General features: G+C 40.5%; 2 protein-coding genes across 3 annotated transcripts; one reads left to right on the top strand and one right to left on the bottom strand.

Annotated features, from left to right (window-relative positions):
• Positions 1-18,319: 18,319 nt before the first annotated feature.
• On the bottom strand, positions 18,320-53,844 carry MRPL15 (mitochondrial ribosomal protein L15). Its single transcript, XM_075213520.1, has 6 exons — positions 53,706-53,844; positions 25,930-26,150; positions 24,013-24,170; positions 22,221-22,386; positions 20,316-20,439; positions 18,320-18,886 (listed from the first exon to the last, which is right to left on the bottom strand). The coding sequence occupies exons 2-6, from the start codon at positions 26,032-26,034 to the stop codon at positions 18,549-18,551; spliced, it is 891 nt and encodes a 296-aa protein (XP_075069621.1). The 5' UTR covers positions 26,035-26,150; positions 53,706-53,844; the 3' UTR covers positions 18,320-18,548.
• Positions 53,845-53,892: 48 nt separating this feature from the next.
• LYPLA1 (lysophospholipase 1) lies at positions 53,893-68,994 on the top strand. 2 transcript variants are annotated; one of them, XM_075213521.1, is made up of 9 exons: positions 53,893-54,147; positions 56,884-56,915; positions 57,980-58,045; positions 58,620-58,667; positions 61,133-61,203; positions 62,583-62,656; positions 64,169-64,270; positions 67,872-68,048; positions 68,803-68,994. In XM_075213521.1, exons 1-9 carry the CDS (start codon positions 54,079-54,081, stop codon positions 68,851-68,853), a joined length of 690 nt encoding a protein of 229 aa, XP_075069622.1. In that variant the 5' UTR covers positions 53,893-54,078; the 3' UTR covers positions 68,854-68,994. The 2 variants fall into 2 exon arrangements, with proteins under 2 accessions (XP_075069622.1, XP_075069624.1); XM_075213523.1 differs by lacking the exon at positions 56,884-56,915 and having other exon boundaries at positions 54,117-54,147.
• Positions 68,995-72,089: the final 3,095 nt, after the last annotated feature.

Genomic DNA, 72,089 nt, shown 5'->3' with positions numbered 1-72,089 from the left:
GCCACACTGCGTTGTGCTCCTGTATCAATGCCCATTCGGAATCCTTCCTAGGGCTCTATGAGATCCAAGTCCCCCCTCCGCCTCAGCAGGGGACTTGGGATCTCCCAGTATGTCCGGACCTCGGACAGAGTGCGGCACTCTCTGAATGTAACAGCGCCGGGCCCGTCGGGACAGTGCAGTAACAGTCGCTTAGCGCTGTCACTGCTCTTGATCAACAAACACCACACTGAGCTGTGCAGTCTCTCTTTTATAAATCTTCTTCTTCTTTTTTAAAGGAAAACAGAGCATTGCTCCATTTTGAAACCTGTGAGGAAAAAAATGTTAAATACATCCATCAGCACCTACACTCATACCAATAATCTAATAAAATAATAAAATCTAAACCTAAGCAGCAAGTACTGCTAAGCAGTACTAAACCTAGCCCAACTCCTTGGGCACTTAAACAAAACTGACGTCTGTGGGATTGCAGAGGGGAGGAGTCAAAAGCCAACTTAGTTGTTAACTATTTAAGTGCCAACTCCATGTGCCTACATACAACCCCATGGTAGCAGTGTCCCCCAGAGTAGATGAAGGAGAAAAAGAGATAAAAAAAAAGATGAGAAATAAGAAAATAATGAAATAACAAATTAAAAAAATGATAAATAAAAACATTGTGCTTTTTGCGAATCAATCCAAAAACAAGATTTTAATTTCTGGAGCAAGTTTACTGAAATGAGAGAAAGTGGCTGAGGGATGCTTCTTGCGTGGAAAGGGACCCATGGCCATTTCCACCCCATAAAAGAACTCCTCAGAGATAGCAGAGATTAGGTTGTATGCTATACATCTAATGGGATGCTTTTTGCGGCTCCATGTGGCACTTCAACAGAGACGTGTCTTCCCAGGCTCCTAGCAATGAAACAATATACTTCCCACATATACACACAATGCCATCTGTAATGAATAAGGCTAAATCAATAAGTACTTTAGAAGAAAAATTAAATGTTTTTTTGATTGAAGAGTGGTATTAAAGAAGAAGGAGATTGGACTCCAAAAACATAAAAAAATACACAATTTCTATTTTTAATTTAAAATGATATAACATGTAGGTTGTTGCAGAGTGTTTATTTATTCCTACCCAGTAATATTACACATACAGTCAACTTTTACTATAGTGCACTTATTGTTCTTCTGAAGTTTGAACAGCAGGGGTGAATATAGAGGTCACCTATTGTCTAATGTTTATGTTACCATTTCCACATTTTGGGGTATAACTTACTGCATCTTTTGGTCATAATTCCAGTGGCAGCACTGAATACACAGACAATACAGTTCAAACAATGCAGGAGAGTTTCAATTACAAATTTTGATCATATTGGCCAAAGGTCAAGCTTTTTCTGCTAATTTTCCAGCAGATCAAAAGGAACTGGAAGTACTATAGGGTAATTCAGATATGTTTCCATCAAGATCTGTCCTTTGCTTGCAGAATTGTTGACTCTTCAGTCTCTTTTTCAAAAATGTCTGCATCATTCTCATGAAACTAGATGTTCTTTAAACAAGTTAGTTTGTGGGCAATTGTATAATTACAAAAGATAGAGATATTGTGTGAGTTGAATGGGGTGTGCTTTCCATCATTAATATAACTCCATTAAAATGGTCTCACTGCTTTTTTCACACACAGTACCTCTTTTTATCCATATTGGTCTATGAGAAGCTGTTTGGTTTCCAGAATTTTTCAGATATCTAGCACATACAATGTAATTGTGGATTAGGGTTTTATATGATTATTAAAGTCATTTTATCGCTTACCAATAATCATTGTCCGATGCGGTTTGTGGGGTTCCAACGCACAATCAGATTTAATAGCAGAATATAGCAGAGTAACAATTCAATAAAATAAGTACAGCCGATTACATACGCAGGCGCCCTGGATCCAGCATACAGTCATTTAATCCTGAAGTCTGCGGTCAAAAAGACTGAGTGTTGGTCCTAGAGCCCCTGCTTATATACAGTTTATGTTACATTAAAAACAATAGAGATGATTTGGCATGTTTCCATAGGTTCAGGCTACAGGACAGTCCAGTATAATGCAGTTCATAGGTCAGTTCAAACGATGCCCTCCAAGGGTGGGGGTCAGCTCTCCAATAGCTGCATACTAATCTTCCTGCCGAAAGCTAGTTCAAACTGGTCTATTTACATTACACACACAATACCATTCTGATCATTAATTCCCTATACTCCATAACTCTCATACACAAGGTGCGATCTGTTAGCCGATAGGAACGGATCTCTGAGGATAAATAGGGGATTACAATGATACTAAACATTATATGTTTCCTGTATCCTAAACCTAAGATCACAATAAAGTGCTTTTAACATTATTATATTTAACTATAAACTCTACTACATTTGATTATAAACGATTGTGTATTGGAACTATTTTTAAGGTGAACTATTTACAAGTAAATGTGTCAGTGTAAGTGTATGTGTGCGCTATTTCTCGTGCGATTGCGTCATAACACGTGGCACACTGATCACAATCGCACGGTAAAACAATATTAATCAATATGGTTCACTTCATCCAATTATTTGACTTCGACATGATTCACATGATAATATGGTAAATGAGTTGATGATGACAGATTTGGAATTTTGATATGTATATTATTCATTCTTATATGTTTATCCATATTGAAAATATTTTTTTTTTCATGAGATATATATGTATAAGTACAAATGGGACATAAAGCGAGATAAAAGTTAAGAGAGATAAAACTTGGAATATTTAATTAATTAAGAGTTACAAAACAGTATTTTGAATAAGGAGATTGGGCACTATATATTAAAAATAAAAATGGAATTTGGACTCAGTGGCCTACATTAAAATAGACCACTTTCTTTATTTTATTGCACCAAATTGCTTTTTTTTAATATTTCAATAAATGCATTTATATTAAAGGATTTGGAAAATATTATTAATTTGCAAAACTAAAGATTAAAGACTTTTTAACAATTTTTGATACTGGATCGCGAGTGCCTCAGTTATAGAATAACCTTTTTCCTTTTTATTTTCTTTGAATATATGTAATTGTTATTCTTGAAAGCACTCTCTGTTACAAATAATATTCATAAATGAATTTATTAGAGTAAATTTGCTAAAATATGTAGATAAGGAAATTTCCATTATGGTGATACCTATAGACAATATTTTTCTTTTCTTTTTTTTTTTTATATTTTTAGCATCATCACCATTTATTTATATAGCACCACTAATTCCGCAGCGCTGTTCAGAAAACTCATTCACATCAGTCCCTGCCCCATTGGGGCTTACAGTCTAAATTCCTTAACACACACAGAGACAGACAGACAGACTAGGGTCAATTTGATAGCAGCCAATTAACCTACTAGTATGTTTTTGGAGTGTGGGAGGAAACCGGAGCACCCAGAGGAAACCCACGCAAACACGGGGAGAACATACAAACTCCTCACAGATAAGGCCATGGTTGGGAATTGAACTCATGACCCCAGTGCTGTGTGGCAGAAGTGCTAACCACTGAGCCTCCGTGCTGTATGATACATTGACTTCTTTTCAGAGTTGTCAAAATGTGCTCATTTTCTTCATTTTGCAACACCTCTAGCAGAGTTTTGATTAAATAATTGTGTCTATTGTTGATGTTTTCAACACACTTGTCGTTTTGTATACTGTCTACCATCAGTATATAAAACAAGATTTTCTGGGTTTCATCTTGATCAATGATCCTTTCTAGATATACTCCATCATACCTATCTGACAAACACCCCCTTCATCATCAGTGGTTGTCTGTTTACTGTGAGCACGTACGCAGTTTAAAGAAGTAAATGTTGGAGGTTGGAGAAGGCAGCAGATAGTTGCGCTGCATATTCCATAATGATTGCTCCCACAGTGAAATAAAAAGGTAGAACGTCACTTATGCCAAAGTCATTGCGGCATCAGTCATCTCATCAGAGGGACACAGCAGTTTACAAATGTCCTCCATTGTTTGACATTGCTTTGGATGAAAAGCACATTTCTAACAAATTTGGGATATAAAATTACAGACATTATTGACTTCTCTATAATACTCTCAAGCAAAGCCAACGTAGAATTCCATCTAGTGTGAAGATCACTTATAAACTGATGTGGAAAATCACATTGGTAAGGCGGTACGGGCATTTCAAGCACGATATGATTGTTTTCGGTTCACATTGCTAGTATGCTTTTAATTTCTTAATAAGTGAAAAAGCTCTGTACTAATAGATTTAGCACATGAGCAAATCAGGGGAATTGTGCTACTTGCTCTAACTGCAACAAAGCAACAATCTTACAGCTGGTATCGGATGTAAAATTTACAATCTTTAATTGTCTAGAGAACAAGAGCTCAAGTTTATGATGCAGGTCATATACCCTCTGGCCCAAACTGAGTAGGTGTATGGCGGCATGACAATAATTCAATTTCTCCTTATTCAAAAATGTCAAAGTCAACGGTGATGAGCATAATAACAACAATGATGATGACAAAGAACCTTTGTCTTGAATATTTTTTGGCCAGTCTAGAATCACCCAATGAGCAGTGAAAGCTATATATTGACTATGACCACCTAAATACTCTCATGCCTCATGCCAAATCCTACCCCCAGGTCATTCTTTATCTCTCCCGAAGTCTCTGCACTCTCTGCACTCATCTCACCCTATCACCTGCCCCCTCAGTCTTATTCCTCCCAACATCTCCACTTTCTCACCCCCATTCCATGACAACCTCTAGCTCACCTCTTCAACTTGTCTCTCTCCACTTGTACATTTCCATCATCCTTTAAACTCGTGCTCATCTCACCAATTCTAAAAATAATTATTGACCCAGCCTGTCAGTATTAGAACTCAGAGCTTCTGCCTCTGGAGACTGCTGCTCTGCTGACTGAGCTATTCTAACTGCTGGACAGCTCCCTGCTTTAACCCTGTGCTCAGTTTAACTATTCTCCTGATGTTCGAACATAGTCGAGCTCCACATCCTGGCTTCCTATATTAGCCTAGCCTTTTCCTGTCTTCCTTGCCAGATTATTGTGCTCTTGCCAGTAACCTAGTTCATGTTCCTGCATCCTGCCTTCAGTTTTCTGCTATTTGTGTACAGACCTCGAAATGTCCGCAACTACTTCTGCCTGAACCCTTTGCCTTATTTGCTTTACCTGTGTACCATCCTCTAATGGCCTGCCTTCCTTCTTGCCACTGGACAATTCAGTCTTTGGACCATTACACCTCCTCTCTCTCCAACTCTCGCTCTATTTCTCTCCTCACCTTTGCTTCAAAACTACTTGAGCAACTTGTGTTCAACTTGATATCTAATTTTCTCTCTTCTCACTCCATTCTCGACTCTGCAATCAAGATTTCATTTCCAATTTTCCAAAGGTAGTTAATTGATCAATTATCTACTTACAGCTAATCTAAAGGTCAATTTTCCATTCCCATCCTCCTGGACCTCTCTACTACAGTTGACACTGTTGATTACCCCTTATAGCTGCACACCCTTCACTACACTGGCCATGACACAGTTTTTTTCTGCTATGAACAGCCCCTTTAGTGTCTCTAACTTTGGCACATCCTCCACTCTATCTCTGTGTTTGGGTCCCACAAGGCTTTGTTCCCAACCCTCTGCTTTTCTCACTGGTCACCTCTCCACTTGGGAAACCAATTCGCTCATTCAGCATCCAGTACCACCTCTATGCTAACAACATACAAATCTACCTCTCCTAAAGATCAACATGTAAAAAATAGAGCTTAAGATCTTCCCCCCTCAGAGTTCCCATCTACATGTTACTGATAACGAAGGAGATGGGAGGGGGACTATCTCCGTCACCATCAATAATACCCCAATTTCCTCAGTCCTCCAAGCCCACTGCCTTGATATCACACTTGACTCTACCCTCTGCTTTATTCCTCACATCCAGTCTCTCTAACAGCCCAGTTGCCTCCAGCTTAGAAATATTTTCATAACATGCCCTATTCTTACCTACCTTTACTACTGCAACCTCCTTGTATCTTGGATTCCCTCAGTCATCTATCCCCACTGCAATCCATCTTAAATTCCACAGAAAGATTGATTTATCTGTCTCATCAGTCTACATCTAATGCGCCAATTTGCAAATTCCTGCACGGACTTCCTGTGTAGTCCAGAATGCAAGTCAAATTACTCACCCTTATCTACAACACCCTCAGCAACTCCACCCCTTGCTCTTTTAGCTATACCACTGTTGTACACCTTGCCTTGTTTCTGGCAACCACCTCTAGTGTGTGCCTGCAAGACTTCTCAGGCGTCAATGCCAACTTATGAAATTCACTACCATGCCCCGATTACTCTCTCACATCCTTTAAATCTTAAAAAACTCTGTGAAAACTCAGCTCCTTATTAGAGCTTACCCTACTCCCACATATACTGCCCACACTAAAGCACCCTCAGAACTGTCCCAGTCTCCATTCTCAGCCATACTTCTTCATCTTATTTCAGCTGCGCACTCTTCCAATTAGAATGTAAGATATCTCGTTAGTTGGGCCCTCCCCACCCTTATTTTTCATGTCTGCATTTATCTTGTCTACCTTTTATGTCCAGTGGTTTATGTATGTTCTGTTTCCCCACTGTGCGACAGTGCAGAGCACTGTGGCGCCTTACAAATAAACTATATATTAATGATAATAATATTAATAACAATAATAATAATATCTACTGTGTGATGAACCAACAAATAGGTTTTGAGAGTGACCATTCTATATTGGTAACAATATCAGCATATGCAGTGGGTAGAGTTATATTTACAAATTAATTCCATCACTCTTTGTACAAGCCATAAATTAACAATATAACACAGATTCACCAAACGTGAAATACATAATTATACTATCGTTTTTGCTAAGTATGTATGTATGTATGTATGTATGTATGGGGAATGCCCTAGGATGTGCACTGCTGCATTTTCCCCTATGTCTAATACATCCATCAGTTGTGGTTGGTGCTGATAGTTTTGGTTAGTTTGGAATTTTCCTGATAAATGATTAAATCAATTGATGATGATTGAGCTTGCACAACCGAATTGTCATTAAGTGCAACTTCTATCCCAAAAAGATCAACGTGTAGATCATTACCCACAACTGACATGTACACTTACTATTTGAACTGCCATGTGAATTATCAAGGTTTTCTCCCAGAGGACACTATGATATATTTTCATATGTTAGATCAAGGCCAGCTTCCTGAGCTTTGTTGTTCGCCAGTTGTCCATATCACTGAAAAAAAAAATCCAAATTGATGATTTTTGGCTTGCATTGATTGATGACCATTCAAATGATCTATAGCTTGTTTTTTTTTTTGCAATGGAAGCTTTCTCTGATGGCCATTTGGGAGCCCTGGCTTTCTCTGGTCTTGAACCTTCTGCTTAATTTACTATATGATAAAGGACACTTTTCCTCACAGCATGATGATTTATGTGGGTACATGTTTGATGGATGTAGCTTGGATGCTGTTAATAGGGCAGGCAATAATTTATGGTTATGTCCCTAGTGCATGGGAGCTCCATGAATGTTTTTCTGCATCATCACAACTTTAAACCACTTTCTACATGCTGATTACTTAATGAAATTTAAGTTTGTGAAGCTATGTCTCAAGCATCTAAAGATAAAAATTGTTTAGTGTTGTGCAAAACTGGCAAATGTTTGGTACCTATGTTTGCATTTCAAATGAGTTGCATGAGGATGCATGAACAACACTTTTCATTTCTTCATTACCACTGACACTAGCATTGCTTCTTTTATTGTATAGTATACTTTATTTTATTTTGTCAGTAATTTTTCATCTTCATCTATCCACCACTGAGTATGTGGCAAGAGTAAATGTTCACTCTCATCATCTCTCTGGAAATGACAATCACATCACAGCACTACTGTGTCATGAGCCACATCCTACAAATGCTGCAAATAGCCGCTAGCACTTAATTATAATTTCAGATATATTTTGTTTTTTTCCACTGCTAGAGTGTGACATATTGCTGTCACTGTATAAAAAAATCTGGAGGTGGGGATACATTCCTATCTTTCATGTAAGTCTTCATTTTCTATAACGTAACTGACAGTCAATACAAGTAAAATGGAAATTGTTACTACAAAATGAAAAACAGTTTTCAGGCTGACTAGTGATTAGCACAGCAAAAATAGTATTTTCCACCTGTCAATGTGCTGTAAAAAAAATTCACCTATCAATATCATAAGGTATATTGTATTTGTACACCTAAATAGGTAATGGAGCAAGAGACAAGTACTGAAATAAAATGTGTTTTGCACTAGTGTATAAGTTCATGAATTTATCTCTTCTCCATAAGCAGGAAAGTGAACATTGATCAGGTGCCAGCTAGGCAAGTATCTCACAATTTGTGGGGGTTCTTTGGCAATTATTTTGAAAAGCATTGTTATTGAACATCGCAATATACAAGGTTTTACTTTTAAATAAATTCCTATTTAAATACTGAGCGACAAATAACACCTTTGTCCCCTATCGGAGAACAGACTTCCTTTATAGCTAGAGTTAGTGTTACTTTTTCCTGCCCCATCACTTGAAACTTCTGCAGACACTGAATACAATAGTGAATTAGTTCATAAAACAAAATTTTCACAAATGAGGGAAGGTAATACATCATCAAAAAATGAATTCTGAAGCATTGTGATACTGAAGAGAAAGCAGCTTGTCGGGTGTATTTCCTGTTCAGCCGAGGTGCGGGACAGTATGCGCTGAGAGTCACCTATTGTACTACAAAACACTATTCTAAAATTCAAGAAAAAGGTCCATGGATAAAAGAGGGACTGACACTTGCCAATATATAATTATTTTTAGTGCAGATTCAATCTAGACAGGACAGCAGAAAATGACTTTCAGAAAATTAAAGGACCACTAAACCCATAAATTTAAAGTTAGGCTATCACCTTCCTACTCCATTTCTGACAGCTAAAACCACATCCCACATCTTTAGGAGGGTGTCCTAATTAGATTTAAGTCAAAAAGCTGGGAATTTAATTAGTTAATGTATTATGGCAACAATGGGTGGATAATGAATACACCATTGGGGGAAACAGATATGTTTATAAACACTTCAGAACTAGGTCTGGTGGACCATGGAGCAAAACTCTTGCGTTCTCTCCTGTTTAACATCCTAAATGTATCCATTTCTACCAACAAATATGGATGATTCTTCAAAGATGCTGTAAGGCAATTGGGCTCTATATACAATCATAATACATATAATAAATCCTATGATATTCGGCTAGAGTGCTATACCAGGAATCTGGCCAAGCAGTGAGGTCTACCACACAATACACTGTCATCGTCCCATGGACCCTGTAAGCAGTCATCAGCGCCCAGCTTATGTCCAGAGCAAATGGGAGATCATTTGAGAGCAGCTTGGCCAAGAAAAAGCCTTGTTACAGCCCACTGAGGTGGTGGGTTTGCAGCCTGCAGGTATGTCCATGGGAGCAGGAATTTGTCCACCATCTTACATGCTAGGTGGCCTTCCTCCAGGGATGGCCAGCTCTGTGGAAGCCCTCTGCTGGCCTCTGGGAGTGTAAACTTACATTCTATTTTGTGCCACGGAGGTGTCCAAACCACTCCGCGGAGCAAGTTTTTACATATAAAGCAATAAATAACCATTCACATCATTGATACAGTGGGACACAGTACAGAGGCTTGGGCCTACTTCACAAGACTATATCCTATATTTCAAGGGATGTTGTGTCTGTTTGATCAACATGGGACTCTACATACAGGGGAAATTGAGTTTATTTTTATTCCTCCAGTATTCATCCAAGATTTGCCAAGTGCCCAGAACAGCACAAGGGGTATCGGCATTGCCTATAACCACAGTGAGTGAGTTGTTTGCGCCCATTCTTATCACAATGACAGCAGGATGCAATATAAGGTCACAGAGTCTCGATATAGCCTGATCTCTTCTATGCTGGTGTCTATGAAACATAGCAGCAGGTGAAATACGAGCCAAGAAGGCTGGCTGTGGATGCACAAACTAAACCAGATAAATATAGCATATTATATTATAATAAACATGGGCAAAACCAGTCAAAGCACAAGTGCTACCCTGCTGGAGAGATTTGTGGGCCATCTGCAAATAATGCTGGGGACTCACAGTGATCTAACTCTCAGCCTAGTTATCTATCTCAGCCTTTCTGTAACAAATCCTTTAGGCAATCACCTCAGCGGAAAAAAAAGACTTATGGACAATACTGGTGAAGACTTAAAGCTATGAAAAAACTGAGAGCGCAAGTAAGGGAGGTGGAGAGCACATCTCTGATGTTCAGGACACCACTTACCCTATGAAGTGGGCCAATCTTACCTCCCAAACGGTGACCTGAAAATAAAATTTTCAGACCTGGAAGGTAGACTGATTAGGAATAATTTTAGATCAAGTGCAATTCCAGTATGTTATGCTGTACCGGACAGGTTGAGGATGGTGACCAATAGGGGGACCCATTTCTTCACCTCTCACTGTGAAGTTACCAATTATGTTGACTAAGCACTTCTGGGGAGTGAGCAGGATGGACGCTGAAGGTTTTTATGTTCTAATTTTTTACCAATTGTAATTTCTATGTTTTCAAATTGGCATTTATCTTTGAGTACATTGATACTGTTTTGTTAAATGTTCTTTTATAATGACATGACAGCTTCAGATTCCAGCTTGAATCCTATAGTTAGGGGTAAGTTCTGTGAAAGAGATAGGGTTTAAAGGGTAATACTTGGACAAAGGGCCATTCATTTTTAAGGGTAGTTCCCCCCTTTCTTTGGGCACTGGAGCAAGTATTGTTGACCAATCTGGTGACAGAAGAAACCACAAGTGTGTCAAAATCAGCCTTGATGGAGCTTCGGGGTAATAACAGCTGTTAACCCCTGACATTGCCTCTTTATTTTATAAACATTGAGCTGTATACCTCGTAGGTTCAGTATGACCATATTGCCCTGATTGCATATTTGGACTAGATTGTGTTGCCATATCTGTCTTCTGGTAATAAAAATGTTCTTGATACTTGACGATTGAATTGGCCTCTGCCTATGGGGCTCTATATTTCCATACTTCTTGAAGCACTCTGCTGCATGACAGGAGAGCATTCACCCATCCACCTCAATAAGGTTATAACACAAATTAATCACCCAGTTCAGACTGGATTTATGTCAGGCAAGTCCAATACTACTAACCTCAGAAGTTTATTTCTGCATGATCTGCCAGTGATGGTGACCCTGGAAACTGCTAAGGTTTTGATTCTGTGGAATGGATATATATCTGGAAGGTAAGGCATCGGTTCGGCTAGGGCCCTAATTTGATATGGTAGGTTAGGTTATTATATTCCACTATCATTAAGTGATCAAACATATACTATCGCCCTGCATGTGGACGACCTGTTATTTTTGCATGCATGTGACTCTATAAAAACTCTGCTCCAGGTGGTTGAAGATTTGGGTTAGCTTTTGGGTCTCAAAATCAACTGGACCAAATCTAATATTTTCCTGATCCAGAGGGACAGCTTAAAGAATGTTTCACAATCCTTGCTGTGGACCTTCTAAGGGGTAGGGTAAAGAGAAACACTGCACCACTTATTAACCAAGTAATGCATATTTTGGAAGTGACAAACACACCAATGGGTGGTGGGGGAATGGAGCCTGATGCCCCATTCTGACATGATGGTGGGTTAGGGGAATTATCTTAAATGGGGTTTTATGGTATTACAAAAAGAATATCCACATGCAGTACCATCTAAAATCTTTTTATCAAATGCAGTTTGACTTCGATAAGCCAGGGTGGTATTCTTCAGGTATCTACAACTTTGTAGTGCTCTGGGGGCACATTTGGGACAGGATGACTTACACACATATGCACCTATGCAGAAAACCCTTCAATCAATGGGGTCACGCAAATTAGTCTCCAGAATTTACACAATGAGGGAGACGGATGGTGATAATGTATCGTTGAATGGTGACATATGGTCTCTGTGATGCAGAATTGCCCTATGTTTTGGGACAAGACTGCAGAGCCACATTATGTGTAAACTTTCAGCAGTGATCTAGGTGAATGGAACATTTTGGCATCTCTTTTGGGATTGTCCAGTAAGTTTTATTAGCAGGATTACAGTATGATACAGTCCATTTTGTTCTATCTAGAGAGCATTTAAATAATTGGTGTTTTTGAATAAAAATCTCTCCCTGATGGGTTATATGCATTAAAGGTGGTTAGTGGCATATCACATGTAACTTTATCTATAGAAAATAAATGACTAAATCAACATTAAGGGCTTCAGATTGTTGCTACAGTCTGTAGGAATAAATCTGGGGCTAATAAAAATATAGTATTCTTAGCTAGAATCATTTACATGAGAGTAGGTAAGGGTTGAACACACCTGACTTGCCCATTTGTACTGAAAACCAGTATCTATGCTAATGGAAGAGGTTTTGAGGCAGGAACAGGGTTGACATTGAAAGTAGGTAAAAGTAAACATTGTGTTTTGTATAGTGGTCACTATAATGTACTCTGTATTGTCTAGTATTGTAGTGTCTAGGGCAGCACAGTGGCCTAGTGGTTAGCACTTCTGCCATACAGCACTGGGGTCATGAGCTTGATTCCCGACCATGGCCTTATCTGTGTGGAGTTTGTATGTATTCCCTGTGTTTGCGTGGGTTTCCTCCGGGTGCTCCGGTTTCCTCCCACACGCCAAAAACATACTGGTAGGTTAATTGGCTGCTATCAAAATTGACCCTAGTCTGTCCCTCTTTGTCTCCCTCTGTGTGTGAGTGTGTGTCTATATTAGGGAATTTAGACTGTAAGCTCCAATGGGGCAGGGACTGATGTGAATGAGTTCTCTGTACAGCGCTGCGGAATTAGTGGTGCTATATAAATAAATGATGATGATGTATTCTATAGAGGTCATAAAAATGTTCTGTGCATTGTAAGTCAGTCACTAGAATGCTTTCTGTATTGTGTGTATATTATTAGAATGTTCTATGTATTGTATGCAGTTCACTGGAATGTTCTCTGTACTGTAAATTTGCTACTAGAATGCTCCTGGCATTGTATATCAGTCACTGTTACTAGAATGTTATTGGAATGGATAAAGACATGTGCAATAACCATGTCAAGGAGCTCCAGAAATGGTAGCAGAAGCATTGTTGTGATAAACTCATGATGCACAAATTGCTGTAGTGGAATATTCAGAGATTTGGAAGAGGAATATTTTTAATCTGGCAAACCTTTTGAATAATATCAACGATAAAGAGGACAATAGTTCGGGCACAGGTTTGCCTAATGCAGTTAATACAGTGTTAAAGTCCCAAGGTGGTACTAAGTCCATGAAGGCATGGTTAAAAAATGTTGCTTTCTGAAAAAGTATCTTGTTGACAGGATGAAAAGTCAACAGTCCATTAACAATTAAAGGTCATTGCAAAGGCCAGGATAAGTCAAATCTGGAATCTGAAGCATTTTACATTTTTGTGGATGTTAAGAAACGAAGGAACATTCCCCAAACTCTCATACTTTTCCTAGATAAATTGGGACTTGTGTAGGCTGCAATTTTGTGGCCCGAATGTGAACCAAAATTTAGGCCTAACTTGTGAATTGAGTTGCACAAGGTACATGTAATAACAAATAGAGTATAAGTATTTAAGCTTATCTTGATGCTGCCACATACTAGATACACCTGTCATAAAGCTGATGATTGGAAAACTAGCAATTAATGTGCTAAACAAAACAAAAATAAATAATTTGGGGGGGAAAACTATAAAGTGGGTGCAGCCCAAAAAAAAAGTCCTGTAACTGAGAATGGGAGGAAGTGATGAGAGTAGAAGAAATGCAGATCTTGTGCAAAACGGAGGTGTCGAGTGGGGAGATATTTTGAGACAAGTGATATGTACAGTTCACATTTCTCTCTCACAGCAGTGTTCACTCACCCTCCCTTTGCAGGGCGTATTATCTCTCTCCCCTCCTCTACGTGGGGTAATATCTATCACCCCTCCTCTATGTGGGTATAAGCTCTTATCCCTCCTCTACGTGGGGTAATATCTCTCACCTCTTCTCTATCGTGGTATTATCTCTCAACCCCTTCAATGATGCTGGCTCTCCTTTTGATCATATTGTCACTTTCTGAGGTAATTTATCCTTGAAATCTGCCCCATGTCACTAGTATTCTGTCTATGATGTTGTATTTTGGCCCATAGGGGCAACCGGCAATGGACCAGCTCCCCAGATTACAAGGGGGTCTCAGGACCTCCTCCCCTCTATCCTGGGTCACTGGCTGTCTCTCTCCACATTGGTTCGGATCTCATCAGCTCATACCAGCTTGATGTTATTATGCAACATTCCTGATGTGTCTCCTCTGGGTCCTAGTGCCAGGCTACACATTCAATCACTGGGAGGTGTGAACAAGACCACCAGAGGGAGGGTTACATCCAGAATGAGTATCACAGCTATCACAGCAAAGTTCAACACAGCAGACAGTGTGCATCACGAGTCTGCGGCTGGGAAGTGGCATCATAGACAAATCACCAGACAAAAGGCTTGTTCTAGGCAGTACTATAAGTAGTCAGTGTGACAAGCAAGTAAATAAGAATACACTATTGCACTTAGCTAACATGGGAGGTAGTAAGTGTGCGCTGAAGATACACTTTCCTTTACCTAGTAGATCTCGAAAATAGGTTATATTTATGTGTCCGTATCCTTGGAGCGCTTCTTGTAGTAGGTCCATGGTGTTGTGGTCCGACGTGGATGGGAGTGAGGGAGTGAGGTTGCGACGGAAGTCCATAGAGATGGACGTGTAGGTATTTCCTGGTTTTCAGGACTACTGGTTTGAGAGATAACATTGTGAGTCAAGAAATGAGCGCTATCAGGGTTAAACATCCAGTGTAATATGATATGATGTTTAAGAATTGTGCTGAGTGGTGATGTATATGGTAGAGGAATGGGTGTATTCAGGTAATGGTACGGTCACATGTAGGTGGAGGGAGATGGGACAGTAGGACATGTGGGAGTGGCAGCTTTGGAGTGGAGGGGTTTTGTTTGGGAATGTGTGCGGTGGATTTGCAGTGGCCTGGCAGGTGGGGAAAGATTGTGTTTTTGATTAAACTGGCTGCTCACACCACACATTTTAACTTGCCGTTAATTGATGTCCTAATGTAAAGTGTAAGGTAAAACAGGAGATGAACCTCATGTCACTTCCACCCACTTTTCTCTTTATTGATATTTTTCTCTCTGTGTTCCATGCTCACTAAACATTAGCAAGCTCTGCTGTTTTAGACACTTAAGCTCAAACAATCATTTCACTTTCAAAATTACAGAGACTTCCCTTGCAGTCACGCGAACCATAATTATAGGTAATCAAGGTAGTCCAGCATTTTAAACCGTGACCATTTTGAAACGTTATTTGCACTTGCTTTCAATATGGCTAGCTTCCCTAAACTACTTCTATGTCACGCAAATTACCCCTCTTTTGCTATAAAAAGCAAATATGCAAAAGCTCAACAAAACCATTACAGCATTTACTTGGAGCGGGCAGAAGGCCATAATCAGCATACATAAGTTACAGCAATCAGCCTAGAGGGATCAATTCGCCAAATCTTAAGATTCTTCAATATCGCTTGTCAACTACAATTTTTAATAGGCTACATTAGAGATAAAAGTACATACATTAACACATTGCTGGAGTTACAACTATATAAATATCTTATAAACCTCTAAAATTCTCAGAAGTAATAGAGAAATATAACTCGCTACCGGACATAGATTTGCTTACATGCAAGCAACATACTATATAAAATACCTTATTCTCACTTATAGGGTCCTTATTCCACTTCAAATAATTTATTCAAAATCCAAACTTCTAATTAATCCTGAGGAGCTAACTGGAATCAGAACTGAAATCACAACTCCTAGAGCTGGCAACAACAAACATCCTAACCACTTTTCAACGAACACTGAAGATTTTACTAGCTAGTAGTTATGACAAGATGACATAAAATCCTGCACCACCAAAAAGACAACCCTTGCCCAAAATATGGCTCCAACTATGCATATTTATAACATTGTCTCCAACAATGTCAGATTATACCAGCAGTTTTGTGATAGACTGGTTAGATATGGTATCACCACATACCTTTTAGAGGATATCCACAGTGGGCGATCTTTGGAGACTTAGCAGATCAATCAGAGATTCCAAAAGAAGATAAAAGATTACCGATGGCTTTGGCAGCAGTTGGGTGAAAAATATTATAGCTTTGGACACTTAACACCCAAACACTGGAAATGGCAACTTCCAGACTCCTCTTATTTGGGATGGATTGGTTGAAACTACACTCATTTAGGAACTTTTAACACCAAGGCGATTCGCTAGTTGTGGGAAATACAAATCCTTAACACGTCAAAAATAAGCAATCGAGAAATGTTTTCAACATACCTCCTAGTACTTTTTATCTATTATTGGTAAACTAATCTACACCTCCAAAAAAGACCACTTAATTATCAGCACATCCATAGGCTGCACATATTGCATGTATGGTTTGCCGATATCTGGAGTCAGGGTGAGCAGACAATATGGTTATTATTTGATATGAGGCATGATTTTAGACACATCAGCCATTATTCTGCTTTCAGAAATCGATGATAATTATTAAATCTGCCTGTATGTAAGCTGTCTTAACAAAAACACGCGTTGCAAAAAGGGTGACATTGGATCTTTTGCCCACCAGTGAACTTTTGTAACGGGATAACCCAGATTTAAAAAAATCCTGTTCCTGCTTTTCACATCTTATAACTCTGGTCGGCAAGCTGGTTCTACCAAAGTTTGATTATTTACATTTACAATAACATCCCTAATTTTAGAAAGAACATGAAGCAATTCATAAATCCTGTCTCCAATGATTTCTCTATTTCTGTAAAGGTAGTGGGCCCAGTTTCTTCTGTCAGACAGAATATTTTTCCATCCAAAAAATATTTTGCCTATTTGACAAAATGTCAGAATTTATTTTTAAATATGTATAAATTTTAAGATCTGCACGGCTTAGTATAAGGGTGTAAAACATTTTCTTCGTAGAGCATTTTTTTTTTTTTTAAACTCAAATTACACCTGGGTTGTGTCGAACTCTGCATCAGCTTCAATGTTTTTAAATGAAACAGATGATGGGGGAGCAGATTTTACTCATCTCAATTTTCATGTTTTGCTATAATCATGATGTGAATGTGTTTCCTCACAGGCAGGGCTGCCATCAGAGGGGTACAGGGAGAACAGATTTATTAGGGGAGGGGGGCCTCCGCTGTGAATTAAGTTATGTAGCAGGCTTCATTTATAGGCAGCAGCAGCTGCTCCTGAGATGAGATGTTTGGAGGCCACCGCGCTGAATTAAGGAAGGCGACAGCGGGTTCCCCCTTGTAGGCAGCATGTCCGCTTCTACTTTAAGTCGGGGCTCCATGGGTACCTTCATTCGCTCAAGTCTCAGCCCCCCAGGTACAAATCTTCCCAAGAGAGGGGGCGCCCTACATGAAGCCACAATGCAGAGAGGCTCCCTGCAGCATCCCTGATGTCATGCAATTAATAATGTCACAACACTGTCGATGGAGAGAAGCGGAAAGGAGCCAGCAAGAAAACTACTGCAGGCGTTGGATAGAACAGGGGACTGTGGGCTACTGAAGAGAACGGGGGGAAAAAATGCAAATGCTGGGTAGAGGATAGTTTAAAAAGGAGTATGGAGTGAGAGAAAGAAAGAGGGGAGCTCTACTTTACATTTGTACTGGCCCGTCAATTCTGGTGGCAGCCCTGCTCTCAGGAATCACTAATCCTTGTTAGCCTCTGCCTCTTCTTCAAATTTATTGCATCTAAACGCAGAATAGATGGAACAGAACAACACTACCCCTATACATACCCCGACTCATCACCTATCCTGTCAACTTTTTAGACAGTCGTTTGCAGGTTGCATTTCACCTGCTGTGAACAGAGGTGCTTGTCTTTTACAGAACGCACCTGAAATACTTCTACAAGGGGAATATATATGTACTTCTGAAACTTGTATAGATTATTAATAAGCAAAGCAAGTGCACCATCTTGTCACTAGAGAAGCTTCATATAAAAGTTAGTTTATAACAAGCAAATTCCACAAAGCAAAATGCTTGCTTACATGCTCATGTCTGAAACTAAAATAAGGTATAATTTCTCTTCATTCAACGTATTGGCAGAAATTGGGCTCTTGGGTTGGGAGAACTGAAGAACAAACAATTCCATAATGAATTAATTTATATTACAAAATACACACAAATGTAGTTTTACATGAAGGAAGTCAGCATACTGTGACCCCCAATATATTTATTTTTATTCCAAAAAAATTCAATAACTAAAGCAAAAGAAAAATGTGTGCAGACATTCTGACGATTTGAACTGCAACACAGCTGGACACTTCTCTGTAAATACAGTGCCGATTGCCCCAGAATCAGAGGTCCTTCAGGTGGGTTAATGCCAATGGCAGATTGTTATAAGTGGTTATTACTGTTATTTATGAGCTGTAGTAAGCAAGTAACTGCTCATCTGTGGGCTTCAGTATCTTCTTTTCTGACATGTTTACCACCCAGCCAGGGGCAAGGCCAAAGAATATTTGTCGGGGGTCCTTGCGCGTACACAACATTTCATACAGTTCATCTTTGGTAATGTCAGGAAGGATGTAACCATATTTCTGAGCGAGGCGCTTCCTAGCGTCAGCGACTTTTATAGGATCTGCCAAATATCCACGACTTTCACCATCAGTATAATATTTCACCAGGTCTTCCGGTGGGAGCATTCGTTTGGGAATTGGTTTTCCACGCATAAAGAACGGGACTGGCTTACATAGAACATCTGCAAGGAGAAAAACGTTATTTTAGCAAAGACAGAATACATGAAATATTTAAAGATTAACAAAACCCTTATAGTTGGGTAGGTGGTTCAAAAGGCGGCAACACCCTTTATGTTAGACGTATTACTTAATTGAATAGTCAATGACAAAGTTTATGGGGTCTTTAGGGCAGCACGGTGGCTCAGTGGTTAGCACTTCTGCCTCATAGTGCTGGGGTCATGAGTTCAATTCCCGACCATGGCCTTATCTGTGAGGAGTTTGTATGTTTTCCCCGTATTTGCGTGGGTTTCCTCCGGGTGCTCCGGTTTCCTCCCACACTCCAAAAACATACTAGTAGGTTAATTGGCTGCTATTAAATTGCCCTTAGTCTATCTGTGTCTGTCTGTATGTTAGGGAATTTAGACTGTAAGCTCCAATGGGGCAGGGACTGATGTGAGCGAGTTCTCTGTACAGCGCTGCGGAATTAGTGGCGCTATATAAATAAATGGTGATAATTATGGGGTCAGAAAAATGGGAAATATGGAAAAACAAGTAAAATATTGCAACAACCACCTGCAAATCAAATGAATATATTGCCAGATACATCACAGAACTAACGTTATAAATTGATGGATGTTATAAATTGATGAGGATACCATTTTTCATATACATTAAACCTTTCCATAAAATAAGTCGCACAGATACTGTATCAATAGACAACGGTAAAGATACAGCACACATGAATACAACAAAACAGGCACGTGAATACATATTAAACATCACACCTGAATGGATAGTAATGAGCTAGCTATAACAGTAAGCAGAAATACAGGCATGCGAGTGAACAAACAGAAAACTCAGTATAAAAAAAGACGTCAGGGTTGTACAAGGTAGACAGACAGATGTGAGACAGAGTAGATAGAACCCTGCCTGTGAGAGCTTACTACAAAAAGGAAAAACACCAATTCAAAAATACTAATGTATGTTAATATAGAGAAACAAGCATAAATCAAATGTCTTTCACTTAAACATCCCTAACAATACACAGGAGAGCCTATCAAACCGGTTGTGCCAATAATCATCCACTATGAGCTCAAATAGGAAAATATACAGCCTGCTGAAGATAAATATGACAGATGAGAAAAATCATTGCACATCAATAAGCATATGTTACTAGCATTAGATGGTATAATAACACGAGAATATTTTAAACAAGAAAAATGAACAATTAAGTTACAGCTAGTTCAGTGGTTAAGACCCCGGCTTTGGGGAACATAGTTTATATTGCAACAACAGCATTATTTATTAGATGGTGTGTGGAAAGCTCAGTTGGATGGGGGATCTGGACACAGTTGTTGCCACAAAGCCAACTCTATTTCTAGACAGGAACCGTTTGCCCTGCGCATATTTCCAAACACGTTTTAATGCAAAAACATAAATATAAAAACTTACCAAGGCTCCGCGGATCATAATAACCAGTTGTAATAACACCACCATTTTTTTCAATGGCTGCAATTGCCAGCTCGGATGCCCACTGAACTTCTATGTTAACTTTAGCGCAAAACAGGTCAGCCCCCTAAAACAGTAAGAGGAAGTAAAAAACAGACTAGTTAACACATCACAGTAATATATTAGCATTTAATTGCAGAAAAACAGTTCACCTATCTTAAAGCCTCAAAAGCTTCATCACAGTGTTACATTTAACAGTGATTAGTCAAGTATATCAAGCAATATTTTGCATTAAAGAAAATTAAATAAATATCGCTCTGCATATGTCCAGAACTGGAGCATTCGTCAGAAAACGCAGCAATGTCCACTTGATTGCTGAGCGAAAAGGACTCTCGCAACGGCTTACGATTTTAGGCACGGAACGGAAGATAACAGGTTTATGCACAGTCAATTTACATTAAAGTCGGCCAAGCTCGAATGCACGCAGCAGCTTTCGATTCAAGCTTTGAGCATCCCAAAAGTACCTTTTTACTGTAGTATCACTTGCACCAGCTAAAGTTCTGGCAAAAGTGTTGATTACTAGTGATGATGCTCACATATGCATGCTGTAATGTGTTTGCAATAATGAGCAACTACATGTTATGTACAGTAGACATTAACAACATCAGGGTAAATGTATTGAATGAAAAGAAAAAAACAAAACTTTTTTTTTTTTTTTAATGTTTTTTCATTCATGACAATATTGTTAACAGGTGACAATCATTGAACACTTTTTTTTTTTTTTTTTTTACTGTGTGTTCTGCTGGAACTTCATATTCCACATATATAGTGGACGTATCCTGCAGTGTGCTGTCTGTCAATGCAGAGCACACCTAGACACATATTCAACAAGAGACGTATGTTCACATCTGCTTGTAGTTACAGACGTGCATATGACCGAATTACGTGCATAAAAAAAAACAACACAATTTACATTTTGCATGCCTTAATGAATCAGGCCCTCCGTATGTAGCTGTGCATTTGTGATGCATGTATGTGTACGTTTATACTGAGCTACTATGTACATTTGGAGCATTTGTCACTTATTTCTCTTTACATTCACATATGGGTGTTTAGCAACACAAGCTTGTCACTCAAAAATAAATAAAAGAAAAACGTTTCACATTAAAGTAGCCTACTAATTCATTACTAAAACATTACGCTACCTCCACCTAGTGGTGGGCCAGTGTCAGTCCCCCCTCTCCCCAATCACGTATATTCTAAAATGCAATACCTGGTTATGTGGTCTCATCCCCTAATAAACACACGCTAATTATCTCTTTTCACTATTCTTCCTCCACTTCACTCACTGTCCTGAGGTGCCACTTCTGCATACATACAAAATAAACGTATCAAAAAGATTATTGCAGCTTGTGAGCACAACTTTCAGGCACCGAATTAGTGACTTACATTATATACTTTTCCCTGTATATACACTTAAGCTATTTTAATTGCCCGATATTATATATTTTAATACAGGGCTGGGTTATTGTAATGAGATCACAGATCAGGCCCTCAGGCTTGCTAAAAACTTTTAACACTATTCCCCATTGTAACTAAACCAGTGTGCAGACTCATACATATAGTAAATAAAACAACGCTAATAAGTATTTATTCTAGTAAACAGTGTTTGGCTTATTCGTGCTTCGTGAGGACATCACCTTAGTATTCATTAAAACATTTTATATTATAAAGCATAATATTTCCCCATTAAATGCCCATAGTCTTCTCCATATTATTTACAGTAGGGTGCACATCACAGGTAAGCCAACTGTAGAGAGCTCCAGGTGCTGTGGAACTACAAATGTCAGCAAGTTCACTTTGAAGCTTTGCTTGTTCCAAACAAAAAAATTGTAAGTGTAATTATACCTCTTCCAGAAGCTGAACACCATAATCTCTCTTTAGCGGCTGTATAGTCACTCCCCTAGCATTAACCAGCTGTGTTACGTCAATAGGTTGCGAGGTGTCTACCCTTCCAAGGTCAATGAGGTACTGCAGCTTTTTCAAACTCAGGGGATGATATTGGCGCCGATAACTGGAGAAGAAACAGATTACGGCACTTAACACAAAAACTAATAAGTTCAGTACGATTATGTAAAATATTGTATACAAAGTGTAAAATTCCACAAAGAACTAAACTCCTACTGCAATACTCCCTCCTTCAGTAGCGCATGGCTTGGTGTCCCTTTGTCAGAACAACACCATTTGAGAGATACTTATCCACAAGCAGAAAATATTGCTTTATTGTGTTCAGGGGGCCAAGTGAAGGAGAGTTCAACACTGGAAATGACGGGGAGATGGAACACAAAATTCTCCCGGCCTACACCAACAAGTAAATCTGCAACTGAGCAGGTGCCAATAGCAGATTGTCTTACAAACTGTGAGGGGACTGTATTCCCAACCCTCTGCTCTCTGGGAGGATGGGGTGTAACGGTATCGTTTTCTCTCTGGGTGGAGTTCTTTCATTTACATGTTATCACAGTGCCATTTTATGGTCAAAATCATAAACAAAATCATATTTCTAGATTTTTAACTGTGTATAAAAAAACCTCCAAAATAGGATTGCTCAACAATGCCCCAACATGGCATATTATGGCTTCCAACTTCGTGAGGACTTCCATAACCTCTATCATGTCATTTATTAGTTTAATTACTTGAGTGTCGTCATAGGATAACAAAATCAATGTGGATCAAACATTTAGTTTTATTTTCATTCTACCTCGTATACAAGGTGAAGACACATGGTAACCCAATGTCACCTATAGGAGTCAAAGATGTTTACAATGGTGCAGCGAAATGAATGTACCTATTACTTGGGGTCAAAGACCAAATGACACAAGAGATGCAAACAATTAAGTTAATGAGACGCTCTGGTCTAGTCACATTTTGCAGCTTTGCTACGTAAAAAATTGCTAACCATTAGCTCAATAAGTTGCTTAATAGTAATCCATCTAGTGTTAATTGATGAATGGCAGTATGTAGTTGAATGGGCCAAGAAACAGGATTGATGTGCAGCAAGTATAAGACTTTGCCATTTAGACACTAAAAACAGCATCAAGAAACAGAATGCAGTGTATGTTCCACAAGGTAGAAAAAAAAAACTCAACACACTGAATTCTTAAATGGACGGAGAAACTCCTTTAACATAATGCTGTAATACATTACCCTGAGCAGTTACCCCAAGAATGCTGGACTGTATCTATAGGAACTGGAGGCAAAATGACATACTGGTATATAGATCATGCTGGTTAGCAGCTGCTCATAGCTACTGCTAAGCACAAGTTAATCAACTCTAAGATCAATGGTGATGTTAGAGAGAACACAAGGCAGGCACAGGGGAGGTTTGATGACTGTAGTACAACCATGGGGTTGGTTTTTGACCAGAGTAATCATCTCATGCATGTGGTCTAACATGTATTTCTTTATTGATCAAGAAAAAAATGCAATAAATAAAAAGAGATTTGTCATTTTCATGAAAGACAGCTAAAAATAATAGCTAGAGTATATTTCTGATCATGAGTATGGTATTGAATAAATTCCATAGAGTATTAACAGATTTACAGGCTTTGCAACAGTTATGTGGGACACTTTTTTAAGTGTCAAAAAAAAGCATTGAGTATGTTCTGTAAGTATGTTGAGAGAGAAGCTATTTTGTACTTGCCTGTGTCCCTCATTGAATCCATACTTAGGAATAACCAAGTAAAAAGGGGTCTGGCCACCCTCAAATCCTAAACGTGGTTTGTTTCCTCTCTGGGTCTCTCCTTTGTGGCCCCGACCACTTTTTTTACCCCCATGTCTGCCACGGCCTCTTTGCCTTTCCTTAAAATTAAAACAAATTATTAGTAGAGCATTGATAAGACACCAGTACACACAATACATTAAAATATCACAGTATATAATATACTTTGACACAAACATTACAACTTAGATTAAGGAAAGGTACCAGGAGCCCTCTAATAACTTTTAGGACTAGTTTCTACAGACTTCAATGCTTGCATGTTTTGTCTGGGTGCTTAAAAGATCCTGTTTGCTCCTAAATTGAATGGAGCAGCTCCCGAATTTTCAAAATAAATATATAAATTCCCCACAACTGGAATACACTTATATAATAGTCAAACCACTTATATTAACCTTTTACTGTTGGGAATGTAAAATTCAAAACTTTTGTGGGGAAGGAAACAGGTGTGTTCCCTGACACAAAGCAGTGAAATACCCTGTAAGTGAGCCTTCACCACCCCTTTAACTCTTTTTAAAAGTCCCCTACAATTAAATCTTGCAATGTTTCAATTTCACGGCTTTGCAAAGTGGTCCATCAATCCATGCACTCTGGAAGAAAACTATGCACACTTGTCCAATGAAAGGTGTGTAAGGTCCCAGTTGTGTATTTGATCTATAGTTTCACACTTTATCGGTTGGTAAACAACTTTAATGTCAGGGATAACATTTCCATGAATAAGTCTTCCAATGGGAGGATGGTCCCCATTAGACAGGGACAATTGGCATCCTTCCACTTAGGTATTGTAGGTTACTTAGACTTCTCATCACATATTTGGCAACTGCAATAACACAGACAAGGTCATAAAACACTAATTTCAAATACATCCGAGTTTTGTTTTTTTAAATACCAAAATATGTACACATTTGGGAAGGATATTTACATACTACACACATATACTTGTAGCTGCTAGGAAACTAGATGTATTAACCAGGAATTCACAGTAATTTATTACGCAGTTTTCTAACAATTGGTCATACAATAGAAAAAAGCAAAAACACATGTATTCAGCATTCATTTTGTCACTGGTGGTTATTGCTAGGAAGCAATAACATCCAAAAGTGACAAAACAAATTCACCAATTTACATAGAACATCAAGGTCACAATGGACAGATCTGAGGCACCACAGCAAGAATCGTTTTTATATATATATATATATATATATATATATATATATATATATATATATATATATCAGTATAAATATATATTTAACAGAGGCTCCAAAGTAGTCTTTTTCCAGTACAACATTTAACTAGATGCACTTTTACAGTGATAGTCAAAGTTTTGACATGAGCATACATTGATAGTCATGGCTTGCTTCATAACTATTGTAAAAATACATGTGTGTATGTATGTACAGTCCTCTTTCAGTTTATGCATGTCATTTCATATCCAAAGGCAACAATATTTAATTTAAAGTTTATTAAACAAACTATTAAAGCCCAGATAATGCAATTGGAAAATTAAGTGACAAGATCCAAATCATATACTAACAAGAAATAAGGTTGGCAGGTATGAGCTATTTAATGTAACCTTTTATACAGAGCAAGTGGCAATATTTTAAAATCGTTTTCAGGGACACTTTTTGCATCTACACATGCATTATACTGTTTGGCCAAGTATTTAAAACCCAGAACTGTCAACATAAATTAGGAACAACTGTCAAATGTTAGAATCTACTGTTTAGTGAGGCATAAGCAGAAAGACACAGAGGGATACAAGTGACATCTCTTCACTGGATAAATATTGTACATTCTGCAAGAACTATAGTGATATATGTCCACGGAGGAAAATCTTACTCTCTGCCTGGCTCCAGGATTAGGTCTCAGATTGGCCAAGGAAACCCGAGGCAGAGTTATTAACAGGTCTCCTGCCTTCTTTCCGCCGCTCCCGGAGGCCGCCATGTGTGCATTCTGAAGGACAGTCCAGACCACGTGATTCCGCTAGACAAACACATTCCCGGCTTCAAAGTCACACTTTACGGCCTCTACGCTACAGTGACAGGAAATAATTCCGCCATCTTTGTGTTGGGCATTACACAGTGGAAATAGAAAAAGAATTAGAATTAGAATTAGAAGAATGTAACATGCATGGTACGCTGAAGAACAAACACTACAAGGCTTAAAATAATTTTGACAGCCAATGCAGGACTTCATCCAAACATATTTATAGATATATATATATATAAACAGTATAATTTGGAAATATAATTTATCCTAACATAGGACAAGGGGGCTTATTTACTCGATGTCTATTTGACATTTTTTTTTAAAGTGTAAGTGTAACTAAAGTGTTTCATATGTTAAAACAAACGTTTCACACCAGAGACGTTTTTTTAAATATATGTTTGTTTCCTTCTTAACATGCAAACAGTAAAAGGTGAGTTCACCTCATCCACGATTCTGAAAATGCGGCTATAGGAGAGAGAGGAGTAGTGCTGGAAAGATTATTTAAATGCAAATTTAATATTTTATTTGTGTGAGTGCACATTTGGTCTTTACAATATAATAATACGCAGATTTGTATTTTTTGAGGATACACATAAAGATATTCTAGAGAGGAACTAATACACATTGTAAGTGTGTAAAGCTGTGCATTTTTTACACCTGGAAGTGGTTTTTTCACTTATGGATGTGTGCATGCATGTACACTTTATTATATATTTGTTACTTTATATAAAACAATTGATTTGAAGTTATTACACTGAATTTTAGATATTTTTTTTATTTCTATTTTTGGGGGGATCGTCATGAGTCTCTTAACTAAACTAAGAATACATAAGGATTAGTGACTTGAAGATTGATATTGCTATTGAAAACATCAAAGAACAGACTGTTCATTTTGATTGGGAATGTTTTCTTGCTCCTTATTTTCTGGATTTGAGCACCATTGATTGGCTCATCAGTGTGTGAGCTTGAAAGAAATTTTGTAGATGGGACACCTAAATTGCACAGGCTGCAATTGTCTTTTGTCACTATACAAATCCGCCACAATGCTTTTAAAATAGTATCTGGTGGTAGTGCGCCTTTTACTAAACGGATACACACACATGGCTGTGTGCACATAAACAACAAGCTTTTTATGAATATAGATGTACGCAAATAAATATTAAATTATTATGCTTGTTATACAGAGACACACGGTTTAAACAAACAAATTAATTCAAATATTTGATGGGACTTAACAGGGATGCAAAGCTGATTGTGAAGTGAAATTGCTAAGTAACAATGTCAATACAGATGGCTCTTTATCAGTAGCAATGCTTCTATGATTAAGAGGTAATCTCTTGCAGCAAGAAAAGTTAGTACCAAACTTTTCTAACCCTTTCCATTTGGTAATTAAATTGTTAGGGGCCAATTCAATTCAGAGCTGCACAGGATAATCTTCAATGTTGGGTACCGATGCACCCGAAAACATGCGCAACCCCTTAAAGTCTTATGTGTACATTATACCTGGGGTACCTCATATCATGTATGTGCTGGAAAAATAATTTAATACAGGTTAAGAAGAGATTACAGATGTGTACACACTGGAACTCCCATTCTAACCCATAAGTGATAAATAAGTCCTTGCATAATCATCTGTATAATAATGTTTGTTTGCTATATGTATGTGTATAAATATATATATATATATATATATATATATATATATATATATCAAAATAGTATTGTATCAATATAGAGAAGCATAATTTAGAAACCGCTAGTGCAGAGCTGTTACCATGCAAGGACTGACTGAGTGGAGTCATGCATGGATTTGCAGAAGAAAACTGTTTATTGCAGAGTAGACAAATCTTAATGGGTTAAGTGAACGTGTGATGCGATGTCATGTGTAATACATTTTTAAATCTCATATACAAAACTAATGATTGTGCACACTGACTGCAAAGATAGTTTAAGATATAGGACATCTTAAATATGTTATTATGCACTCACTATTTCCGTACACTGTTCCTAGATAGTGACATTAATTACCCACACGCTTCTCACACTTTTCCTTATAAAACGCACCTACTCCATTCCTTTCACCACGTTAGATAACATACAACCCTCACAGAGTTCTCTATACAATACTCAATGTATAAAACCCACAATCACAATGCAGATATACTGTATATGTATAAAATAGTATATTTTACTTATAGAACATTACAACATATCTTCAATAACAGAATCTTACACACTAAACATATATTAGTTCAACTTAAATTATACAATATCTATGTGAAGGACCATTAACTGCCATTACTGATCTCTTACTGAGTTTCACATATGATTCCTACTACCAGATGTATATTACAATTCCCTAGTATAATCCTTAGATCACTACAATACAGCATAGCACTCTAGTCACTAGTTCCCACAGTTTTCCTTTCTTAGAATAATCCTTATCCGAAAATACTACTGCGGACAATCAAACTTCACTTCTCCCATTACAGTTGTCCAGTACAACTTTATCGTACATAGTACAACTTAACAGAGCTCAATACAACTTCATTGAGCTTGGTACAACTTCCCAGTACAACTTCACCTTTCTAAGAACAACATCACAGTACAACTTCACTGAGTACAGTGCAACCTCACTGTATGCTGTAAAACTTAACTGTGGCCAGTAGATCTTCACTGTGCACATTACAACTTCCTGGTATAAATTAATTGTGCACAGTATAACTTCATTACAAACAGTACAACTTCTCTCACCCATGTCATACGCACATTATAACTCTAGTAGGCATGGTACAACTCCATTACACTGCTGAATCCTTTCTCTCTACATATAAATCTACAATATTCCTTAATCCATTACAATCTTTCCCATGTTTCCGTATCCCATACTGAGCCTTCCGTGTTTGTGTATACCCCATTATTCCTTGTGTTGGCCATGTGAAAAAGACAGAAACAGTGTGTTTTATAATTTTGTTAATCCTATTTCTGTGGGAGGATCCCTGTGCTGTACATTGAAATTTAAATTGTAATGGTATGTGTCTCAAACATGAGATTTTGGCAGTGTATTACTCTGCCAAATGTAATTAACATCAAGGGCATAACAATTGGGGGTGCAGGGAGTACAGGGCTATGGGGCCTAGAATTGACGGTAGCCCAACAATGGAGGGATTCACCCCCACACCCTCGAAGATCCCCATTGCTTACGAGGTCCCGCTCTGCTCTCAAAAGAGCAGAGTAGAAATGTCTTCTAAGAGCCGCATGCATATTGAGAGCATGGCTGGACCATGCCTGCTCAGAAAAGGTCCCCCGCTCAGCTCTAGTAGAAGCAGAGTGGGGGAGCCAGGAAGAATGATTTCATTGTGCCCCATCCCAAATTTTTCTATGGGGCTCAGTGATGCACTGTTCATAACGTGATTAACATCACCCAGTGGAGACAGGGAGACAGGGATTATTGTGACAGGTACTGAATAATTTAATACGTCATACCACCCAACTGTCTCTATTGTGACGGGATTTGCGGCCTGCAAATGGGGTGGGGCTTAATGGAAAGGTTTTTGAACAAATATTGTTATTTGTAGCAGAGTTTGGGAGTAACTGGGTGGCGCTTGGGGGGGGCTTATTTTATCCCGCTTTCTGATGCTGAATGTTGGGAGCTATGATACCTGTCATAATAAACCCTGCCCTCACACTTGGTGTTGTTAATTACCGTAATCTCTGGGTCAGAAATTCCCACTTATGAATATGCTGCCCCACACAATTTGTGCTATTCATAATGATCCCCAGGAAATATGAGCATTTTTGTGGTAAATGGGGAGCTGTGAAAATCCTGTGTATGCTCCTGACCTTTCTTAGTCAACACTTCCAACCCTCACAAACATTTATATTAACACTTTTATTATAATCCAGAAAAATGTTTTTAATCAGTGAAGTCATCTTTACCTCATTGCAGAATATTCAAAAGTTTGCAATTAGCACTGTCTGGGTGAACAAAATTGAAAATGTAAGGCTCATGCAGTCACAGCATTGCATTACCCCCGACCTGAAGATACAGTGCGTGGATTGTACAACATATTTTAAGACACCCTAAAGGCATAATTGATGTACCTGCCAAGGTATATTTCACTTGTCTAATTCCTTTAATCTTCTACAAGCAAAGTGACCAGTGAAGGTCACAAAGAATGAAACCCAGCCTTTACCTGTTCTACTTACTGAGACTTCATTTATAATGAAGTTTTTGTTTATATGACTACTAGGACTATCTGTTGTATATTTTTATATAAATATTAGTTTTGTGTGTATGCCCAGTAGGCCAATGCATGCTGTAAGCATGTATGTGTGTGTTGGTGGGAATGGTGTGTTAAACTTATTTCACTAAAGGGAGAACATTAGTTCCTGAGCAAATTTACAATTAATTTTTTAACATCATCATTGTCAAAAAAGGTAAAGTAGCTCTCGGGAATAAATGTGGTTAGACTGTCAAAATAAATGTGAATATAATGTTTGTAGTGATGAGTGATGAGCTAAATTACTGTGAATTTTTGCACAAATTGAATTTTGCAGCAGAACACGTAATTTTGCAGACGTTCTTGTGATACAATACGAGTTCAGCTTCTGGTTCTTCGTTTCACGGAATGTAAAGTTTATAGTCTATAAATAGAGCTTCTGCTGTGCATTGAGGGTGGGGTAGGTATGGGAACACTTGAGACCAAACTCCACCAATGAAACATGCAACATTTTGCTGACAAGTGTGTGATAAAGAACAAACGTGCAGGAAAATGTATTGTTTGCAACAACAAAAATGCAAACACAACAAAACTTTGATGTTCAATAGTCATCTATGCAGATAGTGTAAATAAATAGTATGTATTATCACACACATTACAGTACAAACTTTTAAACTGCACAGGCATCAATGTATGAAAATCTCATAAGCTTCATACTCACAAACCCTTACTCTATGTTATTATATTATTCTATGTATAATGTAATAATGACCCCTCCTCCTGTCCGATACTCCATTGATAAGTGGTTCCATATAAAAGCAACCCTCACTGTGTCATCAATGGTTAGCCTTGCCAATCAATCAAATGCAGTGCAAATGGTATTGAAATTGTGTCCAGCATTTCACTTGCCAGTCAGAGCTTGGAGAGGGGTCTTTATAAAAGACCTCCACTGAGTGCTAGTCATTTTGAGCTAATTTATGAAATGCAGGCGATTTAAGCACAATATTAAGTTCCCTTTGATTTGTGAAGGTGCGCAGATTTCCGCCAAAAGCACATGGGAGCAAGATGGCAGCGTTTGTGGAGGAGCAGATGTTTCCCCGGCAGAGAGGTGTTAGGTAAGTTAGGCTAACCAAAGGTGTTCCTTGCTAAGTATGTAGTTGACACACTGGTGCGCCTTGTTTTGCAGAGCAGTGCAAATATGAGGTGCTTTCTGTGGAATAAGATTATTGAAACTAGATGAATAAGATGGAGAGGAGGGGCATTCCTTAGTCAATAAAAAGATTTTTTGCACCAGAAATGTTGCTTAAGCATGCCAAGATTAGACCTCATAAGATACTTCTGTATTCTGATATGACCTATGCTTTCCTACCTATTGTTACTTATTATACCCTAACAGGATGTATTTTGCATGTGAGAGACGCATTGCTAGGTGCACTTTGTCTAATGTAAAAACAAAACATTTTAAAACACCCAAAAGTACATGTAATAAAAGCAGTCCTGACTCCCCAATTACATTCATGGTTAATTCAAGCCATAAATGAAGAAAAAACAAGTAGTAGGTGGAAAAAAAAAGTAATTTGATGAAAGGGGTGGTGCTAAAGTGATAGGAGTTTTGACTTTAAAGTTACCTTTGTACAGTGCGATTCTTTACATACATAATAAGGTTATATGCAGGATGAGCATAGAGAAATGTATATTGTAATCATATTTGAAAATGAACTGTACATATTTTCTTTATTTTTAAAAAACAAATATTGTGCTGGAATGAAGAAGTCATTTAAATAAAAGTACATTTTTATAGAGATGGTCATGTACCCAAATAACTGGACATCTTATTGCACTATACCACCAAGTTACATTACCTGTTTCCCAGCATCTTCAAAGAGACTGTCAGGCCGAGAAGCCAATAAATGCACTGAGAACACCCACTGATATTTGCGCCACTGAACCAGGAAGTGCGGAGTCTAACGTACCCCTGGTTTTCACCAAGGACCACCGCAAGGAGGTATGGGCTTGGCTGCAATCAGTATGCAGGTCGCGGCCCACCTAGACAGTTACCAGTGAGATGAAGAAGGGTCAAGACGGTCTGGGTCAAGCCAGTGGAGACAGGCGGTACAATGGGGAGATCCAGAAGCGAAATCAAACAGGCCGAGGTCAGGGTTCACGAGAATAGTCAGCAAGCTGGAGTCTAGCTAGAACACGGGAACTAGGAGAATGGTCAGGATAGTCGGGTCAAACCAATAGAATATGAAAACCAGGAACGCTGGAGGCAACAGGGAGACTAATATGGAGACCTGATACTCTGGCAACCTAATGGGTGCCAGAGTGAAGATTCAATAGAGGCAGGTTGCATCTGATAGGAGGAAGCTGCAAGAAGGAGGGGGAACATAGCGTCCCTTTGCCTAGCAACGGGACGAGGCGCGCATGCGCCCGACACTAGGAAGCCGGCCGTGGACGCTGCGTGCCTGTTACCTAGCAACAGAACGCTCCTGGCCGGAAACGTCAGATGACCATCCCTGCTCTCTGGGAGAACAGTGGGGACAGCGCCTGACTTTGTTGAAATTACTTCCTTGCAAAACAAAAGCCCAGGTAGCACTGTAGTCAGAATTGCTGCCTCACAGCACTGAGACCACTGGTTTGACCCATCCTGAACACTGTCTATGTTGAGATTGTCTCCTTGTGTTTGTGTGGGTGTCACGGGCACTAGGAGTCTTTACCCAGGGATCACCAGGTGATAGGCTTACCAGAGCAGTATAGGTGGTAATATGGTACTCTGGTAGCAGGGTGATCACGGAACAGGAAATAGCAGATGATGAGATGCTCAGGAAAGTCTATGACTAGCAGCACTGGCAATATGGAGGTAGTAATACACGAGGAACTGTATGGACAAAGGACACGTGAAGGTAGTCAGTGGTCTGCGGTAGCAAGTTGTACCACTGCTATAGTGAGGAGGAATGTCCAACAGAAACGAGGAGGTGATGAGAGTCAGCGGTCTGCGGATAGCAAGTTGTACCGCTGTCTGAGTGAAGGAATGGAATCCAAGTGGAGGTATCCGGGGAGTCAGTGGTCTGCGTTAGCAAGTTGTACCACTGCTATGTGAGAGGATACTGGAACGGGTGAAACTGTAAACAGGAGTCAGTGGTCTGCCACTAGCAAGTTGTACCACTGAATATATATGTGAGGAGGTGCACGGGGAGAGACTGCAACACAATATATACACGGGCACCTTGACTTTGATCCACAGTAATATGCACAATATAAATGTATAAATGACTGAACAACACTGCCAATATAGAAAGTCTCTTGAAGTAATCCAGCATGAGATAACACAGTCAATGATGGCAATAGAGTCAGCAGATAGTACACTCCAGAGGAGAACCAACACAGTCCAGCAAGGTATGCAATACACAGCACAGTCAATGGGAAGTATGCATACCGTGGTTCAGGAGAAGCAGTCAGACAGGAGTGCAGCGATACCTGAAGGGCAGGAGGCCGGCAGGATCCAAAGTCCCTGGATGGGTGAAGCGGTGGTCTAGCAGGTGCAGAGCACAGGTAGGTAGACCAGCAGGGAACACAGGAAGGCGTGGAGAGCGGATCAGCAGTAGATGGATGAGTAGCGCTGAGAAATAACAGCAGCGGGTCTCTGCGGGAACACGGAGGTAGCCAATAGCAACCAGCAGGTGCAGTAACGATGGGACACCGGAGCAGAGTTGAACTGGAACAGTTGGTCACGGAGAGTAGCGGGTAGCAATAGTGGCAGCAGACTCAAGGAAACACGGGAGAGTAGACAAGAGCTGAAGACTGAAGCGCACAGGGGCAGCGGATAGGAATCAGCCAAACAGTCACGATGAAACACAGACGGGTTGCAGGTTGAAGACTGTAGTGCACGGAGGCAGCGGATAGGAATCAGCTAGCAGTCACGACGATGAAACACAGACGGGTTGCAGGTTGAAGACTGTAGTGCACGGAGGCAGCGGATAGGAATCAGCCAAACAGTCACGATGATGAAACACAGACGAGTTGCAGGTTGAAGCCTGTAGTGCACGGAGGCAGCGGATAGGAATCAGCTGGCAGTCACAATCATGAACAGGTGAGTGGATGTGAATGAAAGACTGTAGTGCACGGAGGCAGCGGATAGGCATCAGCTAACAGTCCTAATGATGCATGGTAGAGTTGAAGTGATTAGAAGACTGTAGTGCACGGAGGCAGCGGATAGGAATCAGCTCACAGTCACGATGAAACAGTAGATGGTAGAAGTGGTATGGGAACCACAGTAGTAGAAGTGGTTTGGAAACCACAGAGGTAGAAGTGGTTTGGAAACCACAGGAATCAGCTGGGCTGAATAAACGAGGAAACACAGGAACACCTTCAGAGACTCATGGGGAATGAGACTCCAAGATCAGGCAATGTGGTGATGACCACAGGTGCTTAATATAGGGAGGTTGCCTGATCTGCCAATTAAGTTAAAGGAACATACACTGGAGGTATAGAAAGGGCTGCGCATGCGCAGTCCCTCAGGATGGAGGACGGCCACGGTTCCTAAATGTCCGGGAAGAAGCACTCACAGTCCGGTGAGTGACAGTACCCCCCCTTTTAAAGGTGGGCACAGAACGCCTGGAACCGGGCTTGTCCGGATTTTTGGAATAAAACTTCTTCAGAAGGGCAGGAGCATTAAGATCTTCAGCTTTGATCCATGAACGCTCTTCAGGACCAAAGCCCTTCCAATGAACGAGGAAACGGAGGACTCCTCGCGAAATTTTTGCATCCAATACCTCAGTAATCTCGAAATCCTCCTCCTGATGAACTTGAACTGGCTGCGGTGCTGAGGGAGGAGTCGAGAAACGGTTGATGATGAGAGGTTTGAGCAAGGACACATGGAAGGCATTGGAAATCCGAAGATTCTTAGGAAGAAGAAGTTTAACACATACTGGATTGATAACTTGAATGATCCTATATGGACCAATAAAACGAGGGGCGAATTTCATAGATGGAACCTTCAAACGAATATTTTTGGTAGATAACCAGACACGATCTCCAATTTTTAGTGGTGGAATAGCCCGCCTCTTCTTATCTGCGAAAGACTTATATTTATTAGATGTCTTCTTTAAACAGGTTTTGACCTGAGACCAGATATTTTTGAAGGTTTGACAAGCAGTCTCCACAGCAGGAACTTGGGTGGGCGGGAGGGCAGGAAATTCCGGAAAAGACGGATGGTGACCGTAGACCACAAAGAATGGAGTTTTGGATGATGACTCATGGTACATGTTGTTATGGGCGAATTCAGCCCAAGGGAGCAATTCTACCCAGTTGTCTTGGTTGGCTGAAGAGAACATCCTAATAAAAGTCTCAAGATCTTGATTGACTCGTTCCGTTTGTCCGTTAGATTGCGGATGGTAAGACGATGAGAGTGCTAATCGTATGCCCAAGGTTTTACAAAGGGCCCGCCAGAATCTGGAAACGAATTGTACTCCTCTATCCGACACAATCTCAGACGGACATCCATGGATGCGGAAGATTTCTTTAATGAAATGTTCAGCCAGAGTAGACGAGGAAGGTAAACCGGACAGAGGGACGAAATGGGCCATCTTCGAAAATCTGTCTACCACTACCCAAATAGTATTGTGATTCTTACTTGGTGGCAAATCAGTAACGAAATCCATACTAATATGGGTCCAAGGCTTGGACGGAATGGGTAGTGGTCGCAGCAACCCTGCTGGAGTTCTGCGGGAGGATTTGAACTGAGAACATAAATCACAGGAAGCAATAAACTCTTTGACGTCTCTCCTCATTGAAGGCCACCAGTAACTACGAGAGAGAATCTCAAAGGTCTTGTGTTCACCGGCGTGTCCAGAAAAACGAGAGGCATGGAACCACGAAAGGATTTTCCTCCTCAGAGTAGGAGGCACAAGGGTCTTCCCAAATGGTAGCATTTTGGTGGATGAAGCAGCCAGAGAAATACATTTGGGGTCTAGAATAGCATGGTTGGGAACCTCTTCTACATCAGAGGACGTCACAAAAGCTCGAGATAGAGCGTCAGCTTTCTTGTTCTTAGCGGCTGGTTTGAAGGTTATAATTAATTCAAAACGGGAAAAGAAAAGAGACCATCTTGCTTGACGAGGGTTCAAGCATTGAGCAGATTGCAAATATGACAAGTTCTTATGATCCGTGAAGATCGTCACCGGATGGCGAGCTCCTTCCAACAAGTATCTCCATTCCTCTAATGCAGCTTTGATGGCCAGCAACTCCTTGTCCCCGATAGTATAATTTTTCTCTGCGGGCAGAAGACCCCGAGAGTAGAAGGCACAAGGATGTAATTTTTGTTGCTCCGAGCGTTGGGAGAGAATAGCTCCTAAGCCCACATTAGAGGCATCTACTTCTAGGAAGAAGGGGAGTGTCACATCAGGCTGTCGCAGAATGGGAGCAGACGAGAAGGCCTCTTTGAGGATTTGAAAGGCTTGGAGAGCCTCAGATGACCATTGCTTAGTATTAGCCCCTTTCCGAGTTAGGGCCACAATGGGAGATGCAATGGATGAAAAGTCTTGAATGAAGCGTCTATAGTAATTGGCAAAACCTAAGAAACGCTGGATGGCACGAAGAGTAGTTGGCTGAGGCCAATGTAGTACAGCATTTACTTTGTCTGGATCCATCTTCAGGCCAACTCCGGAAACTATATACCCCAAGAATGGAATCTGGGGTAACTCGAATGAACATTTTTCCAATTTACAGAACAACGAGTTTTTCCGTAGTCTGGAGAGGACCTCTGCCACATGTTGGTGATGAGAAGGCAGGTCCTGTGAGAAGATCAATATGTCGTCTAGGTAGACAACGACACATACATATAATAAGTCCCGAAAGATCTCATTGATGAAACCCTGGAAAACAGCGGGGGCATTACACAGCCCGAAGGGCATTACTAAATGTTCGTAATGCCCATCTCTGGTGTTAAACGCGGTCTTCCATTCGTCACCGGAACGGATTCTAATTAAATTGTAAGCACCACGAAGATCCAACTTAGTAAATATCCGAGCTCCCTTGATGCGATCAAATAGCTCAGTGATCAGCGGAATGGGATACCGATTCTTGATAGTAATGGCGTTGAGTCCACGAAAATCTATACATGGGCGTAATGATCCATCCTTCTTTTTGACGAAGAAGAACCCAGCTCCAGCGGGAGAGGTGGAAGGTCGAATGAACCCACGCTGGAGATTCTCCTGTATGTACTCAGATGTGGCTTGAGTTTCAGGTAACGAGAGAGGATAGACCCGACCCCTGGGAGGAGTCTTGCCAGGTAGAAGGTCGATCGGACAATCCCAAGAACGATGAGGAGGAAGACGTTCAGACTGAGCTTTATCAAACACATCGGCAAATGAAGCATACTGAGGAGGGAGTCCCGGGGAGGAAGATGAGATGGAAGATCGCTGTACTTTAAGAGAAATAACTTGAGAGAGACAACGATGGTGACATTCAGACCCCCAAGACGTAACTTGAGGGGTGCGCCAGTCAATCTGGGGAGAGTGACACTGAAGCCATGGAAGGCCTAAGACAATCGGACTTGTCGTAACTGGAAGAATTAAAAACGAAATTTCTTCATGGTGTAGTACACCAATCTGAAGGGTTACTGGAGACGTACTCTGGGTGATGAGACCATTGATGAGGCGTGATCCATCTATAGCCGTCACAGTAATGGGTGTTTTTAAAGTGATCACTGGTAGGGACCATTGATTCACTAGTGATTTAGAAATGAAATTTCCTGCTGCTCCGGAATCAATCAATGCCTGTGACTCAAAGGATTTGGTAGCAAAGGAAATCGTAACATCAAAAGCGCAGACTTTAGATTTCATAGACAATGGAGAGGACTCCAGGGACCCTAACTTCACCTCTCCAGAACTAGTTAGGGCCTGGCATTTCCCGATCTCTTAGGGCAAGAGCTGAGCATATGCGTGGAATCAGCACAATAGATACAGAGTCTATTCTTTACTCTTCGTTTCCTTTCCTCTGAAGATAATTTGGAACGTCCTATCTCCATGGGAATCACAGAGGATGGAGCTGGACGAAATTGAGGGTTTAAACGAAGAGGTGCTTTGACAGCTGTTGTTTTCTCAGACTCTCTTTCACGAAATCTCATATCTACACGATGGCAAAGAGAGATCAAATCTTCTAGTGACGAAGGAAGCTCTTGGGTAGTCAGTGCATCTTTAATTTTATCGGAGAGCCCCTGCCAGAAGGCGGCAACTAATGCTTCAGTGTTCCACTGAAGTTCAGAGGCTAAGATCCTAAATTGAATGACATACTGTCCTACTGTATGGGAGCCTTGTCGCAAACGAAGAATGCTGGAAGCAGCGGAGGTCACACGACCTGGTTCATCGAACACACTTCGGAACGTGGAAATGAATTTGGCACTATCTTGTAGAATTGGATCGTTTCTTTCCCACAGGGGGGAGGCCCAAGCCAGGGCTTGTCCCGAAAACAATGAGATAAGATAGGCCACTCTGGAACGATGGGTAGAAAAATTTTGAGGTTGGAGTTCAAAATGGACTGAACATTGGTTAAGGAAACCTCTACAAGTTTTGGGGTCCCCGTCATATTTTGACGGAGTAGGCAGGTGAAGCGTAGGAGCTGTAGACACCTGGGATGGCACTGGGGAAACGGAGGAAAGCACAGGAGCTTCAATATTAGCTGTAACAGTCTGTCCAGATGTTCCTTGGGAGGTTAATGATTGGTAACATTGAAGTAACAGCTGTTGGCGAGCATCCTGTTGCTCCACACGGCTGACCAGATGCTGCAGCATCTCTTTAGCGGTAGGTTCCGTATCTGGGTCTGTCATGGCCTGATCTTACTGTCACGGGCACTAGGAGTCTTTACCCAGGGATCACCAGGTGATAGGCTTACCAGAGCAGTATAGGTGGTAATATGGTACTCTGGTAGCAGGGTGATCACGGAACAGGAAATAGCAGATGATGAGATGCTCAGGAAAGTCTATGACTAGCAGCACTGGCAATATGGAGGTAGTAATACACGAGGAACTGTATGGACAAAGGACACGTGAAGGTAGTCAGTGGTCTGCGGTAGCAAGTTGTACCACTGCTATAGTGAGGAGGAATGTCCAACAGAAACGAGGAGGTGATGAGAGTCAGCGGTCTGCGGATAGCAAGTTGTACCGCTGTCTGAGTGAAGGAATGGAATCCAAGTGGAGGTATCCGGGGAGTCAGTGGTCTGCGTTAGCAAGTTGTACCACTGCTATGTGAGAGGATACTGGAACGGGTGAAACTGTAAACAGGAGTCAGTGGTCTGCCACTAGCAAGTTGTACCACTGAATATATATGTGAGGAGGTGCACGGGGAGAGACTGCAACACAATATATACACGGGCACCTTGACTTTGATCCACAGTAATATGCACAATATAAATGTATAAATGACTGAACAACACTGCCAATATAGAAAGTCTCTTGAAGTAATCCAGCATGAGATAACACAGTCAATGATGGCAATAGAGTCAGCAGATAGTACACTCCAGAGGAGAACCAACACAGTCCAGCAAGGTATGCAATACACAGCACAGTCAATGGGAAGTATGCATACCGTGGTTCAGGAGAAGCAGTCAGACAGGAGTGCAGCGATACCTGAAGGGCAGGAGGCCGGCAGGATCCAAAGTCCCTGGATGGGTGAAGCGGTGGTCTAGCAGGTGCAGAGCACAGGTAGGTAGACCAGCAGGGAACACAGGAAGGCGTGGAGAGCGGATCAGCAGTAGATGGATGAGTAGCGCTGAGAAATAACAGCAGCGGGTCTCTGCGGGAACACGGAGGTAGCCAATAGCAACCAGCAGGTGCAGTAACGATGGGACACCGGAGCAGAGTTGAACTGGAACAGTTGGTCACGGAGAGTAGCGGGTAGCAATAGTGGCAGCAGACTCAAGGAAACACGGGAGAGTAGACAAGAGCTGAAGACTGAAGCGCACAGGGGCAGCGGATAGGAATCAGCCAAACAGTCACGATGAAACACAGACGGGTTGCAGGTTGAAGACTGTAGTGCACGGAGGCAGCGGATAGGAATCAGCTAGCAGTCACGACGATGAAACACAGACGGGTTGCAGGTTGAAGACTGTAGTGCACGGAGGCAGCGGATAGGAATCAGCCAAACAGTCACGATGATGAAACACAGACGAGTTGCAGGTTGAAGCCTGTAGTGCACGGAGGCAGCGGATAGGAATCAGCTGGCAGTCACAATCATGAACAGGTGAGTGGATGTGAATGAAAGACTGTAGTGCACGGAGGCAGCGGATAGGCATCAGCTAACAGTCCTAATGATGCATGGTAGAGTTGAAGTGATTAGAAGACTGTAGTGCACGGAGGCAGGGCTGCCAAGAAGAATTCAGGGCCCGGGTACAACAAATTCATGGGGCCCCCCTCATATTCAAGTAAGCCCCAAAATTTTTTTGCGCCGCCTTACGGCGGCGCAAAACAATTTAGGTGTATGATCATACATTCAGGGGCGTGGCTAGCCAAACGGCGGTGCAAAAATTTTGGGAGGTGTGGTCATGCATTTGGGGGCGTGGCAAACGTGCCATTGGGGCGTGGCTAACATAAAAACCACTAGGCTCTCAATTCGCCGGAGCGTCACATATGTTCAAGCACTCCTGACTTTCAGGACATCTACCACCACAGTGTAGTATACAAACAATGCAGTGTGTACACAAACAGTTCAGTCTTGGCCTACACCTTACATTGGGCACAACATTCACCAAAAATTGGTATTGTCCCTACTAGAATCACAACATTTCACACACTGTGCTGCTCTCTCCTACCTGTTCTTCTCACTTTCTCCACCTGTGGCTGCTGGTTTCTTTAGTTGTGGCTTGTCCGGATCCAGGAATGTTGAAGGACCTATTTTGAAAAAAAAATGGCTACATTTAGAAAATTACAGCCAGCCCCGGCGTTAAATCAATAGCACCCACAATTAATAATTAGGCCTTCCTCCAGCCCCAACATTAAAATAATACTATTCACATTTAATAAATAAACTTCCTGCAAACAGCCCCAGCAGTACCTATTTCTTGCAACCATCACTGCCATTAAATAATTCAGTCACATTTAATAAATAGACCTCATTCTCCCTAAACTCACCCCAACATTCAATAGCCCCCAAAACTTTTTTCTCATCTGTTCCTCTCTCCTTTTTTTCCTCCACTGTTCCTCTTTCCCACATTTTTTTCTCCTCTGTTCCTCTCTCCTTTTTTTTCTCCTCTGTTCCTCTTTCCCACTTTTTTTCCTCATCTGTTCCTCTTTCCCACTTTTTTTTCTCCTCTGTTCCTCTTTCCCACTATTTTTTCCTCCACTCTTCCTCTTTCCTACTTTTTTTTCTCATCTGTTCCTCTCTCCTTTTTTTCCTCCACTGTTCCTCTTTCCCACATTTTTTTCTCCTCTGTTCCTCTCTCCTTTTTTTTCTCCTCTGTTCCTCTTTCCCACTTTTTTTCCTCATCTGTTCCTCTTTCCCACTTTTTTTTCTCCTCTGTTCCTCTTTCCCACTATTTTTTCCTCCACTCTTCCTCTTTCCTACTTTTTTTTCTCATCTGTTCCTCTCTCCTTTTTTTCCTCCACTGTTCCTCTTTCCCACATTTTTTTCTCCTCTGTTCCTCTCTCCTTTTTTTTCTCCTCTGTTCCTCTTTCCCACTTTTTTTCCTCATCTGTTCCTCTTTCCCACTTTTTTTTCTCCTCTGTTCCTCTTTCCCACTATTTTTTCCTCCACTCTTCCTCTTTCCTACTTTTTTTTCTCATCTGTTCCTCTCTCCTTTTTTTCCTCCACTGTTCCTCTTTCCCACATTTTTTTCTCCTCTGTTCCTCTCTCCTTTTTTTCTCCTCTGTTCCTCTTTCCCACTTTTTTTCCTCATCTGTTCCTCTTTCCCACTTTTTTTTCTCCTCTGTTCCTCTTTCCCACTATTTTTTCCTCCACTCTTCCTCTTTCCTACTTTTTTTCTCATCTGTTCCTCTCTCCCACTTTTTTTCCCTCCTCTGTTCCTCTTTCCCACTTTTTTTCCTCCTCTGTTCCTCTTTCCCACTTTTTTTTCTCCTTTGTTCCTCTCTCCCACTTTTTTTTCCTCCTCTGTTCCTCTTTCCCACTTTTTTTTCTCCTCTGTTCCTCTCTCCTTTTTTTTCTCCTCTGTTCCTCTTTCCCACTTTTTTTTTAATTCCTCTGTGGCTCTCTGCTTTTTTTCCCTCCTCTGTTTTTCTCTCCCCTTTCTTTATAGTACTGTCCATCTCTGTTTTCCTCCCCTTGCCTCTCCGTTTCTTTACTTACCTTTTGTCAACTTCTTTCCTTTCTTTTCTTCTCTTCTGTCAACTTCTTTCCTTTCTTTTCTTCTATCTCCTCTTCTGTCTTCTTTCTTCATGCTGGCTGCAGCGTTCCTCACTGACTGACGGGCGTGACTTGATGACGTCACGCCCGGCAGTCAGTGTGAATGGAGAAGAGGAGAGGAGGGACACGGCGCCGCGCGATCACGTGAGTATCGTTTTTTTTCTTTTTCTTTTTTTCTTCCAGCTCCCCCCACCAACGAATAACCCCCCCCCCCCCGCGGGAAAAAAAATAAAAATAAATAAAAATCGCAAAAAAGAAAATTATAAAAAAAAAAAAAAATTTAATTAGCGGAGAGGGCCCGGCCCGGGCCCCCTGGCATGGCCGGGCCCGGGTAAAATGTACCCGCTCCCCCCCCCTCTCGGCGGCCCTGCACGGAGGCAGCGGATAGGAATCAGCTCACAGTCACGATGAAACAGTAGATGGTAGAAGTGGTATGGGAACCACAGTAGTAGAAGTGGTTTGGAAACCACAGAGGTAGAAGTGGTTTGGAAACCACAGGAATCAGCTGGGCTGAATAAACGAGGAAACACAGGAACACCTTCAGAGACTCATGGGGAATGAGACTCCAAGATCAGGCAATGTGGTGATGACCACAGGTGCTTAATATAGGGAGGTTGCCTGATCTGCCAATTAAGTTAAAGGAACATACACTGGAGGTATAGAAAGGGCTGCGCATGCGCAGTCCCTCAGGATGGAGGACGGCCACGGTTCCTAAATGTCCGGGAAGAAGCACTCACAGTCCGGTGAGTGACAGTGGGCTTCCTCTGGGTGCTCCAGTTTCATCCCACACTCCAAAAACATCTTGGTAGGTTAATTGACTTTTGATGACATGTACCTGTGAGTGTGTGTGTGTGTGTGTGTGTGTGTGTGTGTGTATAGGCAGGGACAGATGTGAATAATTAAATATTCTCTGCAAAGCACTGTGTAATACATTACATGGACAAGTATGTGGACATCTGTTAGATGTCCACATACGTTAATATGTAGCCATTGCTAACAGGTGCATAAAATCAAGTATAAAACCATGCAATCTCCATAGTGAAACATTAACAGTAGAATGGGTCATACTGAAGAGCTCAGTTATGTGGCAGAACTCAGTGATGTGTCACTGTCATAGGATGCTATCTTTCCAACTTGTCAGTTCATTAAGTTCCTGAGTTGCTAGAGGTGCCCTGATCAACTGTAAGTGCTGTTATTTTGTGAAGAGAATGTGTATAGAAGCAAGAACAGCTTAGCCTCAAAGAGGTATGCCACACAAGCTCACAGAACAGAATCGCCTAGTGCTGAAGCACGTAGTACATAAACATATTCTGTCCTTGGTTCCAACGCTAGTACAGAGTTCCAAACTGCCTCTGGGAGCAACATCAGCATAAGAACTGATTGTCGGGAACTTCATAGATTGGGTTTGTTTCCACTGCTGTGCAAGCCTCATATCACCATGCATAATGCCAAACGTGGACTGGAGCGATGTAAAGCAAAGTAAATCACAGCTATGGAGCCCGGGATGTTATAAAGCATAAAGGTGTTTATTGCTCCGAAAATACAGATAAATGGTATGAACCCAATATGGCTGAAACTGCACATAGAATACTGCAGGTGCATGTAGAATGGTAGGTAGACCAATATCCCGGAAAGTGGTGTAGCAGCAGGATGTGAAGTCCGAGAGCACAGGAGCAGCAGGGAGAACAAACCAAAAGGAAGGCAACGAAACAACAATGACCAGCAAGGTATACTGGGAGAGGCGGGTATAAGTAGAAAGACAATTATGTGCTGGTGATTAATTAGTGCAGCAAGGTAACTCCTAGTAGTAGGAAGGAAAAAGCACAATAGCAGCACCTCTGGTAGATAAGCTGCGGAAGAAACATTCAATGAACACAATAATAAAGTCCAATAAATTCCAGAGGCAGGAGCTGCTGAGATGAAGCAGCATCCTCAGGTGATGCTGCAGAGGAAGCGAGGCAGATCCTGACACCCCGCAGCCATGTTCCAAAAAATAGTGGAGGCAGATATAGCAGCAAAGGGGGAACCAACTCCATATTAATGCCCATGGTTTTGGACTGAGATGTTCAACAAGAACATATGGATATGATGTTCAAGTGCGCACATACTTTTGGCCATGTAGTATATTTAGGTACTGTGGGGCCTATTTATGAACGAGAAAAAAGCCCTTCCTCTAGGGAAACCATGTGCTTTCACAGGAAATATCGCTTCCCTCTATCAGAGCCTCCCTGTCGGTTATAGCTATCACCGGATACACTGTATATAAATTAATGTTAATAAACAAAGCACTAATTCTTTATGTAGTGCTGTACAATTTCGAATAGATACACAGACATTACAGACTGAAAATAAAGCAGATATGAAAGGGTGGAGAGTATCCTGCACACTACGTCTACAATCTACAGGGGAAAAACTAGTGACCTCAAGGAGTGACAGTCATAGTGCCGACAGCTGTTTTGTGCCTCATAGTGGGCTTTATCAAGGTAAGCTAGTTATGGTATTGTCACTGCCTGTAGCTCTAGTGAGCCTTCATGTTTAGAGCGAAACCACCATGATAATGCTACTACATTTAATATTTGGTTATAAAGTATATATTTTTATCTCCAGTTTAAAGAGAGTTACAGCAGTCAAGGTGAAATGTAATGAATGCATGCTATGTATTTTTTTTCAATGTGAAATAATAATTTTGTTTTAGATATTTTTTTGGGAGTTACATTTATCCAGTGAACCAGTGTCAAATTGTTTTCTGTGAGTGGACCAGTACACAGTTTTGCAGTAAAGTCCACAAAACATGCTTTGTATACTATCATGTGCAAAATTCCTGTGTATTTTCTCAATACCTGAATAAATAACAGTGCTTGGATAGGGTCAAGGACTGTATTTGTGAAATAACCCCATTGACAGCTGACGATTCAATCGATACTTCACTAGAACAGCGAAAGATAAATATGGACAAAGGAATCCTAATGCTACAACTACTGAGAATAAGTGTTGGAGACTGCCAACTTCTGACAAGCCACTCCTTCTGGATAATATATGCCCCGACATATGTTTTCTTATTCTAAGGTGGAGAGTGATGATGTACTAATTATTTCCTCAACTTTCAATTATGTTAATTCATAAATACAATCATTCATTGCATCAATATATTGTAATTTATTCTGGTCATAATTTCACACATTTTTATGTCTAGTCACATTGTTGGGTAATCTAAATTATACATCATAAGATGAATGTTTGATTTATATCCGACCTACTGTATAATAATTTGTTAGTAAGTTTTCCAACACCATTGTATTCTTGAAATTAGAGCCATTGTGGCTATTGGCAAAGTTAAAAGATGTGTCTTTATAACATGTTTTTTATGCACATATACCCCTATTTGTCCTCCAGACGCATGCATCATACAATGCTTACATATGTTACGCTTTGCACAATATTTTGCGGTGGTGTGATCGGTGACAGAAATGCTCATGTCAGCAAAAATATAACAATACCTTAGAGTTTTGTCCACTAATGCACTTGAATGATTATAATCATTTATGTCTTAAATAACTCATGACAGCAAAGAGACATATAGGCTGTGTTTAAGTGCTACACATTTCAATCTTTTATTTACATCGATTTATGTACAGGGCCAGTCCCATAGTGGGCTACTTTAGCCTGGGTAACTGGGCCAGCTGCATTATTTTCCCTTTAAAATGTTCCTAATATGTTGCTGAGTCGAGTTTTGCCTCCACAGGCTGAAACTTGCCAGCCCTCCCCTGCTTATGTATGTATATTCTGCTGTGAAATGCACTGAGATGGTGAGTCATCCCACTGAAAGCAATGGCGTAGGTTCAATTACCATCCAACTATGAGGTGGTGTAAAACTACCTGCTAATTTTTGAGGCTACAAAAACGCAGCAGACACTCTCTAACACATGAACACCTCTAAAAATGCACAGTACGTACCCCCTAACATGCAATATATATATTTTACATTCTGGGACTGATTCATATTCAGACCCAACCTGCACGTAAGTTGCATTTAAAAAACAAGCACAGAACTTGAGTGTATTTCCGATTGTATTCAAATCCAAGCGGATCTCAAGATATGCATCCATTTGAATCTAGGTGTAAGGATGCTCTGATTAAACATTACTTGTCGTGTGTTAACAGACAGATCACAGTGCAGGACATGCAAATGCATATGTGCAATATAAAGTCCCATCAGAACACATGCAAAAAAAGAAATATAATTTCTATAAAATAAACTCATAATGATCATTAATAAAAATGTGTTTTAAAGAACTGTTTGGTTTGTTTTACATTACATACATAAATCAGGATGTTCTTAATGTGTACTGTACATACAATGCATTTTAAATTTTTCTCTTACTTGCATACAAATGTTCTTTGCTATTTAGTGGCACATATATATTTAGTTTTTAAAAGAGACAATGCGTGACAGTCATCATTGTCAGTCGGCAAAACCATGCATACTTACGAGAAACCCAGGACTTGAATCAGCCCTATCTGCGTTGGAATGCCCTAGGCACACATTGCCTACATCCATACACCCCTTCCCACCCCAGATTCGTCCTTCTAGTTGTAGGCAGTCATTAATTTCAGACATGAATTGTATGCAATTGTGTTCATAGGCGTAAGATCCATTTGTGAGCATGGGCAGAGCTATTTCATGCAAGATACGGCATGCAAAAGGGCATACGTCTGACCATGAATTAGGCAATGTGTGTTTAAACCTGTATTTTCAAGGGTTTCTTACATATGTTCAGGAATAGCTTTTTCTTCTATATAACCTAAACAACGGGTTTCAATGGTTTAGGACTAGCATTCTTGCCCTGATATTGGGGTTACCAGATTATGTCCACAGATTAATTTTCTTTTCCAAGTGACAACCTGTTTGACATGTATACCAATGAATCATCCAATCTTCTATGTTAATTTATGTATTTAATGTATTATTTATATATACATATTTGTATGAATGATTATACTGTTAAGAGTTGTTTAATTTTAATTTATAATAGAATTTTTTTTGTGTGTTCTGATGTGACCTTATATTGCACAAACGGTTGTACATATACTGCAGTATGTTCTGTCTACATACGGCAAGAAACGTTTAGGGAGAGCGAACTTACACCCAGATTCAAATGGAAATGCCTCTTTGAGATCTACTACTATTTGAATATGGTTGGAACTATGCTCAATTTATGTTTGTTTATTTAAATGCAAATTACATGCAAGTTGTGGCTGGACTTGAATCAGGCCCACAATTTTTCTATTTCATAAAGATATACATCGATATTGAAATGAAATTGACATTGGACCTGATTCACTAAAGCACACAAAATGAATGTATTGTGCATTTGTTTAAAAATGTAAAGCGGGAACACGCACATCTGTATTTCAAAATGAATAGATGTAAACATATGTCTGTTGTTCAATGCGGTTCTAGGTGCACTCTGCCCTAACAGACAATACACCGCAGAATATGTCCAATACATATGTGGGATATAAAAAAAATATATATTAATGTCACCTGTTAATAATATAGTGCCTGATTCATTAAGGAAAGTTAAGTAAAAAAAATTGAGTAAGTTTTCTCCTGGACAAAACCATGTTACAATGCAAGGGGTTCATTTTGCACATAAGTTACCGTATTTCACCATATATAAGATGCACCTTAATTTTGGGGCCCAAAATTTAAAAAAAGGTGTATTACAATAAGTTACTGAAGCAGAAGGCTTGTCTGGTTGTGATTTTAGTCAGAGATCTCACATCAATTCTAGAGGAGCAGAGTTTACAATAAAGTCCCACATTCAGTTACAGGAAGGCAGCGCTACAGCACAGTGCTGTACATACCATACTACACGCTGGGCTCAATTATCGGCGGTCAGCGGAGCTGCCGGTCACGTGACTGACAGCTCCGAGACATCAGAGACTGTGGGAGGCGCCTGAAGGTCTTTTAACCTGAAACTGGCAAGCGTTGATCTGTTCAGTGGGGACTCCTCTCTCATACCCTCACACCAAGGGTCACCTGGGCTCAATTATTGGCGGTCAGCGGAGCTGCCGGTCACGTGACAGACAGCTCCGAGACATCAGAGACTGTGGGATCCCTGGTGATCACACCAGGGATCATCTTCTTCATTCAGGTAAGTAGCGCTGGCAGTATATAAGACGCACCCTTTTTAGACCCAAAATTTGGGGGAAAAAGGTGCGTCTTATACATGGGGAAATACGGTAAATACTGTCTGTTTTTTCATGTAGCACGCAAATATCAAATTTAAATTTCAGTGTACAAATAAGCTATCAAGTATTTGTGTGCTGCTTTGAGTAGAGGTAGAAAAGTAACTGGACCAGCAGGTTCAATGCTGGAAGAGGGCAGGCTGATACCACATAGGTAACATGAAACGACTACAGAGAAATCACAGGAACAGCGGTAGCTCTGAGAGGCAGCGTATGGAGAGACCCGAGCTGACTCGATACAGGTAACTCAGGTAAAAGAGTCACTGGAAGAGTGGGTTCAACGTGGAGGAGAGCAGGTTGATACCACAACACAAAGGCCACAACGGAAGACAGGAGCCAGATCCTAAAGCATAGGAAGTGAGCTTGAAGAACAGACAATAGGCAGGTGCAGCTGGAAGGTTTAAATAGTGCTCCATGATCCCGCGGCCAATGAGGGAAGAGGGGAGGTTCCAAAGGTGGACTGCGATTCTGCACATGCACAGACCAGACTGCCAACGATGCATGCGAGCAGCAGATGCCAGGATATGCCGGCATTACTGCTTGTGAGAAGGAGGTAACCGTATAGGTTCATGCAAGCGGGACCGGGGGGTGACACCTATATACACAATGTAAATGAGATGTAAAAACATTGGTACATATAACATATGTATGTTCTTATCATACCTTAGAGTAAAACTGCCATCATACTGTGCAATTTTCATTTGAAAGCTTTACCAAATTGACCAAGCATCATATTGTGTGTGACATAATCAAAACCCAATCCCGTTTGAACAGACTTCATTTTATGGAAACACATGTATAATAATGGCCCTGATCACTGCTGTTTTCAGTCTATTAATGAACAATTATGTTAAGTATAACAACTGGCTTTCATAGTGCAACCAACCACATTAAACTTTCGGCTGTGAAATGTGTTGAATGAATGGAGATGTGTGAGCATGTTCCAGTTTTTATCCTTAACAGTAATCTCCTGTTGCAGTTTTTATTGTAATGGGAGCCAGATGTAGAACCACTTTGCTGCCAGTACTTTGCTCAGGCTCACCTGGGGTGCACAGTCTAATAGGCACCTTGGTTTTTAATGTACTGGACTTCATCGCTGGATGAACACAGGTTGGAGACTCAATGCTAGACTTACTGGGCAGCAGATGAAAAAGTACTGGACAAAGCAACAATATAATCTGAGTACAGAATGTAGTAAAGGAAATGCAGTGGTCAGGGCCCACAGCACAACATCATTAGCTATTTATATAGCGCCACTAATTCCGCAGTGCTGTACAGAGAACTCACTCACATCTGTCCCTGCCCCACTGGAGCTTACAGTCTAAATTCCCTAACATATATACACAGACCAAGAGAGAATATGGTCAATTTGAGAGAAGCCAATTAACCTACTAGTATGTTTTTGGAGTGTGGGAGGAAACCAGAACACCTGGAGGAAACCCACGCAAACACGGGGAGAACTTACAAACTCCACAAAGATAAGAGCATAGCCAAAAGTTTTGAGAATGACACAAGTTTTGGTTTCCACAAAGTTTGCTGCTTTTTTTTTTAGAACTTTTTGTCAGATGTTGCTATGGTATATTGAAGTAAAATTACAAGCATTTCAAGTGTCAAAGGCTTTTATTGACAATTACATTAAGTTTATGCAAAGAGTCAATATTTGCAGCATTGACCCTTCTTTTTGAAAACCTCTGTAATTCGCCCTGCTGTCAACTTCTGGGTCACATACTGACTGATGGCCGCCCATTCTTGCCTAATCAATGCTTGGAGTTTGTCAGAACTTGTAGGTTTTTGTTTGTCCACCACCTCTTGAGGATTGACCACAAGTTCTCAATGGGATGTTCCTGGTCATGGACCCAAAATGCAGATGTTTTGATCCCCGAGCCACTTCGTTATCACTTTTGCCTTATGGCAAGGTGCTACATTATACTGAAAAAGGCATTGTTCGTCACCAGACTGTTCTTGGATAGTTGGAAGATGTTGCTCTTGGAGGATATTTTGATACCATTCTTTATGTTCTTTTAGGAAGGCTTGTACATTCTACAGCCGCTGGCTCCTTGCATTGCCCTTTAACAGCAGGAACATAAGTGTCGCCCTTCTAAGTGACGTACATCTGTGTGCCGGTATGTTCACCTATCACAAGTGTTGCCTGTCTGTTTTTCAAGGAGTCGGTATTTCCAGTATGTCGGCAATGGCAGCATTCGCTATTAGCATGTCGGTGCAAGTGTTGTCGGGAATTTGTTATTCAATGTAATGACTATCACCGATATATTCAATATGCTTCCGGTATTAAAACTCTCCTTTCTCTTCTTTTGACTTATATATTATTGTTCTAGGAGAGCACACCAACTGAAAAAAAATATTTGGGAAATATCACCAGAAGAATGTATACCACATCAAAGACATATCTGGTGCAGATAATTTGCCTATAGACACCGACTCAAACATGTCAGTTGGGAAACTCCCTAAAGGTCTTCAAGCCAGCTGTCAACTCACTTCAGCTCAGACAGAGCCCCCTCAAAAACTGGACTTCAGCTCTGCGATCCAGTAAGTAGTGGTGTCATGAAATGGTGTGTAGGCCTCCCCTATCTTCCTTAGGACCCTTTCCTCTGGGATCCTGTCACCTTATACTCCCCTTTCACCTAGGATCTTGTCTTAAGACACCCTCCCTTGCCTGAGATCCTGTACTAATACCCTGCCTGCTCTCCTAAAACTATCATCATCATTTAACTATGCCTCCCTCCCATTTCCCTGGCACACTCTTTCCTTGCCAATATCCTCCCTTCTCACCTGTTTTAAATAAAAACAAGATAAACATTAAATTATATAAAACTTTTTATATTTTCATTGTATATATTTTATGAGCACTGAAACAATGATTTTGCATGTGGAAAAAAAACTACAAAAATAGGAATAATAAACACAGAATTCCCCACTGAAAACTGTGAACCCTGATTATATATCAGGGTTGAATATCGGATATAAAAAGAAATTTATACCTATAAACCCTGATATTTAATGGGATTTTTTTTGCCATTTTTTTCTTGCCTAAACCCTTGAAAAATCATCTTTGTAAAAGTGCATTTCTTTCCTGGCAAAAACAACGCATTTCAAGGAGGTAACAAAAGGGAATAAGTGCGTTGCAGCTGCCACAGGAGATATATATTGATAAGAGAGAGAGAGAGTCCCCAACATGCAAAGGCCCCAAGAGAGAGTAGAGCATTTGAAAGAAACAGCTGCATGGATTTCAGTGTGTAGATATCAGAATGGGTGAAATGTTTTACACACACTATGGGGAGGAGCAGTCGCTGGAAAGAGCCCCTAGAAACAGGGGAGGGCATGTCTTGGCTCAGCAGCCTATTTTAAAGGAAAATAAATGCAGGTGGACCAGTGACATTGCCCAAGGTATCCCACTATGGGACCGGCCCAGGGGGTGACGATACCCCCTGCCCCTGCCTAGAAAACACTGCCCTAGGAGGGGTGAGTGCGTGGCAACAAGCCCCAAATAAAGCCCCCTTGGAAAGCACTCCTATACCATGTGTGTGTGGGGGGTGGGGGTTGATACATTAAGGCTACCATGAAAAAAAATGGATACTTGGATGGTTTATGCTGGAGATATGTGAGAAACATGGTTGTCTGTAACCATTAAAAACAAGCAGAGGCTGTGGTGTGTGAGTGAACATGGCACTACTGCTCCCAGCACCTGGTACATAGTCAGACACACCTCCCAACACGCAAGTCCCCAACAGTGGTACAGGAGGCATTGCCATGTCACAATGATCCCAATGTTCCTAGACAGAACAGCGGGACAGAGTCCTAAATCCGTGACTCTCCCACTGAAATCGGGACAGTTGGGAGACATGAATCAGACAACATTGAAATTGTTGTAACTAAGTACTATAAAGGTGGAGAAAAAGACTATGTAGCATGTAATATCTGCTATAGTAATGTGCTGGAGGGGTTTAGAGAAACCGTGGGTGTAACCACTAAGATATCTGCTGGAGGAGTTTGGCATTTATGTAATGTGATCCATTGCAACCATTATGGTGATAAGCACAGGAGTGGTGTAAATGAACATGTTCACCTTTTATTATGAAATGGTACGGTGTGCAAAATTTATATATTAATTTGCTCTACACCACTAGTGTCCGTGTGTGTGTTTGTGTGTGCGCGCGCGCCAGGGCACTACGCTGAACGGGGCACAGTTTATGAATATTTTAGGTTCATTTGGCTAAAATTGAGGGCTAGGGGTGCAGCATTTGTCTTTCTTGCCCCAGGCACTAGAAATCTAAGTTACGGCTCTGCAGTAGCAGACTATCACCATAGGGCTATCACACACCAAGGGGTAAATGTATCAAGCTGAGAGTTTGCCAGCGGGTTTGAAAAGTGGAGATGTTGCCTGTAGCAACCAATCAGATTCTAGCTGTCATTTTGTAGAATGCACTAAATAAATGATAACTAGAATCTGATTGGTTTTTCAAACCCGCCGGAAAACTCTCAGGGGCATATTCAATTCCGATCGAAAATGCACAGTACTGCCGGTAATACGGTACCGCAATAACACGGATTTTCGTACGCAGCCCTATGGGCAGCGAACAAAAATCCACGTTATTGCGGTACCGCGGACTAGGTTCGCGGCCGTTCCGGCGCGATCCCGCGGATCGGGATCGGAATTGAATATGCCGCTCAGCTTGATACATTTACCCCAAGTCTAAATTTTCTCTCTTTCATCTAACAATGTGCTAAGAGTAAGCAGAGTATTTGTTCAATCAATAATTAGGTATAGGGAGTAAAAACAAACCCTTCCTACACCGGTTACCCAGACTCAGTAAATGGTACATAAACCATGACGTCACACACGGTCCCGTTTCTCCAGTTCCCAGGACTGAAAGGTCGAACGCGGACCATTTTATCCCCGCCCATCAACGTCTCTTCACCCAATCAGAGGCATCCAGCTTGTGGCATCACAGCCCACTCTCCGTAGTGCGGGTCCAGGCTCAGCAGGTGGTTGGCTCGAGACGAAGAGGGTGTTTGGCCTCCAGATCGTGACGACAAAGTCACGCCCCCTTGCGCGCGGCTTCGCTCTGGGTTATTGAAGGATAAGGGCGGCACGCGGTCGTGTAGAGGGAGAGAGACACCCGGCAGCACGAGGACCAGCTTGGCACACCCGGTGTATGTGCGGCAACAACATGTCCGCACCCCTGCCCGCCATAGTGCCCGCCGCCCGCAAGGCCACGGCCGCGGTGAGTCACGCTGCTCTATATAATAGGATATGTCCTGTCCCAATGCTCTCGTACTTCACCCTACCCAGCCCGGCACTATATTCTAATATGTTCTATATATAACCCCACCTGTATGTATGTCACTGCTCATCTGCTACGTGAGTCCTCAGTAACTCTTCTGTCTCACATTTCTTACACTCCCTCCTCACCTGTGTTCCTAATACACCCCCTGCATGTCACCCCATTATCCTCCTCCTGTCATAGCTGTCATTCCTAATATACCCCCTGCATGTCACCCCATTCTCCTCACCTGTATTCCCATACCTGTCATTCCTAATACACCCCCTGCATGTCACCCCGTTATCCTCCTCCTGTCATAGCTGTCATTCCGAATACACCCCCTGCATGTCACTCCATTCTCCTCCTGCTGTCATAGCTGTCATTCCTAATACACCCACTGCATGTCACCCCATTCTCCTCACCTGTATTCCCATACCTGTCATTCCTAATACACCCCCTGCATGTCACCCCATTCTCCTCACCTGTATTCCCATACCTGTCATTCCTAATACACCCCCTGCATGTCACCCCATTCTCTTCACCTGTATTCCCATGCCTGTCATTCCTAATACACCCCCTGCATGTCACCCCATTATCCTCCTCCTGTCATAGCTGTCATTCCTAATACACCCCCTGCATGTCACCCCATTCTATACACCTGTATTCCCATGCCTGTCATTCCTAATACACCCCCTGCATGTCACCCCATTATCCTCCTCCTGTCATTCCTAATACACCCCCTGCATGTCACCCCATTATCCTCCTCCTGTCATTCCTAATACACCCCCTACATGTCACCCCATTCTATTCACCAGTATTCCCACCCCTCACTACCTGTTTTTACTGCCACCTCCTGTATGTCACCCCGCTCTCCTCACCTGTATTCCCATGCCTGTCATTCCTAATACACCCCCTGCATGTCACCCTATTCTCCTCACCTGTATTCCCATACCTGTCATTCCTAATACACCTCCTGCATGTCACCCCACTCTATTCACCAGTATTCCCACCCCTCACTACCTGTTATTACTGCGACTTCCTGTATGTCACACCACTCTCCTCACTTCCTGTCAATCCAGACACCTCCTGTATGTTACCCCACTCTCCTCACTACCTGTCATTCCAGACACTTCCTGCATGTCATCCCACTTTCCTCACTACTTGTTAATCCAGACACCTCCTGTATGTCACTCCACTCTCCTCACTACCTGTCAATCCAGACACCTCCTGTATGTCACTCCACTCTCCTCACTACCTGTCAATCCAGACACCTCCTCTTTTAACTAGTTACATGCCATGCATATTGCTATTTTAGGACAATTTCTTTTGCAATGTTCTGTCACATTTTTTTCATGTGTGTTTTATCAGACGTTGAAGCATCCTAATTATCATAACACAATTGTATCATTTATAGGCTATAAATCTACTTAATCAGTTTCAGGCTTTTAGTCTTACTCTTTAAACCTCCAGTTTTTCAGAAAATTTGCTATTTAAATACTCACAGCCTGTATATTGTGCATATTTTAAAGTCCATAGAGATACAAATGCCAATTCCCATGCATCCCATACAATTGAATGTCTCAGCTTTCCACTGCAATGTTTTGGTAAAGAGGATGCTATGTTCTAACGGAGCCTTGTATCACAAATATCTTTTCACAAAACAACGTGCTTTTCCTTTTTGAAAATAGCTGAAATACCTGGACTTTAAAGTGGCACTGTTGCCTAGGCATTTTTTGCTTTGAACCACTCTGCAGCATATTAATGTGCTAGTAGCCAGAGACCTCACTAATACACTACCTGACTAATATTTATGACGCCTGACTTCTATCAATGGGTGTCCGGTTCCTAGTGAATTGCTAGGCTGCATTGTCATGAATATTGGTTTGGCATTTAAAATGTCTCCTGTGAGCAAGTGACACATTCATTTTAAGGCTGTTTTCTCACAGAAGGTGTTGCCAAGTGTTAGATTCATTTGCTTTGCAATGTGACTATTGATATTTTTCACGAAACAGAGTTGTTGCTGAATACGATTAAGTAAAAAGTATGTCTTCCATTTCTAAAACAAACGTTAAATCACTATTTAAATCAATATATATCACTGACTCAGTATTACCGAGTTGATTTATGACTGACTGAAAAGTCATATAAATATGTCCAGCATGCACTGTTCATCCCTCTAGCAGGTTGTCATGTTATTGGGGAGGTGCTTCTGTAACTGAACAGAGATCAAGTGACTGGCAGGCTCGAGAACTTACTCTGCAGATTTACATTGTCTGCAGTGATGGATTCATGCACTGATCTGGACCAGTAATGTCACAGCAGCTCAAATGACTGAAGTTTCAGTTCTTTGGTTCACGGACCCCTAATGGACAATTGCATTTTGGGAATTTGGCATGGCTTTGCAGGAATGTGATTGTGGTTTTGACAGATTATAGGTGTGACTTATTTTGTCCAGACTTTTGCTTTTTAAAATACTTTGAAATATGCAGATTGAAAAATGACTGATTTTTAGGATAGCCACAGAGATCGTAAGTGATAAGATTTATAGCTGCAGAAACTTTTGTGCTATGGTTAAAATCCCAAAATTTTTTTTAACAACAAAAGCTATTCACAATGTTTGTGGTGCCAGTAACTTATAGACGTCTGCCAAATGTTTTTGTTTAATGACTTGTTTTAATACAATTTTATTTGCTTCAGGTTATATTCCTGCATGGCTTAGGAGATACTGGGTATGTATGAATGTTAAATAATTGTACTTCTTTTTACTTCGGTGCGCCCTCCTTTTACCACCATCTTAAAACACACAGGCCAAAACTGGTATTAATGGGAGGGAGATGTAACAAAGTTGTTTGATCTAATGGTTGTAAGTGAGGATCGTGTTACAAAGAGAGAATACATCAACTCTTGTTAGTGTGCAACATATCATCTTTCTACAGGGAGTACCCCCATCTAGACTGAACAATAAGTTGGTCATCGCTGTTGCTTAATGATCACGTCATACACACAAACTTAATCACTGAGTACCTCTTCCTGTAATCATTGCTTTATATGGTAATAAGATGCAGAATGCCAGTTAAACAGATTTTGGACATGCTACAACCACTTATCAGTGCCTCTGTCTCTCTGTTATCAATTCCTGTTTAACATCTTTAGAAAAATGTAGAGGTTATGTGATAAAGTAATTTGTGTAGCCCAGAAAACATCTTTAACTATATTGAACATATTTTCTATTTACAAATAAGTGACATTTAGAATATACTGGGTGAGGAAGATTCTTGTATTCAATGTTTTCTAGCAAGGATTTTTGTGACAGTAGTTTCCTTGTGCTGTTTTAAAAAGATCAGGTCTAATTGCTGCATTGTTTTTGTAGCCGCAACAAATGCTGGCTTGTTGGCTGAGGTTCCAGAAACATATTACAGAAGTTTGCAAATTCCATCCAAAATGTTAGGGACAAATTCTTTCAGTATACAAAGGTCTAAACATTGCACTGTTAGGGATAGAGTAACCCTTGATTATGCATTCAGCAAGTCTTTGTATTACTTTTAGTGTGATGCTTTATGGGTAATGCTTGACTAACTTCATCATGCGGTATGTCTTCTAACAGTCAATATAGTCTGCTTTTGAGGACCATTAAAACCACAGCTACCTCAGGCACCATCTCTGCTTCAAATTACTGCTTGGTAGAAGCACAGATGTCATGACATGCCATTTTCAGTCTTCAAAATTTAAAGACTTTGAGCGTTTTGTATGCTTTTGAATCCTTAAACTAAAGATGCATTTTCCTACCCACCAGGCATGGCTGGGCGGAAGCAATGGCAAGCATAAGAAGTCCGCATGTCAAGTACATCTGCCCACATGCGTAAGTGTCATTTATATGTTTTTATTTGTATTTTAAAGACCACTACTGACATTTGTTAGATCTATTCTTCACATGTAACTTCTTATAACTTTTGAGATTGGTAATGACAAAATGCATTGGCTCTATTCTTTGTCAAAGATGAGTTTCATTGTAGTAGTCCTTCACATGTTTGTTCTTTATATAGCTGTCAATTAATCTCCCTCCCTCAAAGTTGTGCCATCTATTCGCGGCGATCTCACAGGGGTGCCGCGGCCAGTGGTAAGCAAAGTGGGGGACAACTTGGTAATTATTTTGAGTTAGGGGTTCCTTGAAAGAATTATGGAGACCCTAAGGGTGCCTCGAACTTAGAAAGTTTGGGATCTACTGCTCTAACTTATATCTATCCTAATAGTCAGTTTCCTACTTTCTTCCATCCATAACCAAAAGAATTATTGAATAGATGGTGCATTCTCCACATTAGTCATTCAGGAATAGAAAACAAACCAGTTTGTAGCCACACATTATTTTAGCGTGTTTGTTTGTTTTTTTTATTCTCTGTGCCAACTTTTGTGTAACTGTATCTTTCTAATTTCAGGCCCATCATGCCAGTTTCACTGAACATGAATATGGCTATGCCTTCCTGGTAAGTAATACTATGCTCTACTTGAACAGTCCCATTTTATTTTTTACTGTTTTAACTAAAGTATAGGCTAACTAAGCCATAGGTAACCCAGAGAGGATAACATTGCTAAGGAAATGCCTACTACGTAATATCTTCATCTGAGAGCCACTATATGAACAGTGGGACAGAGATATAATGATTCCAGGTGGGGGTGTCTCTACATTCCTAACAATGTATGCAGTAAATTAGTAGTTGTTAATATATTAAAATTCAGTAGCCCAACACTGTACTGCATCATCTGCAAATTAATTGTCCTGTGCGGGAGAGCTGTTGGTTTGCTTCACTGAGTAGAAGGAATTTAATTTAATATATTAAGTGTAACTGCTATACCTAATGTCAGCCCAGGCTGTTCAGCTGCAGTTTTTAAAGCATTATTCGTAGAGCTTTGTTTAGCAGCTTCTCTTTGCAAATGTAGGCCAAGTATTAGTGATCCTTTCTTTTGGCTAGCTTAGCAGGTGTTGCCATATGCCACTGTATTAGGTTGGCTGTTACTCTGGTTCCTCCCATAGATAATGCATCTGCCTGACAAAGAAATACTATGATTTAGACCTCTAAGAAGATCGTTTGTGGTGTGTGTAATATCAAGGCAAATGTTATAGTATCACCTTAAAGTAACCATGACCAATTTTTCAATCATGATATGTTTTATATTATTATTATATTAGAACAGCAAACGATCATGAGATGGGCTTGGTCAATACAGTACTTGCAAAACTGGTTTTCAAGATTTATGTAGTCCAGACTAATTTAGAGGTTTGCATATACTTGCTCGCTGTAGGGTTAGAAGCAACACTGTTTAAAAGCAGACAGAGACCATTCTGCCCTAACTAATAAAGTAGCAGGTGCAGCCTAAGCAGCTTTCTCCTGTATTCCCTGATAGCAGTAATGTTAATGTGATAAGAGTTATTAATTTGTAGACTAATTTCAGCACTGTTTTATTCTGGCCAGTGTAAAGGTTAGCAGAGTTGATCATTATATTTATAAAGTATTTTACCAGGTATGTGTGTGTGTGTGTGTGTGTATATGTATATATATATATATATTTAATTTTTTTTTCAAATATGTCCTGGATAGATGAGGAATTAAGAACCACCATTTATAATTGATTTTCAGGAAGATGATTGTGGAAGGCCTGCTAGACTGTTGTAATAGTCTAGGTGGAAAATAGAGGTGTGGGGTCAGATTTGTGGCATCATATTTGAGGTGTGTATATTTTAGAGATGTTATGTAAGTGACAGCTGCAAGGCATGTGAATGTGTAGGTTGAAGTAGAATGAGGAGTCAAAGATGACACAAGGGCAATAGCTGTTTTGAGGTGAGTAATATGTTGGTGCTATTGACTGCATCTGGTAGCAGTGTAGAAAACAGCTTTGATGTTGCTGTGTTGAAACATGAGTGTGTTTGAGACATCTTGATCAAATAGCTAAAGACAAATGTAAATTGTAGCTAATACAAAAGTACTCCACTGGAAAATTTAATTTTCCAGGAGGGGCAATATAAACTGAAAACAGGTGTGCAATAAAGAAAAAGTTGCACCTCTTCAGACAACATAGTGTAGTATGCAGTAGCCAGTCACTGTTATCATAATAAGGGGCTAAATCTGCAAGGTGCAACCCACTTTATTGTTGCCAAAATAATGTAAACCATACTCCAACTAGCCAGCCTGGAGGTATTTGTTATAAATAGTAAGGCTTCAAAAACGTTGTGCTGATAAGTTGAACACCAAAAACCTGCTGGTCATGCTGTTAGTAAGGGGTTTAGAGGGCCTATTAGGGCTAGACGGAAGCTTTTGTGTAATCATTGTTAAAATGGCAATTTAAGAAAATGACCTGCCGCGCATGGCTTTGAAAAAAACAATGTTAGTTTCCAGAAAAGTATACATCTGCTAAAGTCCTTTTTACTTTAAATGCACATGGCAGTGAGAAGGAAGAGGAAGTGTTGATCTGTCACAAAAGCTAGAACCAAAAATCCATCTCCATTTTAAAAAGAAATAAAAAAATATTCTTCTGTTTTTAGGCAGTACATTGGCTTCTGACTGTTACGCTGCTTTTTATAAAGAAAAATATTAATTTAATAGCACAGGTTGCAGTAACTCCCTGCCAGCTTTGTCCTCCCTGCTGCAATCCTGCCATGAGACTTTAAATATAGCTGCTTCCTTCTAATTAATTTTTAAATGACAATGTGATTAAAAATTCATTGTGTCCACAGGGCAAAGCAGACTTAGCGTTGTCTGGAAACAACATGACATAATATTAATGGTTCCTTAAGGCTTTAAGAGTAGCATAGCTCTGCATGGTAATAATGTTGCTTTCTATTGCGTTGTTTGCAATTGTATTAGGGACCATTGTTATTGTCAAATGGTGTATTCTATACAAATACAGTTAATACCTGGGCATTTTCTTAGTGACCTGTGTTTATCATATTTAGGTTTGACATAATTGGATTGTCTCCAGATGCTCAGGAGGATGATGCCGGCATCAAGCAAGCTGCAGATAATAGTATGCTGTTTTCCTTTATTATTGTACATCCCCAGCCCTACATCAATGCAAAAAAAAATACAAGAAACAAAAACACACAGGGGCATATTCAAATGTCGGCGGGATCGCCGAAAATCCCGCCGCGGAAAAACTAATACATGTAATACGGTAATTTGTAGCTGGATTTCAGCTCGCGGCTCAGGGAGCCGCGAGCTGAAATCCAGCGAGTAAATTACCGTATTACATGTAGTAGTTTTTCCGCGCACGATTACCGATATTACCGCAGGATTTTCGGCAATCCCGAGCACAATTGAATATGCCCCACTGTCTGTTTTTATTATTTATATATATATATATATATATATATATATATATATATATATATATATATCCAGCTACAGATTTTTTTTTTTTTAATACTAATGCGTAATATCAGTACAACTGTTTCTTATCACTTTTAAGGTTATATTCATGTGTGGTTTAACATTGCATTCTCTGTAAGTCTCATTATTTTTAAGGGTAGTGATCTATTGATCATGATGACAAGCAATGCATTTAATACCCACATCCATTTTTTTTTTCTTTTTTAAAACAGGCTAGACATACCATGGACACTGCTGTGTCTTATTTGTATGTTTTTTGTAAATCTGCTAAATAGAAATATTGTTTGTCATAGTGATCAATAGATTACTACTTTGAAAAGTGTTGAGGTTTTGTCTGCCTTCCTGTGAATGTAGCGCGTTGTCGGTAGACAAATGGTTAAAGAACTCATGAATATGTACCCTTCATGTGTTTGTGCATATTTTGAACGAGCTATTCTTTTACTATGGCAGATAACTTTTTTTTGAAACCAGTCTCCACCTCCTCAGTATGTGCGCCATATTGAAGTGGACAAGAATAGAATGACCTTTAGCCACCGGGGTGATGAGACTGCTCACAGCAGATTTCATCAGGAGATGTGTGCCGATCTTGTGGGAGGAAATGGCCTGTCCACTTGTATTGATTATGTTGGGGAATACAGAGCTGCAATAGAACAGATTAGTAACGTGAGGTTGCTGTAAAACTGATGCAGGATGTTGTATGAAACAAAGGTCATACAACCAGACGTTTTTGTGTGCAACCCCTTTCAATAATTCTATTATGGAAAGTTCTTATGGTTCTAAAATCAAAATACAGCAAATGTGAAAATAAACACAAACTGCCATTTAAGATGGACTGCACACAGTTCAAATGTGCTGTGAATTGTACGAAGTTCTAAGCAAGCATCACTTGTCATCTGACTTCCCATCACTGTGTAGTGAGGAATATTGTTATAGACAAATCTCAAGTAGCTACATAACTGTATAAATGACCACACTTACATTATAGCGAACAGTAACTATTGATTATCTTATTTCCAGTTAGAGCACTAATAGACCAAGAAGTAAAGAATGGCATACCCTCAAATAGAATCGTTTTAGGAGGATTTTCTCAGGTAAGTTAGCAGTATTGCTAAGGAGACTAACTATTACAGTAACTCCTAGCATGACCCACTTCACACATGGGACACATTGTAAATAACATGGGCTGAATTATATTTTTCATGCTGTGCTGTAAGCATCTTAAATGTAAACAGTAATAATCAATTCAATATAATTTATTGTACTAGTTATGGATGTCACATGGTATAGTATCTGTGTGTGTGTGTGGCCTCTAGATAAGCATAGGCAGTTGGATCGTTATCATATATGCTTGTAAATTCAGTTGGAAGATGACCAGTTCTGTCTATGCATGACCAAATCGGATGGTCCGTGTGGGGCCAGGTTTAAAGCTGGGTAACAGGACCAAGTGATAGTGAGCAGTTGGCTCCCAAATGTGGCTGAAAATAATCTGATAGACACCTGTCAGATTATTATTGGACTTGTTGGTAAATGTGGTCGGCAGATGAAATATATAGGCCTATTTAGGCAATGATCCTCCAAAAGCATTACCAGGCCCTACTGTTGGAGATGCTCAGCCCATGTAACAAATTGCCAGATCCTGTCTTATGTAGCCACCTAAGTATGTGGCCAAATAATACATCTATCTTATTGCTTGTAGTGTGATCAGTATTAGCTTTATAGATTTATTGGGGGAATCTGCTCTTATTGCAGATATTCTACCCCAGCCGTAATGCCTTGTCATATTTGACTACTTAAAATCAAAGGAAACAAAAACCTCTGCATTAAAATGTTTTCCTTTGACATTTCCATATTTATATTGCAATTTAGCAAAGCAAAAGCTTCCCCATTTCCTTGGTTTGTGAATCTGGAGTCTACTGAAATGGACCATAAATGTCATAATAAACCGTGGATTGTCTTATATATTTATGACAGTCCTAATTTGGGATTGGTGAACTATTACCTACCATGGGCTTGGTGCAGAATCTACATTTTTATTCGTTCTGTAAATAATAGCTGTATAAATGGTAGGTTTTAATGTCATCACTTTAGTTTTTGTCAGGAAAATTTGTGTATTATAAGGAATCCTGTAATGTAAATTATATTCATGAAAAGTCACATCACATTTTTTATATTAAAAAAACAAAAAAAAACCCCGACCTAGAGCCTTGTGTTTTTACGTGACCACAGAACTACTTGGGGGTATATTTTCTAAGCTATGGGTTGGAAAAAGTGGAGATGTTGCCTACAGAAACCAATCGGATTCTAGTTGTCATTTTGTAGAATGTACAAAATAAATAGCTAGAATCTGGTTGCTATAGGCAACATCTCCACTTTTTTTTCAAACCTGCAGTTTAGTAAATATACCCCCTGGTGATTTTTTAATATCCATATCATTTACACTATATATGTCTGGCTTGTCTGTTGCTAACTGTTAGTGCTACAAGTTAGTGAAAGCGCACATTTGCTGTACTGTTATTGGCCTTCATGGAGAACTGCTGCAATAAAGAAAACTTGTATATACCATTACAGATTGTTCATGGTAATACAGTGCTTTGTTCTAATAGGGAGGAGCCCTGTCGCTATACACTGCTCTAACAACAAATCAGAAATTAGCAGGTGTTGTCGCTCTGAGCTGTTGGCTTCCACTAAGATCCTCCTTTCCCCAGGTAAATCTGCATGTATAATATCTTTCATTATATCTATACACGTAATTGAGGTGCTCGCTGATAGTAAACTTGTATTCTTGGTTGCAAAATATGGAAAATCTATTTAGATAAGGAATTGGATTAAGAAATCACTCAAACCTGTAGGAAACCCACGGAGATGTACAGCTCCATCATTACCAAGTTTCTTACCATAAACATAGCTTTCACAGCACTGAGTGACCTATACTTAAATAGTTACTGCTGTGAGTCTTGTGCAGTGAAAGGAATTTTGACTTCAGTTGTGGTCATTTAAGACCCTGATCCCTCCCCACTTAAGCACAGTGATCTAACTGAAATAGCTGTGCACATTTTGGGTAGTGCTGCTACCGGACTCTGGTAGCTTTAGACTTAGATGGTTGATTGCACAGAACTGACTTTACATACTTTAACACTCCCTAAGTGCCAAACAGGATAAAAAAACAAACAAGTTGTTTCTCTTTCATCCATCTGGGGGACACTCCTTAACCATGGGGTTGAGTCGGGGGGAGGAGTCTGGCACCCAAAGAGTTAACTTTTTTCAGCTGACAGCATATCACCCTGCCACTTCCCACATACCTCAGTTTGAATTGGGTGCCCTTGGAAGAAGGTTGCACCTGAAGAGCTCCAAGAGAGACAGTGAACAGGGTTATAGGTTTTTTCCTTTTCTTTTGCAGTTTATTTCTTTTGACAGTGGTGAGAGGCTCCGTGTAAAAGGAGCTGACTCGTGGGAGAAGCGCCTGTCGGGGGGGGGGGGGCAAAAGAGAGGTGGGTTGGTCAGCGGTGGCTAAAAGCCTGGACCGGCTTACCCATCTACTGGAGAACCCCAGACACAAGCCTAGTGTTAAAAGACGTAGACAAACAGCTAAAGTGCTGTGGTGAGTGTCAGACTCTGAGAGTTCCTCAGAGGAGGAGGGGGAATTGTTGGACGATTCAGATGTGTCCATTATAGAGTCAGAAGGAAACTCTAGGCACCAGGGTATGGACGACCTGGTAAGAGCAGTTCGTCAGACCCTGGGGTTTGCTGAAGTAGAGGAGACGAAGTCCTTGGACCGCTCCCTCTTTAAGAAGGCTTCTAAGCAGGTGGTCAGGTTCCCTCCCTCAGTTGAGTTGAGGGATATTGTAGAGGCCTCTTGGAAATATCCAGATAAAAGGTTCTCTATGCCAGGGAAGTTTGGCGTATTGTATCCCCTTCAGGAGGAGGATATGACCCGTTGGGAACAGGTGGCAAAGGTAGATACACCTGTGGCGAGATTGGTTCGTCAGACTACACTACCTGTACCCGGGTCAGCGACCTTACAGGACGCGACTGACAAGAAATTAGAATCCCTGCTGAAGTCGATCTTCTCGGCCGCCGGTATTAGCCTCAGGCCAGCATTGTCCTTTACCTGGGTAGCTAGGGCCATTGAAGTCTGGGCAGGGCAGTTAGAGTCTGCCTTGCAGGATTCAGATTTACTGCCTCTGGCCATTCAGCTAAGGGAGGCAGCAGGCTATGTATATGAAGCGGCCCATAATTCGGCCTCCGTAGCTTCGTTTATTTCAGCTACAGCTGTAGTAGCTAGAAGGGCGTTATGGTTAAGGGCTTGGAATGCGGATTCAGAGTCTAAACGATCATTAGAATCCATCCCGTATACGGGTGGGATGTTATTTGGTCCAGAATTAGACTCTTGGATTTTACAGGCTTCAGGGGGCAAGAAGACGTCCTTGCCTGTAAATACTCCAAGACCTAGGGCTAGGCCTAGGTTTAGTTCTTTCAGACAGCCTCCTTACGGGGGCGGGTCTGGCAGAGGTCAGACTACCAGTCCAGGGGCCGTGGAATCCAGGAGACTGTCCCCATAGGGGAAGGTCATCCTTTGCCCCTGTGGCGTGGAGAGCTTCTTCCGCCAAGCTGCCGGATAGACCAGCAGCATGACTACCACCCACCTCTGGTTCCAGAGGGTGGGGTGAGAGGACGGCTGCTTGGGTTTGGCCGGCAGCAGACAGGGTCCTCGGTAGACGAGTAGGTCCAGAATATCATGATAGAATTCATGGGAGCAGCCCACCTCAGGTTTTGAAAAAAATTACCTCGCTGGCTTCTGTCAAATCAGAAAGAGCTCAGGGCTGTCAATTTGCTTCGTTCAGACGAAGCTATACAGGCTTAGATTTTCCAGTAAGGGAAAAGGTTTTAGTCACACCCATTCAGGGTGCTAAGGCTAGACGAGTTGTTCAGTCTATGAACGAACTTCTAGAGTCTGAAAGGGTCACAGTGAATCCCTTGTCTAAGAATGAGTTTCTTGAGACTAGTGAGGGACTTGGTACCCAGCAGAAGGTTGTCTTCACAGGACAAGTTGAGGTCCTAGATGGAGTGGACAGGCAGGATCCTGTCAGACAAGAGGCTGTCAGTAGCCAGGTCTTTGAAGCTGCTGGGAAAGATGGTGACATCTTTCGCGACCTTACCCTGGGCAGGGTCCCACCCAAGAGGAGCATTCCCGTGTTTGAGGTACCAGTGGAGGAGGTAGGTCCTCAGCTGGTGGTTGCTGGACAAGAACCGAACAAAAGACAGGGAAGTCCCAGAGTTCTGCGCAAGAACAAGGGATCCACTGGTAAGGGACGTCCTAGCAAGGCCTTGGGGCTGCAGGTAAAACCTGCCCTACAGGGTCCCGTAGAGAGAGGACCCTCAGACTCCTGGAACAAAGACAAATAAATATTTGCAGGTAGTGAGGGCATTACGTATATATGTTAAGAGATCTGCAAAGATACGTAAGACAGTCTCTATTTGTGTTGTTTGACTTTTCCAAACGGGGATGGCCAGCATCTAAGCAAACTATTGCCAGATGGCTTACCCTGACTATCAGGGAGGCTTATGTCCGTATTAATCTCCCTGTGCCGAAACGTATTGTTGCCCATTCTACCCGGTCGGTTGGGGCGTCTTGGGCGGCTCGTAATGGAGCCACGCCGGACCAGCTGTGCAGAGCAGCCACCTGGTCCTCGGTCCATACCTTTACGAAATTCTACCAATTTAATATATTTGCGTCTGGGGACGCCTCCTTTGGCCGTAGTGTTCTGCGTGCAAGGAGATCAGAGCGGTCCCACCCTTCAGAGGGATTGCTTTTGTAAGTCCCCATGGTTAAGGAGTGTCCCCCAGATGGATGAAAGAGAAAACGGGATTTATACTTACGACAATTTTTTTTTTCTCTGAGTCCATCTGGGGGACACTCCGATCACCCCCGTCTTTTCGTTGTTTTGTCTCCACTCCCCCCTCTGTTGAGTGGTGTGTCTTGGTTAATTGGCCTATCTTCCTAATGGCTTTTGTAATCAAACTGAGGTATGTGGGAATTGGCGGGGGTGATATGCTGTCAGCTGAAAAAAGTTAACTCTTTGGGTGCCAGACTCCTCCCCCTGGCTCAACCCCATGGTTAAGGAGTGTCCCCCAGACCCCAGATGGACTCAGAGAAAAAGATTTACCGTAAGTATAAATCCCGTTTTCCATGCTGTTAGAAGTAAACGTAACTGTGTTTTAATTGCATTTTCTAAATTTATTATGGTCTGTAAGTGTGTGTGTGTTGCCTTTTGATGAATGATATTAATTTCTGTACTTTTTATGTAGGCTGCTGCTACTAGTGCCAACAAAGATGTGTCAGTTCTCCAGTGCCACGGAGAAAGTGACCCACTAGTTCCTCTCATGTTTGGTTCTCTTACCTCGGAGAAACTAAAAACTATTATAAACCCAGCAAATGTCAATTTCAAGACCTATGGTGGTTTGGCGCACAGCTCATGCAACCAGGTGAGTTGCGTTTTTCATGATACGGCAAGGTTCTTTGTACAATACGCTTGTCTATTACATTAAAGTCAGCGACTCCATTTGTTTGTGTTACAAATTGTTGTGCCAGTTTTCAATATTCTGTATTCTGATGAAGTACGTTAGATATTTAGAATTCTAATATTTATAGATATTTGTATAAATTTAGAAATGTATATTATTTACTGTTTTCCCCCACCCCCGTTACAGGAGTTCCTAATACCGGTCTAGCCTTGACCTCCTTAATATGCTGATACTCCATAGACCCACCTATCAGGTCTGTTTCAGAGCTGTCGGTCGTGTTTTGGTCACACCCTCCACTAGCTCAGATGGAATCCCTGCACCCCTCATAGTATGCTCTGCTAAGTGCGCTACACATTATTAGTATTATGTGCGGGAAGGAGATGGCTTGCTGGTGATAAATGTAAGGGAGTGAAAGGTACTCATGTTGTCTGCTCTGTAAACATTGGGTGCTGAATGAAAGAATTACTTACAGCTCTGACCTGACTCAGTAGGAGGGTCTATGGAGTGTCAGTATGCTAATAAGGCCACTGACAGGAAGAACCTGAAATAAGAGCAGGGATTCCTGAAAAATAAATATGCCCATAATATGCATCAGTTTGGCCCAAACATTACAATAAATATTTGTATTTTTTCATGACACAGCTTGTTTAATTTACTAATGCTTATATTTCTTGTGTATTTGGCGTTAATATATTTTTATGTCTTTTCTTCTTAGGAGATGACGGATATGAAGCAGTTTATCGAGAAGCAGCTACCTCCCAGCTAATTGATACTTTATTATCCCTTCTGGAATAATGCACCAGCAACAGTCACTATGCTCCTTTTAAATGTCTTATGTAAGGAACCATCTCAATTATTCAGAAACTGCAGTGACAAGGGTAGGGATAATAAACACGATCATTAAGGAGTTTGTTGATTTGTTTTTGGTCAAATGTAGCAGATACTCGAGAGCATAGAACTTACAATTAACAAATACATGTAGTGGTCTGATTGCTATATTATTCATAGCATTGTAAGGGCTATTTAACTTGGTAGTATAAGAGGCCTCTAATTCACAATGGGAACCTTGTCAGTTGGTAGCAATGCAAGGGTTTCTGTACAGTAAATGGAGTACATTTTATTGTAGAGTTGGGAATTTTCGTAACTATCTACAGTAACATTATGTACAACTGTTCACAATTTACGGAAAATGCCATATTTTATCTCTCAATCAATTTTGACACTTATTGACCTTCAGTTGTCTTTTGGGAAAGCAAAGTTTATATGGACTGATGGCAAGCCTATGCGTGTGTGTGTGTGTATGTATGTATGTGTATGTGTGTATATATATATATGTGTGTATATATATGTGTGTATGTATATATATGTGTGTGTGTGTATATATATATATATATATATATATATATATATATATATATATATATATATATATATATATATATATATATATATATATATATATATAATATATGCGCATTCCTGTTTAATGCTACTGTCCTGTAGATCTCATCTACAGTGTTCTTGGATGGTATGAGATGGCTGGGCTCTCCACAATGTGCTATGCATTGAATGTGTCACCACTGGATTCTTCAAACCATATTCCATTATTTCACCATTTGATTCTTTCTCTGGTCTGCTAATCTTGCACTCTCCAAATAAAATGTTACTATATCTTTTCGCACAGCAATTTAGTTTGTGGAATGGTCTATACCAGGGTTTCCCCATCCAGTCCTTAAGGAGCCCTAACAGTACATGTTTTCCAGGACACAAGTGAAATACTTTGTACCATACAATGTGTCAGTCGGTAATTAATACACCTGTACTCCAGCAAGGAGATATGGGAAACATGCAGTGTTAGGGGTCCCTGAGAACTGGATTTGGGAAACCCTAGTATACATTTTTTCTACAGTACTTATACTCTGGCTGCAGGAGAACTATGCTTAGCATGTATATACCCAGCTTAGGTACATTTCTGAAACTCCTTATTCGACCATTGAAGGTTTATGTGAATAACTGGTATGGTTTGTCTTGGGTCGGTCCACATAAATGTCATGGTTGGAATCTTGAATGTTGTAAATGTGGACACTGAACACAGCTGTGCTGTACACAATGCTCGCTTCTAGTGTAGGCATAGCAAACCAGTAACCTCAGATGACCTGTCAGGCAGAGATCATACTGGTGAATTAGAGAAAATAATGGACCATTTATTGCACATCCGTTTGATTTGCTTTACTGTTAAACATTTTATGGTGTTTTTGGACTTCCAAGTGTGACATTTATGTATTTTGATTTTCTGTGACCACATAGTCATATCTAAAAGGTCTAACGATAAACAGAGAGATCACAGGAAAATTACATAATGTTTACTTTGCATTTATATGGTCACCCTGGCTAACCCAATTAGAAGCCAAAAAAGGAAAGCGCTAAATCAAACTACAGCAGCATAAATGAGCAATAAGTAAGTCGTTTAGAAATGTGTCCTCTTTTATAAAAGGTAATGCGTTCAGATCTCGCAAACAGCACATCGGTCTCTTTTTCAAATGTCTACTTATTGCTTGTTTTTTTGTGTGTGATTGAATGCATTGTGTGTTTTGGTATATATTTGGATCAGACTGGCTAACTGGACCTCACAGTTTTTAATTACTTTTTTAATATTAAAGCTTAGTGAGTATTTGTAATTTCCTTGCATTTGTCTGTGTTTATTTGTCAAACTTATTTGTAAGCAGTTTAGCATCAATCGTATTGCTATGCTTCTCATGGCTATAATACCATTTCAAATCTTGATTAGGGCTGGGAATAGAACATTAACTTTACCCAAGTTTCTGATTTTTGTATTTATTATTTTACTTTTTTCTCTTTCTGAATGTAAACCACATAATCATGATTTACATATGTAAGGGGCAGACCAGACTATATGCAAGGCTTTGTTTTTTCAGAGGGACTGCAACCACCTGCATTTCATTTGTAAGAAACTGCATTAGATATCATCAATATTTCAAGACTAGCAATTTTCTGATTAAGCCATATGTTTTTATCTCTAATATTACGCGTTCCCTATATAATCTCCAGATTTATTTCTTATTGTACGTGTTTTATTCTTTAGATGTGAGAGAAGTCTGTGTTTATATGTTCTCTATCAGAATGCTGTTTAGTTATTTATGGTAGAAAATAATTTCTTTGTATGAGCATTTGTTTTCCTAATGGAAGATTGGATAATTCTTTATGGTAAAATACATTTGATACAATGGTGAGAAACCTAACATGTATTGAAATGGCTGCTACTTTACTACTAGCCCATTATGGTCATGTTAATAAGAGATATGTTTAAAATAGCAATCCTGTTTTCTAAAAAAAAAAATGTGAACTAGCTTCTACTCTAAGGCTTTTTTATGATCTACTTAACTGTCAGGGATTAAAAACAATCCTTAAAGTAATCTTTTTGTTGTCTTCATTTCTGACATATTTAGAATGTAAAGTCAATTAATCCTCAACCATTGAAACATAGCAATACTAATAAAACTCTGTTTATGAAAAAAAGCAAGAACTGGAGCTATCCTCTGATCTAGTTTTACTATTTACACTCTTATTTACTTGTGGTATCTTCTCAAATCACCAGTGCCAAGCAATGTGTGACAGGCCTCACTCAGTACCACTGCCTTCCATGCTGTATTCAGTGTAACCTATGGGAGGCAGTCTGTTAACGGTAAACCTGTCGACAGTCTGACCATCGACACCAATACGTTTAAAGCATAACTTTATTTGAAGTAAACACCCACCCCTGTAATACTCGCCAACATGCAGGTTCTTCATCTCCATAAAATTATATCCCTCAATCGAGCAACTTGATCCTGAAAAAAGGCCATGCCTGTAACATTATAGCCCTTGATCTGGCAGCTTGAACCTAAAAGTAAAGCTGTGTAAGAAACAAGCAAACACAAAACCACATCCTCTGGTCCTGTTGCTTGGAAAAAACAGTAATCCAGAGGTATCCTTGCTTGGTAA

This window comes from Mixophyes fleayi, chromosome 5 (assembly GCF_038048845.1).
Source record: "Mixophyes fleayi isolate aMixFle1 chromosome 5, aMixFle1.hap1, whole genome shotgun sequence".
Lineage (NCBI taxonomy): Eukaryota > Metazoa > Chordata > Amphibia > Anura > Limnodynastidae > Mixophyes > Mixophyes fleayi.
Note: the sequence above shows the minus strand (reverse complement) of the source record. Positions and strands in the feature narration are given on the sequence as shown.

Bases quoted from the DNA above. Each gene is read 5' to 3' on its own strand.
- MRPL15 (XM_075213520.1), bottom strand. From the start codon at position 26,034: ATGGCGGCCTCCGGGAGCGGCGGAAAGAAGGCAGGAGACCTGTTAATA. The intron at 20,440-22,220 runs GTATAATTACAC...TTACTGTTTTAG, and splicing joins GTGTTCAGCTTCTGGAAGAG to GGGGCTGACCTGTTTTGCGC. The intron at 18,887-20,315 runs GTAAGTTTTTAT...TTCTCCTTGCAG, and splicing joins TTATGATCCGCGGAGCCTTG to ATGTTCTATGTAAGCCAGTC.
- LYPLA1 (XM_075213521.1), top strand. From the start codon at position 54,079: ATGTGCGGCAACAACATGTCCGCACCCCTGCCCGCCATAGTGCCCGCC. The intron at 58,668-61,132 runs GTAAGTAATACT...TATCATATTTAG, and splicing joins AATATGGCTATGCCTTCCTG to GTTTGACATAATTGGATTGT. The intron at 62,657-64,168 runs GTAAGTTAGCAG...TTGTTCTAATAG, and splicing joins TTTTAGGAGGATTTTCTCAG to GGAGGAGCCCTGTCGCTATA.